Source organism: Taudactylus pleione, unplaced genomic scaffold (assembly GCF_031769625.1).
Source record: "Taudactylus pleione unplaced genomic scaffold, aTauple2 ptg001181l, whole genome shotgun sequence".
NCBI lineage: Eukaryota > Metazoa > Chordata > Amphibia > Anura > Myobatrachidae > Taudactylus > Taudactylus pleione.
This window is the reverse complement of record NW_028285582.1, coordinates 80,525-149,837: the sequence shown is the minus strand read 5'-3', so window position 1 is coordinate 149,837 and position 69,313 is coordinate 80,525.

The window sequence follows — 69,313 nt, the reverse complement described above, 5'->3', positions numbered from 1 at the left end:
CTGAGTGTTACGGCTGTTTGTAATGTAATGTGAGCGTTCTTTTGTAGTGCTGAGTGCTACGGCTGTGTGTAATGTAAAGTGGGCATTCTTATGTAGTGCTGAGTGTTACGGCTGTGTGTAATGTAAAGTGGGAGTTCTTATGTAGTCCTGAGTGTTACGGCCGTGTGTAATGTAAAGTGGGCGTTCTTATGTAGTGCATGTAAAGTGGGCGTTCTTATGTAGTACTGAGTGTTACGGCTGTGTGTAATGTAAAGTGGGCGTTCTTATGTAGTACTGAGTGTTACGGCTGTGTGTAATGTAAAGTGGGCGTTCTTATGTAGTGCTGAGTGTTACTGCTTTGTGTAATGTAAAGTGGGCGTTCTTATGTAGTGCTTAGTGTTACGGCTGTGTGTAATGTAAAGTGGGCGTTCTTATGTATTGCTGAGTGTTACGGCTTTGTGTAATGTAAAGTGGGCGTTCTTATGTAGTGCTGAGTGTTACGGCTGTGTGTAATGTAAAGTGGGCGTTCTTATGTAGTGCTGAGTATTACGGCCGTGTGTAATGTAAAGTGGGCGTTCTTATGTAGTGCTGAGTATTACGGCCATGTGTAATGTAAAGTGGGCGTTCTTATGTAGTGCTGAGTGTTACGGCTGTGTGTAATGTAAAGTGGGCGTTCTTATGTAGTGCTGAGTATTACGGCTGTGGGTAATGTAAAGTGGGCGTTCTTATGTAGGGCTGAGTATTACGGCTGTGTGTAATGTAAAGTGGGCGTTCTTATGTAGTGCTGAGTGTTACGGCTGTGTGTAATGTAAAGTGGGCGTTCTTATGTAGTGCTGAGTATTACGGCTGTGTGTAATGTAAAGTGGGCGTTCTTATGTAGTGCTGAGTGTTACGGCCGTGTGTAATGTAAACTGGGCGTTCTTATGTAGTGCTGAGTGTTACGGCCGTGTGTAATGTAAAGTGGGCGTTCTTATGTAGTGCTGAGTGTTACGGCCGTGTGTAATGTAAAGTGGGAGTTCTTATGTAGTGCTGAGTGTTACGGTCTTGTGTAATGTAAAGTGGGCGTTCTTATGTAGTGCTGAGTGTTAGGGCTGTGTGTAATTTAAAGTGGGCGTTCTTATGTAGTACTGAGTGTTACGGCTGTGTGTAATGTAAAGTGGGCGTTCTTATGTAGTGCTGAGTGTTACGGCTGTGTGTAATGTAAAGAGGGCGTTCTTATGTAGTGCTGAGTGTTACGGCTGTGTGTAATGTAAAGTGGGCGTTCTTATGTAGTGCTGAGTGTTACGGCTGTGTGTAATGTAAAGTGGGCGTTCTTATGTAGTGCTGAGTGTTACGGCCGTGTGTAATGTAAAGTGGGCATTCTTATGTAGAGCTGAGTATTACGGCTGTGTGTAATATAAAGTGGGAATTTTTATGTAGAGCTGAGTATTACGGCCTTGTGTAATGTAAAGTGGGCATTCTTATGTAGAGCTGAGTATTACGGCTGTGTGTAATGTAAAGAGGGCGTTCTTATGTAGTGCTGAGTGTGTCGGCTGTGTGTAATGTAAAGTTGCCGTTTTTATGTAGTGCTGAGTGCTACGGCTGTGTGTAATGTAAAGTGGGCGTTCTTATGTAGTGCTGAGTGTTACGGCCGTGTGTAATGTAAAGTGGGCGTTCTTATGTAGTGCTGAGTGTTATGGCTGTGTGTAATGTAAAGTGGGCGTTCTTATGTAGTGCTGAGTGTTACGGCTGTGTGTAATGTAAAGAGGGCGTTCTTATGTAGTGCTGAGTGTTACGTCTGTGTGTAATGTAAAGTGGGCGTTCTTATGTAGTGCTGAGTGTTAAGGCTGTGTGTAATGTAAAGTGGGCGTTCTTATGTAGTGCTGAGTGTTACGGCCGTGTGTAATGTAAAGTGGGCATTCTTATGTAGAGCTGAGTATTACGGCTGTGTGTAATATAAAGTGGGAATTCTTATGTAGAGCTGAGTATTACGGCCTTGTGTAATGTAAAGTGGGCATTCTTATGTAGAGCTGAGTATTACGGCTGTGTGTAATGTAAAGAGGGCGTTCTTATGTAGTGCTGAGTGCTACGGCTGTGTGTAATGTAAAGTGGGCGTTCTTATGTAGTGCTGAGTGTTACGGCTGTGTGTAATGTAAAGTGGGCGTTCTTATGTAGTGCTGAGTATTATGGCTGTGTGTAATGTAAAGTGGGCGTTCTTATGTAGTGCTGAGTGTGTCAGCTGTGTGTAATGTAAAGTTGCCATTTTTATGTAGTGCTGAGTGCTACGGCTGTGTGTAATGTAAAGTGGGCGTTCTTATGTAGTGCTGAGTGTTACGGCCGTGTGTAATGTAAAGTGGGCGTTCTTATGTAGTGCTGAATGTTACGGCTGTGTGTAATGTAAAGTGGGCGTTCTTATGTAGTGCTGAGTGTTACGGCTGTGTGTAATGTAAAGTGGGCGTTCTTATGTAGTGCTGAGTGTTGCGGCCGTGTGTAATGTAAAGTGGGCGTTCTTATGTAGTGCTGAGTGTTATGGCTGTGTGTAATGTAAAGTGGGCGTTCTTATGTAGTGCTGAGTGTTACGGCTCTGTGTAATGTAAAGAGGGCGTTCTTATGTAGTGCTGAGTGTTACGGCTGTGTGTAATGTAAAGTGGGCGTTCTTATGTAGTGCTGAGTGTTAAGGCTGTGTGTAATGTAAAGTGGGCGTTCTTATGTAGTGCTGAGTGTAACGGGCGTGTGTAATGTAAAGTGGGCATTCTTATGTAGAGCTGAGTATTACGGCTGTGTGTAATATAAAGTGGGAATTCTTATGTAGAGCTGAGTATTACGGCCTTGTGTAATGTAAAGTGGGCATTCTTATGTAGAGCTGAGTATTACGGCTGTGTGTAATGTAAAGAGGGCGTTCTTATGTAGTGCTGAGTGCTACGGCTGTGTGTAATGTAAAGTGGGCGTTCTTATGTAGTGCTGAGTGTTACGGCTGTGTGTAATGTAAAGTGGGCGTTCTTATGTAGTGCTGAGTATTATGGCTGTGTGTAATGTAAAGTGGGCGTTCTTATGTAGTGCTGAGTGTGTCGGCTGTGTGTAATGTAAAGTTGCCGTTTTTATGTAGTGCTGAGTGCTACGGCTGTGTGTAATGTAAAGTGGGCGTTCTTATGTAGTGCTGAGTGTTACGGCCGTGTGTAATGTAAAGTGGGCGTTCTTATGTAGTGCTGAATGTTATGGCTGTGTGTAATGTAAAGTGGGCGTTCTTATGTAGTGCTGAGTGTTACGGCTGTGTGTAATGTAAAGTGGGCGTTCTTATGTAGTGCTGAGTGTTACGGCTGTGTGTAATATAAAGTGGGCGTTCTTATGTAGTGCTGAGTGTTACGGCTGTGTGTAATGTAAAGTGAGCGTTTTTATGTAGTGCTGAGTGTTACGGCTGTGTGTAATGTAAAGTGGGCGTTCTTATGTAGTGCTGAGTGTTACGGCTGTGTGTAATGTAAAGTGGGCGTTCTTATGTAGTGCTGAGTGTTACGGCTGTGTGTAATGTAAAGTGGGCGTTCTTATGTAGTGCTGAGTGTTACGGCTGTGTGTAAATTAAAGTGGGCGTTCTTATGTAGTGCTAAGTATTACGGCCGTGTGTAATGTAAAGTGGGCGTTTTTATGTAGTGCTGAGTGTTACGGCTGTGTGTAATGTAAAGTGGGCGTTTTTACGTAGTGCTGAGTGTTACGGCTGTGTGTAATGTAAAGTGGGCGTTCTTATGTAGTGCTGAGTGTTATGGCTGTGTGTAATGTAAAGTGGGCGTTCTTATGTAGTGCTGAGTGTTACGGCCGTGTGTAATGTAAAGTGGGCGTTCTTATGTAGTGCTGAGTGTTAAGGCTGTGTGTAATGTAAAGTGGGCGTTCTTATGTAGTGCTGAGTGTTACGGCTGTGTGTAATGTAAAGTGAGCGTTCTTATGTAGTGCTGAGTGTTACGGCCGTGTGTAATGTAAAGTGGGCGTTCTTATGTAGTGATGAGTGTGTCGGCCATGTATAATGTAAAGTGGACGTTCTTATGTAGTGCTGAGTGTTACGGCTGTGTGTAATGTAAAGTGGGCGTTCTTATGTAGTGCTGAGTGTTACGGCTGTGTGTAATGTAAAGTGGTCGTTCTTATGTAGTGCTGAGTGTTACGGCTGTGTGTAATGTAAAGTGGGCATTTTTATGTAGTGCTGAGTGTTACGGCTGTGTGTAATGTAAAGTGAGTGTTCTTATGTAGTGCTGAGTGTTACGGCTAAGTGTAATGTAAAGTGGGTGTTCTTATTTAGTGCTGAGTGTTACGGCTGTGTGTAATGTAAAGTGGGTGTTCTTATTTAGTGCTGAGTATTACGGCTGTGTGTAATGTAAAGTGGGCGTTCTTATGTAGTGCTGAGTGTTACGGCTGTGTGTAATGTAAAGTGGGCGTTCTTATGTAGTGCTGAGTATTACGGCTGTGTGTAATGTAAAGTGGGCGTTCTTATGTAGTGCTGAGTGTTACGGCTGTTTGTAATGTAATGTGAGCGTTCTTTTGTAGTGCTGAGTGCTACGGCTGTGTGTAATGTAAAGTGGGCATTCTTATGTAGTGCTGAGTGTTACGGCTGTGTGTAATGTAAAGTGGGAGTTCTTATGTAGTCCTGAGTGTTACGGCCGTGTGTAATGTAAAGTGGGCGTTCTTATGTAGTGCATGTAAAGTGGGCGTTCTTATGTAGTACTGAGTGTTACGGCTGTGTGTAATGTAAAGTGGGCGTTCTTATGTAGTACTGAGTGTTACGGCTGTGTGTAATGTAAAGTGGGCGTTCTTATGTAGTGCTGAGTGTTACTGCTGTGTGTAATGTAAAGTGGGCGTTCTTATGTAGTGCTTAGTGTTACGGCTGTGTGTAATGTAAAGTGGGCGTTCTTATGTATTGCTGAGTGTTACGGCTTTGTGTAATGTAAAGTGGGCATTCTTATGTAGTGCTGAGTGTTACGGCTGTGTGTAATGTAAAGTGGGCGTTCTTATGTAGTGCTGAGTATTACGGCCGTGTGTAATGTAAAGTGGGCGTTCTTATGTAGTGCTGAGTGTTACGGCCATGTGTAATGTAAAGTGGGCGTTCTTATGTAGTGCTGAGTGTTACGGCTGTGTGTAATGTAAACTGGGCGTTCTTATGTAGTGCTGAGTATTACGGCTGTGGGTAATGTAAAGTGGGCGTTCTTATGTAGTGCTGAGTATTACGGCTGTGTGTAATGTAAAGTGGGCGTTCTTATGTAGTGCTGAGTGTTACGGCTGTGTGTAATGTAAAGTGGGCGTTCTTATGTAGTGCTGAGTGTTACGGCCGTGTGTAATGTAAACTGTGCGTTCTTATGTAGTGCTGAGTGTTACGGCCGTGTGTAATGTAAAGTGGGCGTTCTTATGTAGTGCTGAGTGTTACGGCTGTGTGTAATGTAAAGTGGGCGTTCTTATGTAGTGCTGAGTGTTACGGTCTTGTGTAATGTAAAGTGGGCTTTCTTATGTAGTGCTGAGTGTTAGGGCTGTGTGTAATGTAAAGTGGGCGTTCTTATGTAGTACTGAGTGTTACGGCTGTGTGTAATGTAAAGTGGGCGTTCTTATGTAGTGCTGAGTGTTACGGCTGTGTGTAATGTAAAGAGGGCGTTCTTATGTAGTGCTGAGTGTTACGGCTGTGTGTAATGTAAAGTGGGCGTTCTTATGTAGTGCTGAGTGTTACGGCTGTGTGTAATGTAAAGTGGGCGTTCTTATGTAGTGCTGAGTGTTACGGCCGTGTGTAATGTAAAGTGGGCATTCTTATGTAGAGCTGAGTATTACGGCTGTGTGTAATATAAAGTGGGAATTTTTATGTAGAGCTGAGTATTACGGCCTTGTGTAATGTAAAGTGGGCATTCTTATGTAGAGCTGAGTATTACGGCTGTGTGTAATGTAAAGAGGGCGTTCTTATGTAGTGCTGAGTGTGTCGGCTGTGTGTAATGTAAAGTTGCCGTTTTTATGTAGTGCTGAGTGCTACGGCTGTGTGTAATGTAAAGTGGGCGTTCTTATGTAGTGCTGAGTGTTACGGCCGTGTGTAATGTAAAGTGGACGTTCTTATGTAGTGCTGAGTGTTATGGCTGTGTTTAATGTAAAGTGGGCGTTCTTATGTAGTGCTGAGTGTTACGGCTGTGTGTAATGTAAAGAGGGCATTCTTATGTAGTGCTGAGTGTTACGTCTGTGTGTAATGTAAAGTGGGCGTTCTTATGTAGTGCTGAGTGTTAAGGCTGTGTGTAATGTATAGTGGGCGTTCTTATGTAGTGCTGAGTGTTACGGCCGTGTGTAATGTAAAGTGGGCATTCTTATGTAGAGCTGAGTATTACGGCTGTGTGTAATATAAAGTGGGAATTCTTATGTAGAGCTGAGTATTACGGCCTTGTGTAATGTAAAGTGGGCATTCTTATGTAGAGCTGAGTATTACGGCTGTGTGTAATGTAAAGAGGGCGTTCTTATGTAGTGCTGAGTGCTACGGCTGTGTGTAATGTAAAGTGGGCGTTCTTATGTAGTGCTGAGTGTTAAGGCTGTGTGTAATGTAAAGTGGGCGTTCTTATGTAGTGCTGAGTATTATGGCTGTGTGTAATGTAAAGTGGGCGTTCTTATGTAGTGCTGAGTGTGCCGGCTGTGTGTAATGTAAAGTTGCCATTTTTATGTAGTGCTGAGTGCTACGGCTGTGTGTAATGTAAAGTGGGCGTTCTTATGTAGTGCTGAGTGTTACGGCCGTGTGTAATGTAAAGTGGGCGTTCTTATGTAGTGCTGAATGTTACGGCTGTGTGTAATGTAAAGTGGGCGTTCTTATGTAGTGCTGAGTGTTACGGCTGTGTGTAATGTAAAGTGGGCGTTCTTATGTAGTGCTGAGTGTTACGGCTGTGTGTAATATAAAGTGGGCGTTCTTATGTAGTGCTGAGTGTTACGGCTGTGTGTAATGTAAAGTGAGTGTTTTTATGTAGTGCTGAGTGTTACGGCTGTGTGTAATGTAAAGTGGGCGTTCTTATGTAGTGCTGAGTGTTACGGCTGTGTGTAATGTAAAGTGGGCGTTCTTATGTAGTGCTGAGTGTTACGGCTGTGTGTAATGTAAAGTGGGCGTTCTTATGTAGTGCTGAGTGTTACGGCTGTGTGTAATTTAAAGTGGGCGTTCTTATGTAGTGCTAAGTATTACGGCCGTGTGTAATGTAAAGTGGGCGTTCTTATGTAGTGCTGAGTGTTACGGTCTTGTGTAATGTAAAGTGGTCTTTCTTATGTAGTGCTGAGTGTTAGGGCTGTGTGTAATGTAAAGTGGGCGTTCTTATGTAGTACTGAGTGTTAAGGCTGTGTGTAATGTAAAGTGGGCGTTCTTATGTAGTGCTGAGTGTTACGGCTGTGTGTAATGTAAAGAGGGCGTTCTTATGTAGTGCTGAGTGTTACGGCTGTGTGTAATGTAAAGTGGGCGTTCTTATGTAGTGCTGAGTGTTACGGCTGTGTGTAATGTAAAGTGGGCGTTCTTATGTAGTGCTGAGTGTTACGGCCGTGTGTAATGTAAAGTGGGCATTCTTATGTAGAGCTGAGTATTACGGCTGTGTGTAATATAAAGTGGGAATTTTTATGTAGAGCTGAGTATTACGGCCTTGTGTAATGTAAAGTGGGCATTCTTATGTAGAGCTGAGTATTACGGCTGTGTGTAATGTAAAGAGGGTGTTCTTATGTAGTGCTGAGTGTGTCGGCTGTGTGTAATGTAAAGTTGCCGTTTTTATGTAGTGCTGAGTGCTACGGCTGTGTGTAATGTAAAGTGGGCGTTCTTATATAGTGCTGAGTGTTACGGCCGTGTGTAATGTAAAGTGGACGTTCTTATGTAGTGCTGAGTGTTATGGCTGTGTTTAATGTAAAGTGGGCGTTCTTATGTAGTGCTGAGTGTTACGGCTGTGTGTAATGTAAAGAGGGCGTTCTTATGTAGTGCTGAGTGTTACGTCTGTGTGTAATGTAAAGTGGGCGTTCTTATGTAGTGCTGAGTGTTAAGGCTGTGTGTAATGTATAGTGGGCGTTCTTATGTAGTGCTGAGTGTTACGGCCGTGTGTAATGTAAAGTGGGCATTCTTATGTAGAGCTGAGTATTACGGCTGTGTGTAATATAAAGTGGGAATTCTTATGTAGAGCTGAGTATTACGGCCTTGTGTAATGTAAAGTGGGCATTCTTATGTAGAGCTGAGTATTACGGCTGTGTGTAATGTAAAGAGGGCGTTCTTATGTAGTGCTGAGTGTTACGGCTGTGTGTAATGTAAAGTGGGCGTTCTTATGTAGTGCTGAGTGTTACGGCTGTGTGTAATGTAAAGTGGGCGTTCTTATGTAGTGCTGAGTATTATGGCTGTGTGTAATGTAAAGTGGGCGTTCTTATGTAGTGCTGAGTGTGCCGGCTGTGTGTAATGTAAAGTTGCCATTTTTATGTAGTGCTGAGTGCTACGGCTGTGTGTAATGTAAAGTGGGCGTTCTTATGTAGTGCTGAGTGTTACGGCCGTGTGTAATGTAAAGTGGGCTTTCTTATGTAGTGCTGAATGTTACGGCTGTGTGTAATGTAAAGTGGGCGTTCTTATGTAGTGCTGAGTGTTACGGCTGTGTGTAATGTAAAGTGGGCGTTCTTATGTAGTGCTGAGTGTTACGGCTGTGTGTAATATAAAGTGGGCGTTCTTATGTAGTGCTGAGTGTTACGGCTGTGTGTAATGTAAAGTGAGTGTTTTTATGTAGTGCTGAGTGTTACGGCTGTGTGTAATGTAAAGTGGGCGTTCTTATGTAGTGCTGAGTATTATGGCTGTGTGTAATGTAAAGTGGGCGTTCTTATGTAGTGCTGAGTGTGTCGGCTGTGTGTAATGTAAAGTTGCCGTTTTTATGTAGTGCTGAGTGCTACGGCTGTGTGTAATGTAAAGTGGGCGTTCTTATGTAGTGCTGAGTGTTACGGCCGTGTGTAATGTAAAGTGGGCGTTCTTATGTAGTGCTGAATGTTATGGCTGTGTGTAATGTAAAGTGGGCGTTCTTATGTAGTGCTGAGTGTTACGGCTGTGTGTAATGTAAAGTGGGCGTTCTTATGTAGTGCTGAGTGTTACGGCTGTGTGTAATATAAAGTGGGCGTTCTTATGTAGTGCTGAGTGTTACGGCTGTGTGTAATGTAAAGTGAGCGTTTTTATGTAGTGCTGAGTGTTACGGCTGTGTGTAATGTAAAGTGGGCGTTCTTATGTAGTGCTGAGTGTTACGGCTGTGTGTAATGTAAAGTGGGCGTTCTTATGTAGTGCTGAGTGTTACGGCTGTGTGTAATGTAAAGTGGGCGTTCTTATGTAGTGCTGAGTGTTACGGCTGTGTGTAAATTAAAGTGGGCGTTCTTATGTAGTGCTAAGTATTACGGCCGTGTGTAATGTAAAGTGGGCGTTTTTATGTAGTGCTGAGTGTTACGGCTGTGTGTAATGTAAAGTGGGCGTTTTTATGTAGTGCTGAGTGTTACGGCTGTGTGTAATGTAAAGTGGGCGTTCTTATGTAGTGCTGAGTGTTATGGCTGTGTGTAATGTAAAGTGGGCGTTCTTATGTAGTGCTGAGTGTTACGGCCGTGTGAAATGTAAAGTGGGCGTTCTTATGTAGTGCTGAGTGTTAAGGCTGTGTGTAATGTAAAGTGGGCGTTCTTATGTAGTGCTGAGTGTTACGGCTGTGTGTAATGTAAAGTGAGCGTTCTTATGTAGTGCTGAGTGTTACGGCCGTGTGTAATGTAAAGTGGGCGTTCTTATGTAGTGATGAGTGTGTCGGCCATGTATAATGTAAAGTGGACGTTCTTATGTAGTGCTGAGTGTTACGGCTGTGTGTAATGTAAAGTGGGCGTTCTTATGTAGTGCTGAGTGTTACGGCTGTGTGTAATGTAAAGTGGTCGTTCTTATGTAGTGCTGAGTGTTACGGCTGTGTGTAATGTAAAGTGGGCGTTTTTATGTAGTGCTGAGTGTTACGGCTGTGTGTAATGTAAAGTGAGTGTTCTTATGTAGTGCTGAGTGTTACGGCTGTGTGTAATGTAAAGTGGGTGTTCTTATTTAGTGCTGAGTGTTACGGCTGTGTGTAATGTAAAGTGGGTGTTCTTATTTAGTGCTGAGTATTACGGCTGTGTGTAATGTAAAGTGGGCGTTCTTATGTAGTGCTGAGTGTTACGGCTGTGTGTAATGTAAAGTGGGCGTTCTTATGTAGTGCTGAGTATTACGGCTGTGTGTAATGTAAAGTGGGCGTTCTTATGTAGTGCTGAGTGTTACGGCTGTTTGTAATGTAATGTGAGCGTTCTTTTGTAGTGCTGAGTGCTACGGCTGTGTGTAATGTAAAGTGGGCATTCTTATGTAGTGCTGAGTGTTACGGCTGTGTGTAATGTAAAGTGGGAGTTCTTATGTAGTCCTGAGTGTTACGGCCGTGTGTAATGTAAAGTGGGCGTTCTTATGTAGTGCATGTAAAGTGGGCGTTCTTATGTAGTACTGAGTGTTACGGCTGTGTGTAATGTAAAGTGGGCGTTCTTATGTAGTACTGAGTGTTACGGCTGTGTGTAATGTAAAGTGGGCGTTCTTATGTAGTGCTGAGTGTTACTGCTGTGTGTAATGTAAAGTGGGCGTTCTTATGTAGTGCTTAGTGTTACGGCTGTGTGTAATGTAAAGTGGGCGTTCTTATGTATTGCTGAGTGTTACGGCTTTGTGTAATGTAAAGTGGGCATTCTTATGTAGTGCTGAGTGTTACGGCTGTGTGTAATGTAAAGTGGGCGTTCTTATGTAGTGCTGAGTATTACGGCCGTGTGTAATGTAAAGTGGGCGTTCTTATGTAGTGCTGAGTGTTACGGCCATGTGTAATGTAAAGTGGGCGTTCTTATGTAGTGCTGAGTGTTACGGCTGTGTGTAATGTAAACTGGGCGTTCTTATGTAGTGCTGAGTATTACGGCTGTGGGTAATGTAAAGTGGGCGTTCTTATGTAGTGCTGAGTATTACGGCTGTGTGTAATGTAAAGTGGGCGTTCTTATGTAGTGCTGAGTGTTACGGCTGTGTGTAATGTAAAGTGGGCGTTCTTATGTAGTGCTGAGTGTTACGGCCGTGTGTAATGTAAACTGGGCGTTCTTATGTAGTGCTGAGTGTTACGGCCGTGTGTAATGTAAAGTGGGCGTTCTTATGTAGTGCTGAGTGTTACGGCCGTGTGTAATGTAAAGTGGGCGTTCTTATGTAGTGCTGAGTGTTACGGTCTTGTGTAATGTAAAGTGGGCTTTCTTATGTAGTGCTGAGTGTTAGGGCTGTGTGTAAAGTTAAGTGGGCGTTCTTATGTAGTACTGAGTGTTACGGCTGTGTGTAATGTAAAGTGGGCGTTCTTATGTAGTGCTGAGTGTTACGGCTGTGTGTAATGTAAAGAGGGCGTTCTTATGTAGTGCTGAGTGTTACGGCTGTGTGTAATGTAAAGTGGGCGTTCTTATGTAGTGCTGAGTGTTACGGCTGTGTGTAATGTAAAGTGGGCGTTCTTATGTAGTGCTGAGTGTTACGGCCGTGTGTAATGTAAAGTGGGCATTCTTATGTAGAGCTGAGTATTACGGCTGTGTGTAATATAAAGTGGGAATTTTTATGTAGAGCTGAGTATTACGGCCTTGTGTAATGTAAAGTGGGCATTCTTATGTAGAGCTGAGTATTACGGCTGTGTGTAATGTAAAGAGGGCGTTCTTATGTAGTGCTGAGTGTGTCGGCTGTGTGTAATGTAAAGTTGCCGTTTTTATGTAGTGCTGAGTGCTACGGCTGTGTGTAATGTAAAGTGGGCGTTCTTATGTAGTGCTGAGTGTTACGGCCGTGTGTAATGTAAAGTGGACGTTCTTATGTAGTGCTGAGTGTTATGGCTGTGTTTAATGTAAAGTGGGCGTTCTTATGTAGTGCTGAGTGTTACGGCTGTGTGTAATGTAAAGAGGGCGTTCTTATGTAGTGCTGAGTGTTACGTCTGTGTGTAATGTAAAGTGGGCGTTCTTATGTAGTGCTGAGTGTTAAGGCTGTGTGTAATGTATAGTGGGCGTTCTTATGTAGTGCTGAGTGTTACGGCCGTGTGTAATGTAAAGTGGGCATTCTTATGTAGAGCTGAGTATTACGGCTGTGTGTAATATAAAGTGGGAATTCTTATGTAGAGCTGAGTATTACGGCCTTGTGTAATGTAAAGTGGGCATTCTTATGTAGAGCTGAGTATTACGGCTGTGTGTAATGTAAAGAGGGCGTTCTTATGTAGTGCTGAGTGCTACGGCTGTGTGTAATGTAAAGTGGGCGTTCTTATGTAGTGCTGAGTGTTAAGGCTGTGTGTAATGTAAAGTGGGCGTTCTTATGTAGTGCTGAGTATTATGGCTGTGTGTAATGTAAAGTGGGCGTTCTTATGTAGTGCTGAGTGTGCCGGCTGTGTGTAATGTAAAGTTGCCATTTTTATGTAGTGCTGAGTGCTACGGCTGTGTGTAATGTAAAGTGGGCGTTCTTATGTAGTGCTGAGTGTTACGGCCGTGTGTAATGTAAAGTGGGCGTTCTTATGTAGTGCTGAATGTTACGGCTGTGTGTAATGTAAAGTGGGCGTTCTTATGTAGTGCTGAGTGTTACGGCTGTGTGTAATGTAAAGTGGGCGTTCTTATGTAGTGCTGAGTGTTACGGCTGTGTGTAATATAAAGTGGGCGTTCTTATGTAGTGCTGAGTGTTACGGCTGTGTGTAATGTAAAGTGAGTGTTTTTATGTAGTGCTGAGTGTTACGGCTGTGTGTAATGTAAAGTGGGCGTTCTTATGTAGTGCTGAGTGTTACGGCTGTGTGTAATGTAAAGTGGGCGTTCTTATGTAGTGCTGAGTGTTACGGCTGTGTGTAATGTAAAGTGGGCGTTCTTATGTAGTGCTGAGTGTTACGGCTGTGTGTAATTTAAAGTGGGCGTTCTTATGTAGTGCTAAGTATTACGGCCGTGTGTAATGTAAAGTGGGCGTTCTTATGTAGTGCTGAGTGTTACGGTCTTGTGTAATGTAAAGTGGGCTTTCTTATGTAGTGCTGAGTGTTAGGGCTGTGTGTAATGTAAAGTGGGCGTTCTTATGTAGTACTGAGTGTTACGGCTGTGTGTAATGTAAAGTGGGCGTTCTTATGTAGTGCTGAGTGTTACGGCTGTGTGTAATGTAAAGAGGGCGTTCTTATGTAGTGCTGAGTGTTACGGCTGTGTGTAATGTAAAGTGGGCGTTCTTATGTAGTGCTGAGTGTTACGGCTGTGTGTAATGTAAAGTGGGCGTTCTTATGTAGTGCTGAGTGTTACGGCCGTGTGTAATGTAAAGTGGGCATTCTTATGTAGAGCTGAGTATTACGGCTGTGTGTAATATAAAGTGGGAATTTTTATGTAGAGCTGAGTATTACGGCCTTGTGTAATGTAAAGTGGGCATTCTTATGTAGAGCTGAGTATTACGGCTGTGTGTAATGTAAATAGGGCGTTCTTATGTAGTGCTGAGTGTGTCGGCTGTGTGTAATGTAAAGTTGCCGTTTTTATGTAGTGCTGAGTGCTACGGCTGTGTGTAATGTAAAGTGGGCGTTCTTATGTAGTGCTGAGTGTTACGGCCGTGTGTAATGTAAAGTGGACGTTCTTATGTAGTGCTGAGTGTTATGGCTGTGTTTAATGTAAAGTGGGCGTTCTTATGTAGTGCTGAGTGTTACGGCTGTGTGTAATGTAAAGAGGGCGTTCTTATGTAGTGCTGAGTGTTACGTCTGTGTGTAATGTAAAGTGGGCGTTCTTATGTAGTGCTGAGTGTTAAGGCTGTGTGTAATGTATAGTGGGCGTTCTTATGTAGTGCTGAGTGTTACGGCCGTGTGTAATGTAAAGTGGGCATTCTTATGTAGAGCTGAGTATTACGGCTGTGTGTAATATAAAGTGGGAATTCTTATGTAGAGCTGAGTATTACGGCCTTGTGTAATGTAAAGTGGGCATTCTTATGTAGAGCTGAGTATTACGGCTGTGTGTAATGTAAAGAGGGCGTTCTTATGTAGTGCTGAGTGTTACGGCTGTGTGTAATGTAAAGTGGGCGTTCTTATGTAGTGCTGAGTGTTACGGCTGTGTGTAATGTAAAGTGGGCGTTCTTATGTAGTGCTGAGTATTATGGCTGTGTGTAATGTAAAGTGGGCGTTCTTATGTAGTGCTGAGTGTGCCGGCTGTGTGTAATGTAAAGTTGCCATTTTTATGTAGTGCTGAGTGCTACGGCTGTGTGTAATGTAAAGTGGGCGTTCTTATGTAGTGCTGAGTGTTACGGCCGTGTGTAATGTAAAGTGGGCTTTCTTATGTAGTGCTGAATGTTACGGCTGTGTGTAATGTAAAGTGGGCGTTCTTATGTAGTGCTGAGTGTTACGGCTGTGTGTAATGTAAAGTGGGCGTTCTTATGTAGTGCTGAGTGTTACGGCTGTGTGTAATATAAAGTGGGCGTTCTTATGTAGTGCTGAGTGTTACGGCTGTGTGTAATGTAAAGTGAGTGTTTTTATGTAGTGCTGAGTGTTACGGCTGTGTGTAATGTAAAGTGGGCGTTCTTATGTAGTGCTGAGTGTTACGGCTGTGTGTAATGTAAAGTGGGCGTTCTTATGTAGTGCTGAGTGTTACGGCTGTGTGTAATGTAAAGTGGGCGTTCTTATGTAGTGCTGAGTGTTACGGCTGTGTGTAATTTAAAGTGGGCGTTCTTATGTAGTGCTAAGTATTACGGCCGTGTGTAATGTAAAGTGGGCGTTTTTATGTAGTGCTGAGTGTTATGGCTGTGTGTAATGTAAAGTGGGCGTTTTTATGTAGTGCTGAGTGTTACGGCTGTGTGTAATGTAAAGTGGGAGTTCTTATGTAGTGCTGAGTGTTATGGCTGTGTGTAATGTAAAGTGGGCGTTCTTATGTAGTGCTGAGTGTTACGGCCGTGTGTAATGTAAAGTGGGCGTTCTTATGTAGTGCTGAGTGTTAAGGCTGTGTGTAATGTAAAGTGGGCGTTCTTATGTAGTGCTGAGTGTTACGGCTGTGTGTAATGTAAAGTGAGCGTTCTTATGTAGTGATGAGTGTGTCGGCCGTGTATAATGTAAAGTGGACGTTCTTATGTAGTTCTGAGTGTTACGGCTGTGTGTAATGTAAAGTGGGCGTTCTTATGTAGTGCTGAGTGTTACGGCTGTGTGTAATGTAAAGTGGGCGTTCTTATGTAGTGCTGAGTGTTACGGCTGTGTGTAATGTAAAGTGGGCGTTTTTATGTAGTGCTGAGTGTTATGGCTTTGTGTAATGTAAAGTGGGCTTTCTTATATAGTGCTGAGTGTTATGGCTGTGTGTAATGTAAAATGGGCGTTCTTATGTTGTGCTGAGTGTTACGGCCGTGTGTAATGTAAAGTGGGCGTTCTTATGTAGTGCTGAGTGTTACGGCTGTGTGTAATGTAAAGTGGGCGTTCTTATGTAGTGCTTAGTGTTACGGCTGTGTGTAATATAAAGTGGGCGTTCTTATGTAGTGCTGAGTGTTACGGCCGTGTGTAATGTTAAGTGGGCGTTCTTATGTAGTGCTGAGTGTTACGGCTGTGTGTAATGTAAAGTGGGCGTTCTTATGTAGTGCTGAGTGTTACGGCCGTGTGTAATGTAAAGTGGGCATTCTTATGTAGAGCTGAGTATTACGGCCGTGTGTAATGTAAAGTGGGCATTCTTATGTAGAGCTGAGTATTACGGCTGTGTGTAATGTAAAGTGGGCATTCTTATGTAGGGCTGAGTATTACGGCCGTGTGTAATGTAAAGTGGGCGTTCTTATGTAGGGCTGAGTATTACGGCCGTGTGTAATGTAAAGTGGGCGTTCTTATGTAGTGCTGAGTGTTACGGCTGTGTGTAATGTAAAGTGGGCGTTCTTATGTAGTGCTGAGTGTTACGGCTGTGTGTAATGTAAAGTGGGCGTTCTTATGTAGTGCTGAGTGTTACGGCTGTGTGTAATGTAAAGTGGGCGTTCTTATGTAGTGCTGAGTGTTACGGCCGTGTGTAATGTAAAGTGAGCGTTCTTATGTAGTGCTGAGTGTTACGGCCGTGTGTAATGTAAAGTGGGCGTTCTTATGTAGTGCTGAGTGTTACGGCCGTGTGTAATGTAAAGTGGGCATTCTTATGTAGTGCTTAGTGTTACGGCTGTATGTAATGTAAAGGGGGCGATCTTATGTAGTGCTGAGTGTTACGGCTGTGTGTAATGTAAAGTTGGCGTTCTTATGTAGTGCTGAGTGTTACGGCTGTGTGTAATATAAAGTGGGCATTCTTATGTAGTGCTGAGTGTTATGGCCGTGTGTAATGTAAAGTGAGCATTTTTATGTAGTGCTGAGTGTTACGGCTGTGTGTAATGTAAAGTGGGTGTTCTTATGTAGTGCTGAGTGTTACGGCCGTGTGTAATGTAAAGTGGGCGTTCTTATGTAGTGCTTAGTGTTACGGCTGTGTGTAATATAAAGTGGGCATTCTTATGTAGTGCTGAGTGTTACGGCCGTGTGTAATGTTAAGTGGGCGTTCTTATGTAGTGCTGAGTGTTACGGCTGTGTGTAATGTAAAGTGGGCGTTCTTATGTAGTGCTGAGTGTTACGGCTGTGTGTAATGTAAAGTGGGCGTTCTTATGTAGTGCTGAGTATTACGGCTGTGTGTAATGTAAAGTGGGCGTTCTTATGTAGTGCTGAGTGTTACGGCTGTGTGTAATGTAAAGTGGGCGTTCTTATGTGGTGCTGAGTATTATGGCTGTGTGTAATGTAAAGTGGGCGTTCTTATGTGGTGCTGAGTGTTACGGCTGTGTGTAATGTAAAGTGGGCGTTCTTATGTAGTGCTGAGTGTTACGGCTGTGTGTAATGTAAAGTGGGCGTTCTTATGTAGTGCTGAGTGTTACGGCCGTGTGTAATGTAAAGTGGGCGTTCTTCTGTAGTGCTGAGTGTTACGGCCGTGTGTAATGTAAAGTGGGCGTTCTTATGTAGTGCTGAGTGTTATGGCGGTGTGTAATGTAAAGTGGGCGTTCTTATGTAGTGCTGAGTGTTACGGCTGTGTGTAATGTAAAGTGGGCGTTCTTATGTAGTGCTGAGTATTACGGCTGTGTGTAATGTAAAGTGGGCGTTCTTATGTAGAGCTGAGTATTACGGCTGTGTGTAATGTAAAGAGGACGTTCTTATGTAGTGCTGAGTGCTACGGCTGTGTGTAATGTAAAGTGGGCGTTCTTATGTAGTGGTGAGTATTACGGCTGTGTGTAATGTAAAGTGGGCGTTCTTATGTAGTGCTGAGTGTTACGGCTGTGTGTAAAGTAAAGTGGGCGTTCTTATGTAGTGCTGAGTGTTACGGCTGTGTGTAATGTAAAGTGGGCGTTTTTATGTAGTGCTGAGTGTTACGGCTGTGTGTAATGTAAAGTGGGCGTTCTTATGTAGTGCTGAGTGTTACGGCTGTGTGTAATGTAAAGTGGGCGTTCTTATGTAGTGCTGAGTGTTACAGCTGTGTGTAATGTAAAGTGAGTGTTCTTATGTAGTGCTGAGTGTTACGGCTGTGTGTAATGTAAAGTGGGTGTTCTTATTTAGTGCTGAGTATTACGGCTGTGTGTAATGTAAAGTCGGCGTTCTTATGTAGTGCTGAGTGTTACGGCTGTGTGTAATGTAAAGTGGGCGTTCTTATGTAGTGCTGAGTATTACGGCTGTGTGTAATGTAAAGTGGGCGTTCTTATGTAGTGCTGAGTGTTACGGCTGTTTGTAATGTAATGTGAGCGTTCTTTTGTAGTGCTGAGTGCTACGGCTGTGTGTAATGTAAAGTGGGCATTCTTATGTAGTGCTGAGTGTTACGGCTGTGTGTAATGTAAAGTGGGAGTTCTTATGTAGTCCTGAGTGTTACGGCCGTGTGTAATGTAAAGTGGGCGTTCTTATGTAGTGCATGTAAAGTGGGCGTTTTTATGTAGTACTGAGTGTTACGGCTGTGTGTAATGTAAAGTGGGCGTTCTTATGTAGTACTGAGTGTTACGGCTGTGTGTAATGTAAAGTGGGCGTTCTTATGTAGTGCTGAGTGTTACTGCTGTGTGTAATGTAAAGTGGGCGTTCTTATTTAGTGCTTAGTGTTACGGCTGTGTGTAATGTAAAGTGGGCGTTCTTATGTAGTGCTGAGTGTTACGGCTGTGTGTAATGTAAAGTGGGCGTTCTTATGTAGTGCTGAGTATTACGGCCGTGTGTAATGTAAAGTGGGCGTTCTTATGTAGTGCTGAGTATTACGGCCATGTGTAATGTAAAGTGGGCGTTCTTATGTAGTGCTGAGTGTTACGGCTGTGTGTAATGTAAAGTGGGCGTTCTTATGTAGTGCTGAGTATTACGGCTGTGTGTAATGTAAAGTGGGCGTTCTTATTTAGTGCTGAGTATTACGGCTGTGTGTAATGTAAAGTGGGCGTTCTTATGTAGTGCTGAGTGTTACGGCTGTGTGTAATGTAAAGTGGGCGTTCTTATGTAGTGCTGAGTGTTACGGCCGTGTGTAATGTAAACTGGGCGTTCTTATGTAGTGCTGAGTGTTACGGCCGTGTGTAATGTAAAGTGGGCGTTCTTATGTAGTGCTGAGTGTTACGGCCGTGTGTAATGTAAAGTGGGCGTTCTTATGTAGTGCTGAGTGTTACGGCTGTGTGTAATGTAAAGTGGGCGTTCTTATGTAGTGCTGAGTATTACGGCCGTGTGTAATGTAAAGTGGGCGTTCTTATGTAGTGCTGAGTATTACGGCCATGTGTAATGTAAAGTGGGCGTTCTTATGTAGTGCTGAGTGTTACGGCTGTGTGTAATGTAAAGTGGGCGTTCTTATGTAGTGCTGAGTATTACGGCTGTGTGTAATGTAAAGTGGGCGTTCTTATGTAGTGCTGAGTATTACGGCTGTGTGTAATGTAAAGTGGGCGTTCTTATGTAGTGCTGAGTGTTACGGCCGTGTGTAATGTAAACTGGGCGTTCTTATGTAGTGCTGAGTGTTACGGCCGTGTGTAATGTAAAGTGGGCGGTCTTATGTAGTGCTGAGTGTTACGGCCGTGTGTAATGTAAATTGGGCGTTCTTATGTAGTGCTGAGTGTTACGGTCGTGTGTAATGTAAAGTGGGCGTTCTTATGTAGTGCTGAGTGTTAGGGCTGTGTGTAATGTAAAGTGGGCGTTCTTATGTAGTACTGAGTGTTACTGCTGTGTGTAATGTAAAGTGGGCGTTCTTATGTAGTGCTGAGTGTTACGGCTGTGTGTAATGTAAAGAGGGCGTTCTTATGTAGTGCTGAGTGTTACGGCTGTGTGTAATGTAAAGTGGGCGTTCTTATGTAGTGCTGAGTGTTACGGCTGTGTGTAATGTAAAGTGGGCGTTCTTATGTAGTGCTGAGTGTTACGGCCGTGTGTAATGTAAAGTGGGCATTCTTATGTAGAGCTGAGTATTACGGCTGTGTGTAATATAAAGTGGGAATTTTTATGTAGAGCTGAGTATTACGGCCTTGTGTAATGTAAAGTGGGCATTCTTATGTAGAGCTGAGTATTACGGCTGTGTGTAATGTAAAGAGGGCGTTCTTATGTAGTGCTGAGTGTGTCGGCTGTGTGTAATGTACAGTTGCCGTTTTTATGTAGTGCTGAGTGCTACGACTGTGTGTAATGTAAAGTGGGCGTTCTTATGTAGTGCTGAGTGTTGCGGCCGTGTGTAATGTAAAGTGGGCGTTCTTATGTAGTGCTGAGTGTTATGGCTGTGTGTAATGTAAAGTGGGCGTTCTTATGTAGTGCTGAGTGTTACGGCTGTGTGTAATGTAAAGAGGGCGTTCTTATGTAGTGCTGAGTGTTACGGCTGTGTGTAATGTAAAGTGGGCGTTCTTATGTAGTGCTGAATGTTAAGGCTGTGTGTAATGTAAAGTGGGCGTTCTTATGTAGTGCTGAGTGTTACGGCCGTGTGTAATGTAAAGTGGGCATTCTTATGTAGAGCTGAGTATTACGGCTGTGTGTAATATAAAGTGGGAATTCTTATGTAGAGCTGAGTATTACGGCCTTGTGTAATGTAAAGTGGGCATTCTTATGTAGAGCTGAGTATTACGGCTGTGTGTAATGTAAAGAGGGCGTTCTTATGTAGTGCTGAGTGCTACGGCTGTGTGTAATGTAAAGTGGGCGTTCTTATGTAGTGCTGAGTGTTACGGCTGTGTGTAATGTAAAGTGGGCGTTCTTATGTAGTGCTGAGTATTATGGCTGTGTGTAATGTAAAGTGGGCGTTCTTATGTAGTGCTGAGTGTGTCGGCTGTGTGTAATGTAAAGTTGCTGTTTTTATGTAGTTCTGAGTGCTACGGCTGTGTGTAATGTAAAGTGGGTGTTCTTATGTAGTGCTGAGTGTTACGGCCGTGTGTAATGTAAAGTGGGCGTTCTTATGTAGTGCTGAATGTTACGGCTGTGTGTAATGTAAAGTGGGCGTTCTTATGTAGTGCTGAGTGTTACGGCTGTGTGTAATGTAAAGTTTGCGTTCTTATGTAGTGCTGAGTGTTACGGCTGTGTGTAATATAAAGTGGGCGTTCTTATGTAGTGCTGAGTGTTACGGCTGTGTGTAATGTAAAGTGAGCGTTTTTATGTAGTGCTGAGTGTTACGGCTGTGTGTAATGTAAAGTGGGCGTTCTTATGTAGTGCTGAGTGTTACGGCTGTGTGTAATGTAAAGTGGGCGTTCTTATGTAGTGCTGAGTGTTACGGCTGTGTGTAATGTAAAGTGGGCGTTCTTATGTAGTGCTGAGTGTTACGGCTGTGTGTAAATTAAAGTGGGCGTTCTTATGTAGTGCTAAGTATTTCGGCCGTGTGTAATGTAAAGTGGGCGTTTTTATGTAGTGCTGAGTGTTACGGCTGTGTGTAATGTAAAGTGGGCGTTTTTATGTAGTGCTGAGTGTTACGGCTGTGTGTAATGTAAAGTGGGCGTTCTTATGTAGTGCTGAGTGTTATGGCTGTGTGTAATGTAAAGTGGGCGTTCTTATGTAGTGCTGAGTGTTACGGCCGTGTGTAATGTAAAGTGGGCGTTCTTATGTAGTGCTGAGTGTTAAGGCTGTGTGTAATGTAAAGTGGGCGTTCTTATGTAGTGCTGAGTGTTACGGCTGTGTGTAATGTAAAGTGAGCATTCTTATGTAGTGCTGAGTGTTACGGCCGTGTGTAATGTAAAGTGGGCGTTCTTATGTAGTGATGAGTGTGTCGGCCGTGTATAATGTAAAGTGGACGTTCTTATGTAGTGCTGAGTGTTACGGCTGTGTGTAATGTAAAGTGGGCGTTCTTATGTAGTGCTGAGTGTTACGGCTGTGTGTAATGTAAAGTGGGCGTTCTTATGTAGTGCTGAGTGTTACGGCTGTGTGTAATGTAAAGTGGGCGTTTTTATGTAGTGCTGAGTGTTATGGCTTTGTGTAATGTAAAGTGGGCGTTCTTATGTAGTGCTGAGTGTTACGGCTGTGTGTAATGTAAAGTGGGCGTTCTTATGTAGTGCTGAGTGTTACGGCTGTGTGTAATGTAAAGTGAGCGTTCTTATGTAGTGCTGAGTGTTACGGCTGTTTGTAATGTAAAGTGGGCGTTATTATGTTGTGCTGAGTGTTACGGCCATGTGTAATGTAAAGTGGGCGTTCTAATGTAGTGCTGAGTGTTACGGCTGTGTGTAATGTAAAGTGGGCGTTCTTATGTAGTGCTGAGTGTTACGGCTGTGTGTAATGTAAAGTGGGCGTTCTTATGTAGTGATGAGTGTTACGGCTGTGTGTAATGTAAAATGGGCGTTCTTACGTAGTGCTGAGTATTACGGCTGTGTGTAATGTAAAGTGGGCGTTTTTATGTAGTGCTGAGTGTTATGGCTGTGTGTAATGTAAAGTGGGCGTTCTTATGTAGTGCTGAGTGTTACTGCTGTGTGTAATGTAAAGTGGGCGTTCTTATGTAGTGCTGAGTGTTACGGCCGTGTGTAATGTAAAGTGGGCATTCTTATGTAGAGCTGAGTATTACGGCCGTGTGTAATGTAAAGTGGGCATTCTTATGTAGAGCTGAGTATTACGGCTGTGTGTAATGTAAAGTGGGCATTCTTATGTAGGGCTGAGTATTACGGCCGTGTGTAATGTAAAGTGGGCGTTCTTATGTAGGGCTGAGTATTACGGCCGTGTGTAATGTAAAGTGGGCGTTCTTATGTAGTGCTGAGTGTTACGGCTGTGTGTAATGTAAAGTGGGCGTTCTTATGTAATGCTGAGTGTTACGGCTGTGTATAATGTAATGTGGGCGTTCTTATGTAGTGCTGAGTGTTACGGCTGTGTGTAATGTAAAGTTGCCGTTTTTATGTAGTGCTGAGTGTTATGGCCGTGTGTAATGTAAAGTGGGCGTTCTTATGTAGTGCTGAGTGTTACGGCTGTGTGTAATGTAAAGTGGGCGTTCTTATGTAGTGCTGAGTATTACGGCTGTGTGTAATGTAAAGTGGGCGTTCTTATGTAGAGCTGAGTATTACGGCTGTGTGTAATGTAAAGAGGACGTTCTTATGTAGTGCTGAGTGCTACGGCTGTGTGTAATGTAAAGTGGGCGGTCTTATGTAGTGGTGAGTATTACGGCTGTGTGTAATGTAAAGTGGGCGTTCTTATGTAGTGCTGAGTGTTACGGCTGTGTGTAAAGTAAAGTGGGCGTTCTTATGTAGTGCTGAGTGTTACGGCTGTGTGTAATGTAAAGTGGGCATTTTTATGTAGTGCTGAGTGTTACGGCTGTGTGTAATGTATACTGGGCGTTCTTATGTAGTGCTGAGTGTTACGGCTGTGTGTAATGTAAAGTGGGCGTTCTTATGTAGTGCTGAGTGTTACAGCTGTGTGTAATGTAAAGTGAGTGTTCTTATGTAGTGCTGAGTGTTACGGCTGTGTGTAATGTAAAGTGGGTGTTCTTATTTAGTGCTGAGTATTACGGCTGTGTGTAATGTAAAGTGGGCGTTCTTATGTAGTGCTGAGTGTTACGGCTGTGTGTAATGTAAAGTGGGCGTTCTTATGTAGTGCTGAGTATTACGGCTGTGTGTAATGTAAAGTGGGCGTTCTTATGTAGTGCTGAGTGTTACGGCTGTTTGTAATGTAATGTGAGCGTTCTTTTGTAGTGCTGAGTGCTACGGCTGTGTGTCATGTAAAGTGGGCATTCTTATGTAGTGCTGAGTGTTACGGCTGTGTGTAATGTAAAGTGGGAGTTCTTATGTAGTCCTGAGTGTTACGGCCGTGTGTAATGTAAAGTGGGCGTTCTTATGTAGTGCATGTAAAGTGGGCGTTTTTATTTAGTACTGAGTGTTACGGCTGTGTGTAATGTAAAGTGGGCGTTCTTATGTAGTACTGAGTGTTACGGCTGTGTGTAATGAAAAGTGGGCGTTCTTATGTAGTGCTGAGTGTTACTGCTGTGTGTAATGAAAAGTGGGCGTTCTTATGTAGTGCTTAGTGTTACGGCTGTGTGTAATGTAAAGTAGGCGTTCTTATGTAGTGCTGAGTGTTACGGCTGTGTGTAATGTAAAGTGGGCGTTCTTATGTAGTGCTGAGTATTACGGCCGTGTGTAATGTAAAGTGGGCGTTCTTATGTAGTGCTGAGTATTACGGCCATGTGTAATGTAAAGTGGGCGTTCTTATGTAGTGCTGAGTGTTACGGCTGTGTGTAATGTAAAGTGGGCGTTCTTATGTAGTGCTGAGTATTACGGCTGTGTGTAATGTAAAGTGGGCGTTCTTATGTAGTGCTGAGTATTACGGCTGTGTGTAATGTAAAGTGGGTGTTCTTATGTAGTGCTGAGTGTTACGGCTGTGTGTAATGTAAAGTGGGCATTCTTATGTAGTGCTGAGTGTTACGGCCGTGTGTAATGTAAACTGGGCGTTCTTATGTAGTGCTGAGTGTTACGGCCGTGTGTAATGTAAAGTGGGCGTTCTTATGTAGTGCTGAGTGTTACGGCCGTGTGTAATGTAAAGTGGGCGTTCTTATGTAGTGCTGAGTGTTACGGTCGTGTGTAATGTAAAGTGGGCGTTCTTATGTAGTGCTGAGTGTTAGGGCTGTGTGTAATGTAAAGTGGGCGTTCTTATGTAGTACTGAGTGTTACTGCTGTGTGTAATGTAAAGTGGGCGTTCTTATGTAGTGCTGAGTGTTACGGCTGTGTGTAATGTAAAGAGGGCGTTCTTATGTAGTGCTGAGTGTTACGGCTGTGTGTAATGTAAAGTGGGCGTTCTTATGTAGTGCTGAGTGTTACGGCTGTGTGTAATGTAAAGTGGGCGTTCTTATGTAGTGCTGAGTGTTACGGCCGTGTGTAATGTAAAGTGGGCATTCTTATGTAGAGCTGAGTATTACGGCTGTGTGTAATATAAAGTGGGAATTTTTATGTAGAGCTGAGTATTACGGCCTTGTGTAATGTAAAGTGGGCATTCTTATGTAGAGCTGAGTATTACGGCTGTGTGTAATGTAAAGAGGGCGTTCTTATGTAGTGCTGAGTGTGTCGGCTGTGTGTAATGTAAAGTTGCCGTTTTTATGTAGTGCTGATTGCTACGGCTGTGTGTAATGTAAAGTGGGCGTTCTTATGTAGTGCTGAGTGTTGCGGCCGTGTGTAATGTAAAGTGGGCGTTCTTATGTAGTGCTGAGTGTTATGGCTGTGTGTAATGTAAAGTGGGCGTTCTTATGTAGTGCTGAGTGTTACGGGTGTGTGTAATGTAAAGAGGGCGTTCTTATGTAGTGCTGAGTGTTACGGCTGTGTGTAATGTAAAGTGGGCGTTCTTATGTAGTGCTGAGTGTTAAGGCTGTGTGTAATGTAAAGTGGGCGTTCTTATGTAGTGCTGAGTGTTACGGCCGTGTGTAATGTAAAGTGGGCATTCTTATGTAGAGCTGAGTATTACGGCTGTGTGTAATATAAAGTGGGAATTCTTATGTAGAGCTGAGTATTACGGCCTTGTGTAATGTAAAGTGGGCATTCTTATGTAGAGCTGAGTATTACGGCTGTGTGTAATGTAAAGAGGGCGTTCTTATGTAGTGCTGAGTGCTACGGCTGTGTGTAATGTAAAGTGGGCGTTCTTATGTAGTGCTGAGTGTTACGGCTGTGTGTAATGTAAAGTGGGCGTTCTTATGTAGTGCTGAGTATTATGGCTGTGTGTAATGTAAAGTGGGCGTTCTTATGTAGTGCTGAGTGTGTCGGCTGTGTGTAATGTAAAGTTGCCGTTTTTATGTAGTGCTGAGTGCTACGGCTGTGTGTAATGTAAAGTGGGCGTTCTTATGTAGTGCTGAGTGTTACGGCCGTGTGTAATGTAAAGTGGGCGTTCTTATGTAGTGCTGAATGTTACGGCTGTGTGTAATGTAAAGTGGGCGTTCTTATGTAGTGCTGAGTGTTACGGCTGTGTGTAATGTAAAGTTTGCGTTCTTATGTAGTGCTGAGTGTTACGGCTGTGTGTAATATAAAGTGGGCGTTCTTATGTAGTGCTGAGTGTTACGGCTGTGTGTAATGTAAAGTGAGCGTTTTTATGTAGTGCTGAGTGTTACGGCTGTGTGTAATGTAAAGTGGGCGTTCTTATGTAGTGCTGAGTGTTACGGCTGTGTGTAATGTAAAGTGGGCGTTCTTATGTAGTGCTGAGTGTTACGGCTGTGTGTAATGTAAAGTGGGCGTTCTTATGTAGTGCTGAGTGTTACGGCTGTGTGTAAATTAAAGTGGGCGTTCTTATGTAGTGCTAAGTATTTCGGCCGTGTGTAATGTAAAGTGGGCGTATTTATGTAGTGCTGAGTGTTACGGCTGTGTGTAATGTAAAGTGGGCGTTTTTATGTAGTGCTGAGTGTTACGGCTGTGTGTAATGTAAAGTGGGCGTTCTTATGTAGTGCTGAGTGTTATGGCTGTGTGTAATGTAAAGTGGGCGTTCTTATGTAGTGCTGAGTGTTACGGCCGTGTGTAATGTAAAGTGGGCGTTCTTATGTAGTGCTGAGTGTTAAGGCTGTGTGTAATGTAAAGTGGGCGTTCTTATGTAGTGCTGAGTGTTACGGCTGTGTGTAATGTAAAGTGAGCGTTCTTATGTAGTGCTGAGTGTTACGGCCGTGTGTAATGTAAAGTGGGCGTTCTTATGTAGTGATGAGTGTGTCGGCCGTGTATAATGTAAAGTGGACGTTCTTATGTAGTGCTGAGTGTTACGGCTGTGTGTAATGTAAAGTGGGCGTTCTTATGTAGTGCTGAGTGTTACGGCTGTGTGTAATGTAAAGTGGGCGTTCTTATGTAGTGCTGAGTGTTACGGCTGTGTGTAATGTAAAGTGGGCGTTTTTATGTAGTGCTGAGTGTTATGGCTTTGTGTAATGTAAAGTGGGCGTTCTTATATAGTGCTGAGTGTTATGGCTGTGTGTAATGTAAAGTGGGCGTTCTTATGTTGTGCTGAGTGTTACGGCCGTGTGTAATGTAAAGTGGGCGTTCTTATGTAGTGCTGAGTGTTACGGCTGTGTGTAATGTAAAGTGGGCGTTCTTATGTAGTGCTGAGTGTTACGGCTGTGTGTAATGTAAAGTGAGCGTTCTTATGTAGTGCTGAGTGTTACGGCTGTGTGTAATGTAAAGTGGGCGTTCTTATGTAGTGCTGAGTGTTACTGCCATGTGTAATGTAAAGTTTGCGTTCTAATGTAGTGCTGAGTGTTACGGCTGTGTGTAATGTAAAGTGGGCGTTCTTATGTAGTGCTGAGTGTTACGGCTGTGTGTAATGTAAAGTGGGCGTTCTTATGTAGTGATGAGTGTTACGGCTGTGTGTAATGTAAAATGGGCGTTCTTACGTAGTGCTGAGTATTACGGCTGTGTGTAATGTAAAGTGGGCGTTTTTATGTAGTGCTGAGTGTTATGGCTGTGTGTAATGTAAAGTGGGCGTTCTTATGTAGTGCTGAGTGTTACGGCTGTGTGTAATGTAAAGTGGGTGTTCTTATGTAGTGCTGAGTGTTACGGCCGTGTGTAATGTAAAGTGGGCATTCTTATGTAGAGCTGAGTATTACGGCCGTGTGTAATGTAAAGTGGGCATTCTTATGTAGAGCTGAGTATTACGGCTGTGTGTAATGTAAAGTGGGCATTCTTATGTAGGGCTGAGTATTACGGCCGTGTGTAATGTAAAGTGGGCGTTCTTATGTAGGGCTGAGTATTACGGCCGTGTGTAATGTAAAGTGGGCGTTCTTATGTAGTGCTGAGTGTTACGGCTGTGTGTAATGTAAAGTGGGCGTTCTTATGTAATGCTGAGTGTTACGGCTGTGTGTAATGTAAAGTGGGCGTTCTTATGTAGTACTGAGTGTTACGGCTGTGTATAATGTAAAGTGGGCGTTCTTATGTAGTGCTGAGTGTTACGGCCGTGTGTAATGTAAAGTGAGCGTTCTTATGTAGTGCTGAGTGTTACGGCCGTGTGTAATGTAAAGTGGGCGTTCTTATGTAGTGCTGAGTGTTACGGCCGTGTGTAATGTAAAGTGGGCGTTCTTATGTAGTGCTTAGTGTTACGGCTGTGTGTAATGTAAAGGGGGCGATCTTATGTAGTGCTGAGTGTTACGGCTGTGTGTAATGTAAAGTGGGCGTTCTTATGTAATGCTGAGTGTTACGGCTGTGTGTAATATAAAGTGGGCGTTCTTATGTAGTGCTGAGTGTTATGGCCGTGTGTAATGTAAAGTGAGCGTTTTTATGTAGTGCTGAGTGTTACGGCTGTGTGTAATGTAAAGTGGGCGTTCTTATGTAGTGCTGAGTGTTACGGCCGTGTGTAATGTAAAGTGGGCGTTCTTATGTAGTGCTTAGTATTACGGCTGTGTGTAATATAAAGTGGGCGTTCTTATGTAGTGCTGAGTGTTACGGCCGTGTGTAATGTTAAGTGGGCGTTCTTATGTAGTGCTGAGTGTTACGGCTGTGTGTAATGTAAAGTGGGCGTTCTTATGTAGTGCTGAGTGTTACGGCTGTGTGTAATGTAAAGTGGGCGTTCTTATGTAGTGCTGAGTATTACGGCTGTGTGTAATGTAAAGTGGGCGTTCTTATGTAGTGCTGAGTGTTACGACTGTGTGTAATGTAAAGTGGGCGTTCTTATGTGGTGCTGAGTGTTATGGCTGTGTGTAATGTAAAGTGGGCGTTCTTATGTGGTGCTGAGTGTTACGGCTGTGTGTAATGTAAAGTGGGCGTTCTTATGTAGTGCTGAGTGTTACGGCTGTGTGTAATGTAAAGTGGGCGTTCTTATGTAGTGCTGAGTGTTACGGCCGTGTGTAATGTAAAGTGGGTGTTCTTATGTAGTGCTGAGTGTTACGGCCGTGTGTAATGTAAAGTGGGCGTTCTTATGTAGTGCTGAGTGTTACGGCCGTGTGTAATGTAAAGTGGGCGTTTTTATGTAGTGCTGAGTGTTACGGCTGTGTGTAATGTAAAGTGGGCGTTCTTATGTAGAGCTGAGTATTACGGCTGTGTGTAATGTAAAGAGGACGTTCTTATGTAGTGCTGAGTGCTACGGCTGTGTGTAATGTAAAGTGGGCGTTCTTATGTAGTGCTGAGTGTTACGGCTGTGTGTAATGTAAAGTGGGCGTTCTTATGTAGTGCTGAGTATTACGGCTGTGTGTAATGTAAAGTGGGCGTTCTTATGTAGTGCTGAGTGTTACGGCTGTGTGTAAAGTAAAGTGGGCGTTCTTATGTAGTGCTGAGTGTTACGGCTGTGTGTAATGTAAAGTGGGCGTTTTTATGTAGTGCTGAGTGTTACGGCTGTGTGTAATGTAAAGTGGGCGTTCTTATGTAGTGCTTAGTATTACGGCTGTGTGTAATATAAAGTGGGCGTTCTTATGTAGTGCTGAGTGTTACGGCCGTGTGTAATGTTAAGTGGGCGTTCTTATGTAGTGCTGAGTGTTACGGCTGTGTGTAATGTAAAGTGGGCGTTCTTATGTAGTGCTGAGTGTTACGGCTGTGTGTAATGTAAAGTGGGCGTTCTTATGTAGTGCTGAGTATTACGGCTGTGTGTAATGTAAAGTGGGCGTTCTTATGTAGTGCTGAGTGTTACGGCTGTGTGTAATGTAAAGTGGGCGTTCTTATGTGGTGCTGAGTGTTATGGCTGTGTGTAATGTAAAGTGGGCGTTCTTATGTGGTGCTGAGTGTTACGGCTGTGTGTAATGTAAAGTGGGCGTTCTTATGTAGTGCTGAGTGTTACGGCTGTGTGTAATGTAAAGTGGGCGTTCTTATGTAGTGCTGAGTGTTACGGCCGTGTGTAATGTAAAGTGGGTGTTCTTATGTAGTGCTGAGTGTTACGGCCGTGTGTAATGTAAAGTGGGCGTTCTTATGTAGTGCTGAGTGTTACGGCCGTGTGTAATGTAAAGTGGGCGTTTTTATGTAGTGCTGAGTGTTACGGCTGTGTGTAATGTAAAGTGGGCGTTCTTATGTAGAGCTGAGTATTACGGCTGTGTGTAATGTAAAGAGGACGTTCTTATGTAGTGCTGAGTGCTACGGCTGTGTGTAATGTAAAGTGGGCGTTCTTATGTAGTGCTGAGTGTTACGGCTGTGTGTAATGTAAAGTGGGCGTTCTTATGTAGTGCTGAGTATTACGGCTGTGTGTAATGTAAAGTGGGCGTTCTTATGTAGTGCTGAGTGTTACGGCTGTGTGTAAAGTAAAGTGGGCGTTCTTATGTAGTGCTGAGTGTTACGGCTGTGTGTAATGTAAAGTGGGCGTTTTTATGTAGTGCTGAGTGTTACGGCTGTGTGTAATGTAAAGTGGGCGTTCTTATGTAGTGCTGAGTGTTACGGCTGTGTGTAATGTAAAGTGGGCGTTCTTATGTAGTGCTGAGTGTTACGGCTGTGTGTAATGTAAAGTGAGTGTTCTTATGTAGTGCTGAGTGTTACGGCTGTGTGTAATGTAAAGTGGGTGTTCTTATTTAGTGCTGAGTATTACGGCTGTGTGTAATGTAAAGTGGGCGTTCTTATGTAGTGCTGAGTGTTACGGCTGTGTGTAATGTAAAGTGGGCGTTCTTATGTAGTGGTGAGTGTTACGGCTGTTTGTAATGTAATGTGAGCGTTCTTTTGTAGTGCTGAGTGCTACGGCTGTGTGTAATGTAAAGTGGGCATTCTTATGTAGTGCTGAGTGTTACGGCTGTGTGTAATGTAAAGTGGGAGTTCTTATGTAGTGCTGAGTGTTACGGCCGTGTGTAATGTAAAGTGGGCGTTCTTATGTAGTGCATGTAAAGTGGGCGTTCTTATGTAGTACTGAGTGTTACGGCTGTGTGTAATGTAAAGTGGGCGTTCTTATGTAGTGCTGAGTGTTACTGCTGTGTATAATGTAAAGTGGGCGTTCTTATGTAGTGCTTAGTGTTACGGCTGTGTGTAATGTAAAGTGGGCGTTCTTATGTAGTGCTGAGTGTTACGGCTGTGTGTAATGTAAAGTGGGCGTTCTTATGTAGTGCTGAGTATTACGGCTGTGTGTAATGTAAAGTGGGCGTTCTTATGTAGTGCTGAGTATTACGGCTGTGTGTAATGTAAAGTGGGCGTTCTTATGTAGTGCTGAGTGTTACGGCCGTGTGTAATGTAAACTGGGCGTTCTTATGTAGTGCTGAGTGTTACGGCCGTGTGTAATGTAAAGTGGGCGTTCTTATGTAGTGCTGAGTGTTACGGCCGTGTGTAATGTAAAGTGGGCGTTCTTATGTAGTGCTGAGTGTTACGGTCGTGTGTAATGTAAAGTGGGCGTTCTTATGTAGTGCTGAGTGTTATGGCTGTGTGTAATGTAAAGTGGGCGTTCTTATGTAGTGCTGAGTGTTACGGCTGTGTGTAATGTAAAGTGGGCGTTCTTATGTAGTGCTGAGTGTTACGGCTGTGTGTAATGTAAAGAGGGCGTTCTTATGTAGTGCTGAGTGTTACGGCTGTGTGTAATGTAAAGTGGGCGTTCTTATGTAGTGCTGAGTGTTACGGCTGTGTGTAATGTAAAGTGGGCGTTCTTATGTAGTGCTGAGTGTTACGGCCGTGTGTAATGTAAAGTGGGCATTCTTATGTAGAGCTGAGTATTACGGCTGTGTGTAATATAAAGTGGGAATTTTTATGTAGAGCTGAGTATTACGGCCTTGTGTAATGTAAAGTGGGCATTCTTATGTAGAGCTGAGTATTACGGCTGTGTGTAATGTAAAGATGGCGTTCTTATGTAGTGCTGAGTGTGTCGGCTGTGTGTAATGTAAAGTTGCCGTTTTTATGTAGTGCTGAGTGCTACGGCTGTGTGTAATGTAAAGTGGGCGTTCTTATGTAGTGCTGAGTGTTACGGCCGTGTGTAATGTAAAGTGGGCATTCTTATGTAGAGCTGAGTATTACGGCCGTGTGTAATGTAAAGTGGGCATTCTTATGTAGAGCTGAGTATTACGGCTGTGTGTAATGTAAAGTGGGCATTCTTATGTAGGGCTGAGTATTACGGCCGTGTGTAATGTAAAGTGGGCGTTCTTATGTAGGGCTGAGTATTACGGCCGTGTGTAATGTAAAGTGGGCGTTCTTATGTAGTGCTGAGTGTTACGGCTGTGTGTAATGTAAAGTGGGCGTTCTTATGTAATGCTGAGTGTTACGGCTGTGTGTAATGTAAAGTGGGCGTTCTTATGTAGTACTGAGTGTTACGGCTGTGTATAATGTAAAGTGGGCGTTCTTATGTAGTGCTGAGTGTTACGGCCGTGTGTAATGTAAAGTGAGCGTTCTTATGTAGTGCTGAGTGTTACGGCCGTGTGTAATGTAAAGTGGGCGTTCTTATGTAGTGCTGAGTGTTACGGCCGTGTGTAATGTAAAGTGGGCGTTCTTATGTAGTGCTTAGTGTTACGGCTGTGTGTAATGTAAAGGGGGCGATCTTATGTAGTGCTGAGTGTTACGGCTGTGTGTAATGTAAAGTGGGCGTTCTTATGTAATGCTGAGTGTTACGGCTGTGTGTAATATAAAGTGGGCGTTCTTATGTAGTGCTGAGTGTTATGGCCGTGTGTAATGTAAAGTGAGCGTTTTTATGTAGTGCTGAGTGTTACGGCTGTGTGTAATGTAAAGTGGGCGTTCTTATGTAGTGCTGAGTGTTACGGCCGTGTGTAATGTAAAGTGGGCGTTCTTATGTAGTGCTTAGTATTACGGCTGTGTGTAATATAAAGTGGGCTTTCTTATGCAGTGCTGAGTGTTACGGCCGTGTGTAATGTTAAGTGGGCGTTCTTATGTAGTGCTGAGTGTTACGGCTGTGTGTAATGTAAAGTGGGCGTTCTTATGTAGTGCTGAGTGTTACGGCTGTGTGTAATGTAAAGTGGGCGTTCTTATGTAGTGCTGAGTATTACGGCTGTGTGTAATGTAAAGTGGGCGTTCTTATGTAGTGCTGAGTGTTACGGCTGTGTGTAATGTAAAGTGGGCGTTCTTATGTGGTGCTGAGTGTTATGGCTGTGTGTAATGTAAAGTGGGCGTTCTTATGTGGTGCTGAGTGTTACGGCTGTGTGTAATGTAAAGTGGGCGTTCTTATGTAGTGCTGAGTGTTACGGCTGTGTGTAATGTAAAGTGGGCGTTCTTATGTAGTGCTGAGTGTTACGGCCGTGTGTAATGTAAAGTGGGTGTTCTTATGTAGTGCTGAGTGTTACGGCCGTGTGTAATGTAAAGTGGGCGTTCTTATGTAGTGCTGAGTGTTACGGCCGTGTGTAATGTAAAGTGGGCGTTTTTATGTAGTGCTGAGTGTTACGGCTGTGTGTAATGTAAAGTGGGCGTTCTTATGTAGAGCTGAGTATTACGGCTGTGTGTAATGTAAAGAGGACGTTCTTATGTAGTGCTGAGTGCTACGGCTGTGTGTAATGTAAAGTGGGCGTTCTTATGTAGTGCTGAGTGTTACGGCTGTGTGTAATGTAAAGTGGGCGTTCTTATGTAGTGCTGAGTATTACGGCTGTGTGTAATGTAAAGTGGGCGTTCTTATGTAGTGCTGAGTGTTACGGCTGTGTGTAAAGTAAAGTGGGCGTTCTTATGTAGTGCTGAGTGTTACGGCTGTGTGTAATGTAAAGTGGGCGTTTTTATGTAGTGCTGAGTGTTACGGCTGTGTGTAATGTAAAGTGGGCGTTCTTATGTAGTGCTTAGTATTACGGCTGTGTGTAATATAAAGTGGGCGTTCTTATGTAGTGCTGAGTGTTACGGCCGTGTGTAATGTTAAGTGGGCGTTCTTATGTAGTGCTGAGTGTTACGGCTGTGTGTAATGTAAAGTGGGCGTTCTTATGTAGTGCTGAGTGTTACGGCTGTGTGTAATGTAAAGTGGGCGTTCTTATGTAGTGCTGAGTATTACGGCTGTGTGTAATGTAAAGTGGGCGTTCTTATGTAGTGCTGAGTGTTACGGCTGTGTGTAATGTAAAGTGGGCGTTCTTATGTGGTGCTGAGTGTTATGGCTGTGTGTAATGTAAAGTGGGCGTTCTTATGTGGTGCTGAGTGTTACGGCTGTGTGTAATGTAAAGTGGGCGTTCTTATGTAGTGCTGAGTGTTACGGCTGTGTGTAATGTAAAGTGGGCGTTCTTATGTAGTGCTGAGTGTTACGGCCGTGTGTAATGTAAAGTGGGTGTTCTTATGTAGTGCTGAGTGTTACGGCCGTGTGTAATGTAAAGTGGGCGTTCTTATGTAGTGCTGAGTGTTACGGCCGTGTGTAATGTAAAGTGGGCGTTTTTATGTAGTGCTGAGTGTTACGGCTGTGTGTAATGTAAAGTGGGCGTTCTTATGTAGAGCTGAGTATTACGGCTGTGTGTAATGTAAAGAGGACGTTCTTATGTAGTGCTGAGTGCTACGGCTGTGTGTAATGTAAAGTGGGCGTTCTTATGTAGTGCTGAGTGTTACGGCTGTGTGTAATGTAAAGTGGGCGTTCTTATGTAGTGCTGAGTATTACGGCTGTGTGTAATGTAAAGTGGGCGTTCTTATGTAGTGCTGAGTGTTACGGCTGTGTGTAAAGTAAAGTGGGCGTTCTTATGTAGTGCTGAGTGTTACGGCTGTGTGTAATGTAAAGTGGGCGTTTTTATGTAGTGCTGAGTGTTACGGCTGTGTGTAATGTAAAGTGGGCGTTCTTATGTAGTGCTGAGTGTTACGGCTGTGTGTAATGTAAAGTGGGCGTTCTTATGTAGTGCTGAGTGTTACGGCTGTGTGTAATGTAAAGTGAGTGTTCTTATGTAGTGCTGAGTGTTACGGCTGTGTGTAATGTAAAGTGGGTGTTCTTATTTAGTGCTGAGTATTACGGCTGTGTGTAATGTAAAGTGGGCGTTCTTATGTAGTGCTGAGTGTTACGGCTGTGTGTAATGTAAAGTGGGCGTTCTTATGTAGTGGTGAGTGTTACGGCTGTTTGTAATGTAATGTGAGCGTTCTTTTGTAGTGCTGAGTGCTACGGCTGTGTGTAATGTAAAGTGGGCATTCTTATGTAGTGCTGAGTGTTACGGCTGTGTGTAATGTAAAGTGGGAGTTCTTATGTAGTGCTGAGTGTTACGGCCGTGTGTAATGTAAAGTGGGCGTTCTTATGTAGTGCATGTAAAGTGGGCGTTCTTATGTAGTACTGAGTGTTACGGCTGTGTGTAATGTAAAGTGGGCGTTCTTATGTAGTGCTGAGTGTTACTGCTGTGTATAATGTAAAGTGGGCGTTCTTATGTAGTGCTTAGTGTTACGGCTGTGTGTAATGTAAAGTGGGCGTTCTTATGTAGTGCTGAGTGTTACGGCTGTGTGTAATGTAAAGTGGGCGTTCTTATGTAGTGCTGAGTATTACGGCTGTGTGTAATGTAAAGTGGGCGTTCTTATGTAGTGCTGAGTATTACGGCTGTGTGTAATGTAAAGTGGGCGTTCTTATGTAGTGCTGAGTGTTACGGCCGTGTGTAATGTAAACTGGGCGTTCTTATGTAGTGCTGAGTGTTACGGCCGTGTGTAATGTAAAGTGGGCGTTCTTATGTAGTGCTGAGTGTTACGGCCGTGTGTAATGTAAAGTGGGCGTTCTTATGTAGTGCTGAGTGTTACGGTCGTGTGTAATGTAAAGTGGGCGTTCTTATGTAGTGCTGAGTGTTATGGCTGTGTGTAATGTAAAGTGGGCGTTCTTATGTAGTGCTGAGTGTTACGGCTGTGTGTAATGTAAAGTGGGCGTTCTTATGTAGTGCTGAGTGTTACGGCTGTGTGTAATGTAAAGAGGGCGTTCTTATGTAGTGCTGAGTGTTACGGCTGTGTGTAATGTAAAGTGGGCGTTCTTATGTAGTGCTGAGTGTTACGGCTGTGTGTAATGTAAAGTGGGCGTTCTTATGTAGTGCTGAGTGTTACGGCCGTGTGTAATGTAAAGTGGGCATTCTTATGTAGAGCTGAGTATTACGGCTGTGTGTAATATAAAGTGGGAATTTTTATGTAGAGCTGAGTATTACGGCCTTGTGTAATGTAAAGTGGGCATTCTTATGTAGAGCTGAGTATTACGGCTGTGTGTAATGTAAAGATGGCGTTCTTATGTAGTGCTGAGTGTGTCGGCTGTGTGTAATGTAAAGTTGCCGTTTTTATGTAGTGCTGAGTGCTACGGCTGTGTGTAATGTAAAGTGGGCGTTCTTATGTAGTGCTGAGTGTTACGGCCGTGTGTAATGTAAAGTGGGCGTTCTTATGTAGTGCTGAGTGTTACGGCCGTGTGTAATGTAAAGTGGGCGTTCTTATGTAGTGCTTAGTGTTACGGCTGTGTGTAATGTAAAGGGGGCGATCTTATGTAGTGCTGAGTGTTACGGCTGTGTGTAATGTAAAGTGGGCGTTCTTATGTAATGCTGAGTGTTACGGCTGTGTGTAATATAAAGTGGGCGTTCTTATGTAGTGCTGAGTGTTATGGCCGTGTGTAATGTAAAGTGAGCGTTTTTATGTAGTGCTGAGTGTTACGGCTGTGTGTAATGTAAAGTGGGCGTTCTTATGTAGTGCTGAGTGTTACGGCCGTGTGTAATGTAAAGTGGGCGTTCTTATGTAGTGCTTAGTATTACGGCTGTGTGTAATATAAAGTGGGCTTTCTTATGCAGTGCTGAGTGTTACGGCCGTGTGTAATGTTAAGTGGGCGTTCTTATGTAGTGCTGAGTGTTACGGCTGTGTGTAATGTAAAGTGGGCGTTCTTATGTAGTGCTGAGTGTTACGGCTGTGTGTAATGTAAAGTGGGCGTTCTTATGTAGTGCTGAGTATTACGGCTGTGTGTAATGTAAAGTGGGCGTTCTTATGTAGTGCTGAGTGTTACGGCTGTGTGTAATGTAAAGTGGGCGTTCTTATGTGGTGCTGAGTGTTATGGCTGTGTGTAATGTAAAGTGGGCGTTCTTATGTGGTGCTGAGTGTTACGGCTGTGTGTAATGTAAAGTGGGCGTTCTTATGTAGTGCTGAGTGTTACGGCTGTGTGTAATGTAAAGTGGGCGTTCTTATGTAGTGCTGAGTGTTACGGCCGTGTGTAATGTAAAGTGGGTGTTCTTATGTAGTGCTGAGTGTTACGGCCGTGTGTAATGTAAAGTGGGCGTTCTTATGTAGTGCTGAGTGTTACGGCCGTGTGTAATGTAAAGTGGGCGTTTTTATGTAGTGCTGAGTGTTACGGCTGTGTGTAATGTAAAGTGGGCGTTCTTATGTAGAGCTGAGTATTACGGCTGTGTGTAATGTAAAGAGGACGTTCTTATGTAGTGCTGAGTGCTACGGCTGTGTGTAATGTAAAGTGGGCGTTCTTATGTAGTGCTGAGTGTTACGGCTGTGTGTAATGTAAAGTGGGCGTTCTTATGTAGTGCTGAGTATTACGGCTGTGTGTAATGTAAAGTGGGCGTTCTTATGTAGTGCTGAGTGTTACGGCTGTGTGTAAAGTAAAGTGGGCGTTCTTATGTAGTGCTGAGTGTTACGGCTGTGTGTAATGTAAAGTGGGCGTTTTTATGTAGTGCTGAGTGTTACGGCTGTGTGTAATGTAAAGTGGGCGTTCTTATGTAGTGCTTAGTATTACGGCTGTGTGTAATATAAAGTGGGCGTTCTTATGTAGTGCTGAGTGTTACGGCCGTGTGTAATGTTAAGTGGGCGTTCTTATGTAGTGCTGAGTGTTACGGCTGTGTGTAATGTAAAGTGGGCGTTCTTATGTAGTGCTGAGTGTTACGGCTGTGTGTAATGTAAAGTGGGCGTTCTTATGTAGTGCTGAGTATTACGGCTGTGTGTAATGTAAAGTGGGCGTTCTTATGTAGTGCTGAGTGTTACGGCTGTGTGTAATGTAAAGTGGGCGTTCTTATGTGGTGCTGAGTGTTATGGCTGTGTGTAATGTAAAGTGGGCGTTCTTATGTGGTGCTGAGTGTTACGGCTGTGTGTAATGTAAAGTGGGCGTTCTTATGTAGTGCTGAGTGTTACGGCTGTGTGTAATGTAAAGTGGGCGTTCTTATGTAGTGCTGAGTGTTACGGCCGTGTGTAATGTAAAGTGGGTGTTCTTATGTAGTGCTGAGTGTTACGGCCGTGTGTAATGTAAAGTGGGCGTTCTTATGTAGTGCTGAGTGTTACGGCCGTGTGTAATGTAAAGTGGGCGTTTTTATGTAGTGCTGAGTGTTACGGCTGTGTGTAATGTAAAGTGGGCGTTCTTATGTAGAGCTGAGTATTACGGCTGTGTGTAATGTAAAGAGGACGTTCTTATGTAGTGCTGAGTGCTACGGCTGTGTGTAATGTAAAGTGGGCGTTCTTATGTAGTGCTGAGTGTTACGGCTGTGTGTAATGTAAAGTGGGCGTTCTTATGTAGTGCTGAGTATTACGGCTGTGTGTAATGTAAAGTGGGCGTTCTTATGTAGTGCTGAGTGTTACGGCTGTGTGTAAAGTAAAGTGGGCGTTCTTATGTAGTGCTGAGTGTTACGGCTGTGTGTAATGTAAAGTGGGCGTTTTTATGTAGTGCTGAGTGTTACGGCTGTGTGTAATGTAAAGTGGGCGTTCTTATGTAGTGCTGAGTGTTACGGCTGTGTGTAATGTAAAGTGGGCGTTCTTATGTAGTGCTGAGTGTTACGGCTGTGTGTAATGTAAAGTGAGTGTTCTTATGTAGTGCTGAGTGTTACGGCTGTGTGTAATGTAAAGTGGGTGTTCTTATTTAGTGCTGAGTATTACGGCTGTGTGTAATGTAAAGTGGGCGTTCTTATGTAGTGCTGAGTGTTACGGCTGTGTGTAATGTAAAGTGGGCGTTCTTATGTAGTGGTGAGTGTTACGGCTGTTTGTAATGTAATGTGAGCGTTCTTTTGTAGTGCTGAGTGCTACGGCTGTGTGTAATGTAAAGTGGGCATTCTTATGTAGTGCTGAGTGTTACGGCTGTGTGTAATGTAAAGTGGGAGTTCTTATGTAGTGCTGAGTGTTACGGCCGTGTGTAATGTAAAGTGGGCGTTCTTATGTAGTGCATGTAAAGTGGGCGTTCTTATGTAGTACTGAGTGTTACGGCTGTGTGTAATGTAAAGTGGGCGTTCTTATGTAGTGCTGAGTGTTACTGCTGTGTATAATGTAAAGTGGGCGTTCTTATGTAGTGCTTAGTGTTACGGCTGTGTGTAATGTAAAGTGGGCGTTCTTATGTAGTGCTGAGTGTTACGGCTGTGTGTAATGTAAAGTGGGCGTTCTTATGTAGTGCTGAGTATTACGGCTGTGTGTAATGTAAAGTGGGCGTTCTTATGTAGTGCTGAGTATTACGGCTGTGTGTAATGTAAAGTGGGCGTTCTTATGTAGTGCTGAGTGTTACGGCCGTGTGTAATGTAAACTGGGCGTTCTTATGTAGTGCTGAGTGTTACGGCCGTGTGTAATGTAAAGTGGGCGTTCTTATGTAGTGCTGAGTGTTACGGCCGTGTGTAATGTAAAGTGGGCGTTCTTATGTAGTGCTGAGTGTTACGGTCGTGTGTAATGTAAAGTGGGCGTTCTTATGTAGTGCTGAGTGTTATGGCTGTGTGTAATGTAAAGTGGGCGTTCTTATGTAGTGCTGAGTGTTACGGCTGTGTGTAATGTAAAGTGGGCGTTCTTATGTAGTGCTGAGTGTTACGGCTGTGTGTAATGTAAAGAGGGCGTTCTTATGTAGTGCTGAGTGTTACGGCTGTGTGTAATGTAAAGTGGGCGTTCTTATGTAGTGCTGAGTGTTACGGCTGTGTGTAATGTAAAGTGGGCGTTCTTATGTAGTGCTGAGTGTTACGGCCGTGTGTAATGTAAAGTGGGCATTCTTATGTAGAGCTGAGTATTACGGCTGTGTGTAATATAAAGTGGGAATTTTTATGTAGAGCTGAGTATTACGGCCTTGTGTAATGTAAAGTGGGCATTCTTATGTAGAGCTGAGTATTACGGCTGTGTGTAATGTAAAGATGGCGTTCTTATGTAGTGCTGAGTGTGTCGGCTGTGTGTAATGTAAAGTTGCCGTTTTTATGTAGTGCTGAGTGCTACGGCTGTGTGTAATGTAAAGTGGGCGTTCTTATGTAGTGCTGAGTGTTACGGCCGTGTGTAATGTAAAGTGGGCGTTCTTATGTAGTGCTGAGTGTTATGGCTGTGTGTAATGTAAAGTGGGCGTTCTTATGTAGTGCTGAGTGTTACGGCTGTGTGTAATGTAAAGAGGGCGTTCTTATGTAGTGCTGAGTGTTACGGCTGTTTGTAATGTAAAGTGGGCGTTCTTATGTAGTGCTGAGTGTTAAGGCTGTGTGTAATGTAAAGTGGGCGTTCTTATGTAGTGCTGAGTGTTACGGCCGTGTGTAATGTAAAGTGTAGAGCTGAGTATTACGGCTGTGTGTAATATAAAGTGGGAATTCTTATGTAGAGCTGAGTATTACGGCCTTGTGCAATGTAAAGTGGGCGTTCTTATGTAGTGCTGAGTGTTACGGCTGTGTTTAATGTAAAGTGGGCGTTCTTATGTAGTGATGAGTGTGTCGGCCGTGTATAATGTAAAGTGGACTTTCTTATGTAGTGCTGAGTGTTACGGCTGTGTGTAATGTAAAGTGGGCGTTCTTATGTAGTGCTGAGTGTTACGGCTGTGTGTAATGTAAAGTGGGCGTTCTTATGTAGTGCTGAGTGTTACGGCTGTGTGTAATGTAAATTGGCGTTTTTATGTAGTGCTGAGTGTTATGGCTGTGTGTAATGTAAAGTGGGCGTTCTTATATAGTGCTGAGTGTTATGGCTGTGTGTAGTGTAAAGTGGGCGTTCTTATGTAGTGCTGAGTGTTACGGCCGTGTGTAATGTAAAGTGGGCGTTCTTATGTAGTGCTGAGTGTTACGGCTGTGTGTAATGTAAAGTGGGCGTTCTTATGTAGTGCTGAGTGTTACGGCTGTGTGTAATGTAAAGTGAGCGTTCTTATGTAGTGCTGAGTGTTACGGCTGTGTGTAATGTAAAGTGGGCGTTCTTATGTAGTGCTGAGTGTTACGGCCGTGTGTAATGTAAAGTGGGCGTTCTAATGTAGTGCTGAGTGTTACGGCTGTGTGTAATGTAAAGTGGGCGTTCTTATGTAGTGCTGAGTGTTACGGCTGTGTGTAATGTAAAGTGGGCGTTCTTATGTAGTGATGAGTGTTACGGCTGTGTGTAATGTAAAATGGGCGTTCTTATGTAGTGCTGAGTATTACGGCTGTGTGTAATGTAAAGTGGGCGTTTTTATGTAGTGCTGAGTGTTACGGCTGTGTGTAATGTAAAGTGGGCGTTCTTATGTAGTGCTGAGTGTTACGGCTGTGTGTAATGTAAAGTGGGCGTTCTTATGTAGTGCTGAGTGTTACGGCTGTGTGTAATGTAAAGTGAGTGTTCTTATGTAGTGCTGAGTGTTACGGCTGTGTGTAATGTAAAGTGGGTGTTCTTATTTAGTGCTGAGTATTACGGCTGTGTGTAATGTAAAGTGGGCGTTCTTATGTAGTGCTGAGTGTTACGGCTGTGTGTAATGTAAAGTGGGCGTTCTTATGTAGTGGTGAGTGTTACGGCTGTTTGTAATGTAATGTGAGCGTTTTTTTGTAGTGCTGAGTGCTACGGCTGTGTGTAATGTAAAGTGGGCATTCTTATGTAGTGCTGAGTGTTACGGCTGTGTGTAATGTAAAGTGGGAGTTCTTATGTAGTGCTGAGTGTTACGGCCGTGTGTAATGTAAAGTGGGCGTTCTTATGTAGTGCATGTAAAGTGGGCGTTCTTATGTAGTACTGAGTGTTACGGCTGTGTGTAATGTAAAGTGGGCGTTCTTATGTAGTGCTGAGTGTTACTGCTGTGTATAATGTAAAGTGGGCGTTCTTATGTAGTGCTTAGTGTTACGGCTGTGTGTAATGTAAAGTGGGCGTTCTTATGTAGTGCTGAGTGTTACGGCTGTGTGTAATGTAAAGTGGGCGTTCTTATGTAGTGCTGAGTATTACGGCTGTGTGTAATGTAAAGTGGGCGTTCTTATGTAGTGCTGAGTATTACGGCTGTGTGTAATGTAAAGTGGGCGTTCTTATGTAGTGCTGAGTGTTACGGCCGTGTGTAATGTAAACTGGGTGTTCATATGTAGTGCTGAGTGTTACGGCCGTGTGTAATGTAAAGTGGGCGTTCTTATGTAGTGCTGAGTGTTACGGCCGTGTGTAATGTAAAGTGGGCGTTCTTATGTAGTGCTGAGTGTTACGGTCGTGTGTAATTTAAAGTGGGCGTTCTTATGTAGTGCTGAGTGTTATGGCTGTGTGTAATGTAAAGTGGGCGTTCTTATGTAGTGCTGAGTGTTACGGCTGTGTGTAATGTAAAGTGGGCGTTCTTATGTAGTGCTGAGTGTTACGGCTGTGTGTAATGTAAAGAGGGCGTTCTTATGTAGTGCTGAGTGTTACGGCTGTGTGTAATGTAAAGTGGGCGTTCTTATGTAGTGCTGAGTGTTACGGCTGTGTGTAATGTAAAGTGGGCGTTCTTATGTAGTGCTGAGTGTTACGGCCGTGTGTAATGTAAAGTGGGCATTCTTATGTAGAGCTGAGTATTACGGCTGTGTGTAATATAAAGTGGGAATTTTTATGTAGAGCTGAGTATTACGGCCTTGTGTAATGTAAAGTGGGCATTCTTATGTAGAGCTGAGTATTACGGCTGTGTGTAATGTAAAGATGGCGTTCTTATGTAGTGCTGAGTGTGTCGGCTGTGTGTAATGTAAAGTTGCCGTTTTTATGTAGTGCTGAGTGCTACGGCTGTGTGTAATGTAAAGTGGGCGTTCTTATGTAGTGCTGAGTGTTACGGCCGTGTGTAATGTAAAGTGGGCGTTCTTATGTAGTGCTGAGTGTTATGGCTGTGTGTAATGTAAAGTGGGCGTTCTTATGTAGTGCTGAGTGTTACGGCTGTGTGTAATGTAAAGAGGGCGTTCTTATGTAGTGCTGAGTGTTACGGCTGTTTGTAATGTAAAGTGGGCGTTCTTATGTAGTGCTGAGTGTTAAGGCTGTGTGTAATGTAAAGTGGGCGTTCTTATGTAGTGCTGAGTGTTACGGCCGTGTGTAATGTAAAGTGTAGAGCTGAGTATTACGGCTGTGTGTAATATAAAGTGGGAATTCTTATGTAGAGCTGAGTATTACGGCCTTGTGCAATGTAAAGTGGGCGTTCTTATGTAGTGCTGAGTGTTACGGCTGTGTTTAATGTAAAGTGGGCGTTCTTATGTAGTGATGAGTGTGTCGGCCGTGTATAATGTAAAGTGGACTTTCTTATGTAGTGCTGAGTGTTACGGCTGTGTGTAATGTAAAGTGGGCGTTCTTATGTAGTGCTGACTGTTACGGCTGTGTGTAATGTAAAGTGGGCGTTCTTATGTAGTGCTGAGTGTTACGGCTGTGTGTAATGTAAATTGGCGTTTTTATGTAGTGCTGAGTGTTATGGCTGTGTGTAATGTAAAGTGGGCGTTCTTATATAGTGCTGAGTGTTATGGCTGTGTGTAGTGTAAAGTGGGCGTTCTTATGTAGTGCTGAGTGTTACGGCCGTGTGTAATGTAAAGTGGGCGTTCTTATGTAGTGCTGAGTGTTACGGCTGTGTGTAATGTAAAGTGGGCGTTCTTATGTAGTGCTGAGTGTTACGGCTGTGTGTAATGTAAAGTGAGCGTTCTTATGTAGTGCTGAGTGTTACGGCTGTGTGTAATGTAAAGTGGGCGTTCTTATGTAGTGCTGAGTGTTACGGCCGTGTGTAATGTAAAGTGGGCATTCTTATGTAGAGCTGAGTATTACGGCCGTGTGTAATGTAAAGTGGGCATTCTTATGTAGAGCTGAGTATTACGGCTGTGTGTAATGTAAAGTGGGCGTTCTTATGTAGGGCTGAGTATTACGGCCGTGTGTAATGTAAAGTGGGCGTTCTTATGTTGGGCTGAGTATTACGGCCGTGTGTAATGTAAAGTGGGCGTTCTTATGTAGTGCTGAGTGTTACGGCTGTGTGTAATGTAAAGTGGGCGTTCTTATGTAGTGCTGAGTGTTACGGCTGTGTGTAATGTAAAGTGGGCGTTCTTATGTAGTGATGAGTGTTACGGCTGTGTGTAATGTAAAATGGGCGTTCTTATGTAGTGCTGAGTGTTACGGCTGTGTGTAATGTAAAGTGGACGTTCTTATGTAGTGCTGAGTGTTACGGCCGTGTGTAATGTAAAGTGGGCGTTCTAATGTAGTGTTGAGTGTTACGGCTGTGTGTAATGTAAAGTGGGCGTTCTTATGTAGTGCTGAGTGTTACGGCTGTGTGTAATGTAAAGTGGGCGTTCTTATGTAGTGATGAGTGTGTCGGTCGTGTATAATGTAAAGTGGACGTTCTTATGTAGTGCTGAGTGTTACGGCTGTGTGTAATGTAAAGTGGGCATTCTTATGTAGTGCTGAGTGTTACGGCTGTGTGTAATGTAAAGTGGGCGTTCTTATGTAGTGCTGAGTGTTACGGCTGTGTGTAATGTAAAGTGGGCGTTTTTATGTAGTGCTGAGTGTTATGGCTGTGTGTAATGTAAAGTGGGCGTTCTTATATAGTGCTGAGTGTTATGGCTGTGTGTAGTGTAAAGTGGGCGTTCTTATGTAGTGCTGAGTGTTACGGCCGTGTGTAATGTAAAGTGGGCGTTCTTATGTAGTGCTGAGTGTTACGGCTGTGTGTAATGTAAAGTGGGCGTTCTTATGTAGTGCTGAGTGTTACGGCTGTGTGTAATGTAAAGTGAGCATTCTTATGTAGTGCTGAGTGTTACGGCTGTGTGTAATGTAAAGTGGGCGTTCTTATGTAGTGCTGAGTGTTACGGCCGTGTGTAATGTAAAGTGGGCGTTCTAATGTAGTGCTGAGTATTACGGCTGTGTCTAATGTAAAGTGGGCGTTCTTATGTAGTGCTGAGTGTTACGGCTGTGTGTAATGTAAAGTGGGCATTCTTATGTAGTGATGAGTGTTATGGCTGTGTGTAATGTAAAATGGGCATTCTTATGTAGTGCTGAGTATTACGGCTGTGTGTAATGTAAAGTGGGCGTTTTTATGTAGTGCTGAGTGTTATGGCTGTGTGTAATGTAAAGTGGGCGTTCTTATGTAGTGCTGAGTGTTACGGCTGTGTGTAATGTAAAGTGGGCGTTCTTATGTAGTGCTGAGTGTTACGGCCGTGTGTAATGTAAAGTGGGCATTCTTATGTAGAGCTGAGTATTACGGCCGTGTGTAATGTAAAGTGGGCATTCTTATGTAGAGCTGAGTATTACGGCTGTGTGTAATGTAAAGTGGGCGTTCTTATGTAGGGCTGAGTATTACGGCCGTGTGTAATGTAAAGTGGGCGTTCTTATGTAGGGCTGAGTATTACGGCCGTGTGTAATGTAAAGTGTGCGTTCTTATGTAGTGCTGAGTGTTACGGCTGTGTGTAATGTAAAGTGGGCGTTCTTATGTAGTGCTGAGTGTTACGGCTGTGTGTAATGTAAAGTGGGCGTTCTTATGTAGTGATGAGTGTTACGGCTGTGTGTAATGTAAAATGGGCGTTCTTATGTAGTGCTGAGTGTTACGGCTGTGTGTAATGTAAAGTGGACGTTCTTATGTAGTGCTGAGTGTTACGGCCGTGTGTAATGTAAAGTGGGCGTTCTAATGTAGTGTTGAGTGTTACGGCTGTGTGTAATGTAAAGTGGGCGTTCTTATGTAGTGCTGAGTGTTACGGCTGTGTGTAATGTAAAGTGGGCGTTCTTATGTAGTGATGAGTGTGTCGGCCGTGTATAATGTAAAGTGGACGTTCTTATGTAGTGCTGAGTGTTACGGCTGTGTGTAATGTAAAGTGGGCATTCTTATGTAGTGCTGAGTGTTACGGCTGTGTGTAATGTAAAGTGGGCGTTCTTATGTAGTGCTGAGTATTACGGCTGTGTGTAATGTAAAGTGGGCGTTTTTATGTAGTGCTGAGTGTTATGGCTGTGTGTAATGTAAAGTGGGCGTTCTTATATAGTGCTGAGTGTTATGGCTGTGTGTAATGTAAAGTGGGCGTTCTTATGTAGTGCTGAGTGTTACGGCCGTGTGTAATGTAAAGTGGGCGTTCTTATGTAGTGCTGAGTGTTACGGCTGTGTGTAATGTAAAGTGGGCGTTCTTATGTAGTGCTGAGTGTTACGGCTGTGTGTAATGTAAAGTGAGCGTTCTTATGTAGTGCTGAGTGTTACGGCTGTGTGTAATGTAAAGTGTGCGTTCTTATGTAGTGCTGAGTGTTACGGCCGTGTGTAATGTAAAGTGGGCGTTCTAATGTAGTGCTGAGTGTTACGGCTGTGTGTAATGTAAAGTGGGCGTTCTTATGTAGTGCTGAGTGTTACGGCTGTGTGTAATGTAAAGTTGGCGTTCTTATGTAGTGATGAGTGTTACGGCTGTGTGTAATGTAAAATGGGCGTTCTTATGTAATGCTGAGTATTATGGCTGTGTGTAATGTAAAGTGGGCGTTTTTATGTAGTGCTGAGTGTTATGGCTGTGTGTAATGTAAAGTGGGCGTTCTTATGTAGTGCTGAGTGTTACGGCTGTGTGTAATGTAAAGTGGGCGTTCTTATGTAGTGCTGAGTGTTACGGCCGTGTGTAATGTAAAGTGGGCATTCTTATGTAGAGCTGAGTATTACAGCCGTGTGTAATGTAAAGTGGGCATTCTTATGTAGAGCTGAGTATTACGGCTGTGTGTAATGTAAAGTGGGCATTCTTATGTAGGGCTGAGTATTACGGCCGTGTGTAATGTAAAGTGGGTGTTCTTATGTAGGGCTGAGTATTACGGCCGTGTGTAATGTAAAGTGGGCGTTCTTATGTAGTGCTGAGTGTTACGGCTGTGTGTAATGTAAAGTGGGCGTTCTTATGTAGTGCTGAGTGTTACGGCTGTTTGTAATGTAAAGTGGGCGTTCTTATGTAGTGCTGAGTGTTACGACTGTGTGTAATGTAAAGTGGGCGTTCTTATGTAGTGCTGAGTGTTACGGCCGTGTGTAATGTAAAGTGAGCGTTCTTATGTAGTGCTGAGTGTTACGGCCGTGTGTAATGTAAAGTGGGCGTTCTTATGTAGTGCTGAGTGTTACGGCCGTGTGTAATGTAAAGTGGGCGTTCTTATGTAGTGCTTAGTGTTACGGCTGTGTGTAATGTAAAGGGGGCGTTCTTATGTAGTGCTGAGTGTTACGGCTGTGTGTAATGTAAAGTGGGCGTTCTTATGTAGTGCTGAGTGTTACGTCTGTGTGTAATATAAAGTGGGCGTTCTTATGTAGTGCTGAGTGTTACGGCTGTGTGTAATGTAAAGTGAGCGTTCTTATGTAGTGCTGAGTGTTACAGCTGTGTGTAATGTAAAGTGGGCGTTCTTATGTAGTGCTGAGTGTTACGGCTGTGTGTAATGTAAAGTGGGCGTTCTTATGTAGTGCTGAGTGTTACGGCTGTGTGTAATATAAAGTGGGCGTTCTTATGTAGTGCTGAGTGTTACAGCTGTGTGTAATGTAAAGTGGGCGTTCTTATGTAGTGCTAAGTATTACGGCCGTGTGTAATGTAAAGTGGGCGTTTTTATGTAGTGCTGAGTGTTACGGCTGTGTGTAATGTAAAGTGGGCGTTTTTATGTAGTGCTGAGTGTTACGGCTGTGTGTAATGTAAAGTGGGCGTTCTTATGTAGTGCTGAGTGTTATGGCTGTGTGTAATGTAAAGTGGGCGTTCTTATGTAGTGCTGAGTGTTACGGCCGTGTGTAATGTAAAGTGGGTGTTCTTATGTAGTGCTGAGTGTTAAGGCTGTGTGTAATGTAAAGTGGGCGTTCTTATGTAGTGCTGAGTGTTACGGCTGTGTGTAATGTAAAGTGAGCGTTCTTATGTAGTGCTGAGTGTTACGGCTGTGTGTAATGTAAAGTGGACGTTCTTATGTAGTGCTGAGTGTTACGGCCGTGTGTAATGTAAAGTGGGCGTTCTAATGTAGTGCTGAGTGTTACGGCTGTGTGTAATGTAAAGTGGGCGTTCTTATGTAGTGCTGAGTGTTACGGCTGTGTGTAATGTAAAGTGGGCGTTCTTATGTAGTGATGAGTGTGTCGGCCGTGTATAATGTAAAGTGGACGTTCTTATGTAGTGCTGAGTGTTACGGCTGTGTGTAATGTAAAGTGGGCGTTCTTATGTAGTGCTGAGTGTTACGGCTGTGTGTAATGTAAAGTGGGCTTTCTTATGTAGTGCTGAGTGCTACGGCTGTGTGTAATGTAAAGTGAGCGTTTTTATGTAGTGCTGAGTGTTATGGCTGTGTGTAATGTAAAGTGGGCGTTCTTATATAGTGCTGAGTGTTATGGCTGTGTGTAATGTAAAGTGGGCGTTCTTATGTAGTGCTGAGTGTTACGGCCGTGTGTAATGTAAAGTGGGCGTTCTTATGTAGTGCTGAGTGTTACGGCTGTGTGTAATGTAAAGTGGGCGTTCTTATGTAGTGCTGAGTGTTACGGCTGTGTGTAATGTAAAGTGAGCGTTCTTATGTAGTGCTGAGTGTTACGGCTGTGTGTAATGTAAAGTGGGCGTTCTTATGTAGTGCTGAGTGTTACGGCCGTGTGTAATGTAAAGTGGGCGTTCTAATGTAGTGCTGAGTGTTACGGCTGTGTGTAATGTAAAGTGGGCGTTCTTATGTAGTGCTGAGTGTTACGGCTGTGTGTAATGTAAAGTGGGCGTTCTTATGTAGTGATGAGTGTTACGGCTGTGTGTAATGTAAAATGGGCGTTCTTATGTAGTGCTGAGTATTACGGCTGTGTGTAATGTAAAGTGGGCGTTTTTATGTAGTGCTGAGTGTTATGGCTGTGTGTAATGTAAAGTGGGCGTTCTTATGTAGTGCTGAGTGTTACGGCTGTGTGTAATGTAAAGTGGGCGTTCTTATGTAGTGCTGAGTGTAACGGCCGTGTGTAATGTAAAGTGGGCATTCTTATGTAGAGCTGAGTATTACGGCCGTGTGTAATGTAAAGTGGGCATTCTTATGTAGAGCTGAGTATTACGGCTGTGTGTAATGTAAAGTGGGCGTTCTTATGTAGGGCTGAGTATTACGGCCGTGTGTAATGTAAAGTGGGCGTTCTTATGTAGGGCTGAGTATTACGGCCGTGTGTAATATAAAGTGGGCGTTCTTATGTAGTGCTGAGTGTTACGGCTGTGTGTAATGTAAAGTGGGCGTTCTTATGTAGTGCTGAGTGTTACGGCTGTGTGTAATGTAAAGTGGGCGTTCTTATGTAGTGCTGAGTGTTACGGCTGTGTGTAATGTAAAGTGGGCGTTCTTATGTAGTGCTGAGTGTTACGGCCGTGTGTAATGTAAATTGAGCGTTCTTATGTAGTGCTGAGTGTTACGGCCGTGTGTAATGTAAAGTGGGCGTTCTTATGTAGTGCTGAGTGTTACGGCCGTGTGTAATGTAAAGTGGGCGTTCTTATGTAGTGCTTAGTGTTACGGCTGTGTGTAATGTAATGGGGGCGATCTTATGTAGTGCTGAGTGTTACGGCTGTGTGTAATGTAAAGTGGGCGTTCTTATGTAGTGCTGAGTGTTACGGCTGTGTGTAATATAAAGGGGGCGTTCTTATGTAGTGCTGAGTGTTACGGCCATGTGTAATGTAAAGTGGGCGTTCTTATGTAGTGCTGAGTGTTACGGCCGTGTGTAATGTAAAGTGGGCGTTCTTATGTAGTGCTTAGTGTTACGGCCGTGTGTAATATAAAGTGGGCGTTCTTATGTAGTGCTGAGTGTTACGGCCGTGTGTAATGTTAAGTGTGCGTTCTTATGTAGTGCTGAGTGTTACGGCCGTGTGTAATGTAAAGTGGGCGTTCTTATGTAGTGCTGAGTGTTACGGCTGTGTGTAATGTAAAGTGGGCGTTCTTATGTAGTGATGAGTGTTACGGCTGTGTGTAATGTAAAATGGGCGTTCTTATGTAGTGCTGAGTGTTACGGCTGTGTGTAATGTAAAGTGGACGTTCTTATGTAGTGCTGAGTGTTACGGCCGTGTGTAATGTAAAGTGGGCGTTCTAATGTAGTGTTGAGTGTTACGGCTGTGTGTAATGTAAAGTGGGCGTTCTTATGTAGTGCTGAGTGTTACGGCTGTGTGTAATGTAAAGTGGGCGTTCTTATGTAGTGATGAGTGTGTCGGCCGTGTATAATGTAAAGTGGACGTTCTTATGTAGTGCTGAGTGTTACGGCTGTGTGTAATGTAAAGTGGGCATTCTTATGTAGTGCTGAGTGTTACGGCTGTGTGTAATGTAAAGTGGGCGTTCTTATGTAGTGCTGAGTATTACGGCTGTGTGTAATGTAAAGTGGGCGTTTTTATGTAGTGCTGAGTGTTATGGCTGTGTGTAATGTAAAGTGGGCGTTCTTATATAGTGCTGAGTGTTATGGCTGTGTGTAATGTAAAGTGGGCGTTCTTATGTAGTGCTGAGTGTTACGGCCGTGTGTAATGTAAAGTGGGCGTTCTTATGTAGTGCTGAGTGTTACGGCTGTGTGTAATGTAAAGTGGGCGTTCTTATGTAGTGCTGAGTGTTACGGCTGTGTGTAATGTAAAGTGAGCGTTCTTATGTAGTGCTGAGTGTTACGGCTGTGTGTAATGTAAAGTGTGCGTTCTTATGTAGTGCTGAGTGTTACGGCCGTGTGTAATGTAAAGTGGGCGTTCTAATGTAGTGCTGAGTGTTACGGCTGTGTGTAATGTAAAGTGGGCGTTCTTATGTAGTGCTGAGTGTTACGGCTGTGTGTAATGTAAAGTTGGCGTTCTTATGTAGTGATGAGTGTTACGGCTGTGTGTAATGTAAAATGGGCGTTCTTATGTAATGCTGAGTATTATGGCTGTGTGTAATGTAAAGTGGGCGTTTTTATGTAGTGCTGAGTGTTATGGCTGTGTGTAATGTAAAGTGGGCGTTCTTATGTAGTGCTGAGTGTTACGGCTGTGTGTAATGTAAAGTGGGCGTTCTTATGTAGTGCTGAGTGTTACGGCCGTGTGTAATGTAAAGTGGGCATTCTTATGTAGAGCTGAGTATTACAGCCGTGTGTAATGTAAAGTGGGCATTCTTATGTAGAGCTGAGTATTACGGCTGTGTGTAATGTAAAGTGGGCGTTCTTATGTAGGGCTGAGTATTACGGCCGTGTGTAATGTAAAGTGGGTGTTCTTATGTAGGGCTGAGTATTACGGCCGTGTGTAATGTAAAGTGGGCGTTCTTATGTAGTGCTGAGTGTTACGGCTGTGTGTAATGTAAAGTGGGCGTTCTTATGTAGTGCTGAGTGTTACGGCTGTTTGTAATGTAAAGTGGGCGTTCTTATGTAGTGCTGAGTGTTACGACTGTGTGTAATGTAAAGTGGGCGTTCTTATGTAGTGCTGAGTGTTACGGCCGTGTGTAATGTAAAGTGAGCGTTCTTATGTAGTGCTGAGTGTTACGGCCGTGTGTAATGTAAAGTGGGCGTTCTTATGTAGTGCTGAGTGTTACGGCCGTGTGTAATGTAAAGTGGGCGTTCTTATGTAGTGCTTAGTGTTACGGCTGTGTGTAATGTAAAGGGGGCGTTCTTATGTAGTGCTGAGTGTTACGGCTGTGTGTAATGTAAAGTGGGCGTTCTTATGTAGTGCTGAGTGTTACGTCTGTGTGTAATATAAAGTGGGCGTTCTTATGTAGTGCTGAGTGTTACGGCTGTGTGTAATGTAAAGTGAGCGTTCTTATGTAGTGCTGAGTGTTACAGCTGTGTGTAATGTAAAGTGGGCGTTCTTATGTAGTGCTGAGTGTTACGGCTGTGTGTAATGTAAAGTGGGCGTTCTTATGTAGTGCTGAGTGTTACGGCTGTGTGTAATATAAAGTGGGCGTTCTTATGTAGTGCTGAGTGTTACAGCTGTGTGTAATGTAAAGTGGGCGTTCTTATGTAGTGCTAAGTATTACGGCCGTGTGTAATGTAAAGTGGGCGTTTTTATGTAGTGCTGAGTGTTACGGCTGTGTGTAATGTAAAGTGGGCGTTTTTATGTAGTGCTGAGTGTTACGGCTGTGTGTAATGTAAAGTGGGCGTTCTTATGTAGTGCTGAGTGTTATGGCTGTGTGTAATGTAAAGTGGGCGTTCTTATGTAGTGCTGAGTGTTACGGCCGTGTGTAATGTAAAGTGGGTGTTCTTATGTAGTGTTGAGTGTTAAGGCTGTGTGTAATGTAAAGTGGGCGTTCTTATGTAGTGCTGAGTGTTACGGCTGTGTGTAATGTAAAGTGAGCGTTCTTATGTAGTGCTGAGTGTTACGGCTGTGTGTAATGTAAAGTGGACGTTCTTATGTAGTGCTGAGTGTTACGGCCGTGTGTAATGTAAAGTGGGCGTTCTAATGTAGTGCTGAGTGTTACGGCTGTGTGTAATGTAAAGTGGGCGTTCTTATGTAGTGCTGAGTGTTACGGCTGTGTGTAATGTAAAGTGGGCGTTCTTATGTAGTGATGAGTGTGTCGGCCGTGTATAATGTAAAGTGGACGTTCTTATGTAGTGCTGAGTGTTACGGCTGTGTGTAATGTAAAGTGGGCGTTCTTATGTAGTGCTGAGTGTTACGGCTGTGTGTAATGTAAAGTGGGCTTTCTTATGTAGTGCTGAGTGCTACGGCTGTGTGTAATGTAAAGTGAGCGTTTTTATGTAGTGCTGAGTGTTATGGCTGTGTGTAATGTAAAGTGGGCGTTCTTATATAGTGCTGAGTGTTATGGCTGTGTGTAATGTAAAGTGGGCGTTCTTATGTAGTGCTGAGTGTTACGGCCGTGTGTAATGTAAAGTGGGCGTTCTTATGTAGTGCTGAGTGTTACGGCTGTGTGTAATGTAAAGTGGGCGTTCTTATGTAGTGCTGAGTGTTACGGCTGTGTGTAATGTAAAGTGAGCGTTCTTATGTAGTGCTGAGTGTTACGGCTGTGTGTAATGTAAAGTGGGCGTTCTTATGTAGTGCTGAGTGTTACGGCCGTGTGTAATGTAAAGTGGGCGTTCTAATGTAGTGCTGAGTGTTACGGCTGTGTGTAATGTAAAGTGGGCGTTCTTATGTAGTGCTGAGTGTTACGGCTGTGTGTAATGTAAAGTGGGCGTTCTTATGTAGTGATGAGTGTTACGGCTGTGTGTAATGTAAAATGGGCGTTCTTATGTAGTGCTGAGTATTACGGCTGTGTGTAATGTAAAGTGGGCGTTTTTATGTAGTGCTGAGTGTTATGGCTGTGTGTAATGTAAAGTGGGCGTTCTTATGTAGTGCTGAGTGTTACGGCTGTGTGTAATGTAAAGTGGGCGTTCTTATGTAGTGCTGAGTGTAACGGCCGTGTGTAATGTAAAGTGGGCATTCTTATGTAGAGCTGAGTATTACGGCCGTGTGTAATGTAAAGTGGGCATTCTTATGTAGAGCTGAGTATTACGGCTGTGTGTAATGTAAAGTGGGCGTTCTTATGTAGGGCTGAGTATTACGGCCGTGTGTAATGTAAAGTGGGCGTTCTTATGTAGGGCTGAGTATTACGGCCGTGTGTAATATAAAGTGGGCGTTCTTATGTAGTGCTGAGTGTTACGGCTGTGTGTAATGTAAAGTGGGCGTTCTTATGTAGTGCTGAGTGTTACGGCTGTGTGTAATGTAAAGTGGGCGTTCTTATGTAGTGCTGAGTGTTACGGCTGTGTGTAATGTAAAGTGGGCGTTCTTATGTAGTGCTGAGTGTTACGGCCGTGTGTAATGTAAATTGAGCGTTCTTATGTAGTGCTGAGTGTTACGGCCGTGTGTAATGTAAAGTGGGCGTTCTTATGTAGTGCTGAGTGTTACGGCCGTGTGTAATGTAAAGTGGGCGTTCTTATGTAGTGCTTAGTGTTACGGCTGTGTGTAATGTAATGGGGGCGATCTTATGTAGTGCTGAGTGTTACGGCTGTGTGTAATGTAAAGTGGGCGTTCTTATGTAGTGCTGAGTGTTACGGCTGTGTGTAATATAAAGGGGGCGTTCTTATGTAGTGCTGAGTGTTACGGCCATGTGTAATGTAAAGTGGGCGTTCTTATGTAGTGCTGAGTGTTACGGCCGTGTGTAATGTAAAGTGGGCGTTCTTATGTAGTGCTTAGTGTTACGGCCGTGTGTAATATAAAGTGGGCGTTCTTATGTAGTGCTGAGTGTTACGGCCGTGTGTAATGTTAAGTGTGCGTTCTTATGTAGTGCTGAGTGTTACGGCCGTGTGTAATGTAAAGTGGGCGTTCTTATGTAGTGCTGAGTGTTACGGCTGTGTGTAATGTAAAGTGGGCGTTCTTATGTAGTGCTGAGTGTTACGGCTGTGTGTAATGTAAAGTGGGCGTTCTTATGTAGTGCTGAGCGTTACGGCTGTGTGTAATGTAAAGTGGGCGTTCTTATGTAGTGCTAAGTATTACGGCCGTGTGTAATGTAAAATGGGCGTTCTTATGTAGTGCTGAGTATTACGGCTGTGTGTAATGTAAGGTGGGTGTTTTTATGTAGTGCTGAGTGTTATAGCTGTGTGTAATGTAAAGTGGGCGTTCTTATGTAGTGCTGAGTGTTACGGCTGTGTGTAATGTAAAGTGGGCGTTCTTATGTAGTGCTGAGTGTTACGGCTGTGTGTAATGTAAAGTGGGTGTTCTTATGTAGTGCTGAGTATTACAGCTGTGTGTAATGTAAAGTGGGCGTTCTTATGTAGTGCTGAGTATTACGGCTGTGTGTAATGTAAAGTGGGCGTTCTTATGTAGTGCTGAGTGTTACGGCTGTGTGTAATGTAAAGTGGGCGTTCTTATGTAGTGCTGAGTGTTACGGCCGTGTGTAATGTAAACTGGGCGTTCTTATGTAGTGCTGAGTGTTACGGCCGTGTGTAATGTAAAGTGGGCGTTCTTATGTAGTGCTGAGTGTTACGGCCGTGTGTAATGTAAAGTGGGCGTTCTTATGTAGTGCTGAGTGTTACGGTCGTGTGTAATGTAAAGTGGGCGTTCTTATGTAGTGCTGAGTGTTATGGCTGTGAGTAATGTAAAGTGGGCGTTCTTATGTAGTGCTGAGTGTTACGGCTGTGTGTAATGTAAAGTGGGCATTCTTATGTAGTGCTGAGTGTTACGGCTGTGTGTAATGTAAAGAGGGCGTTCTTATGTAGTGCTGAGTGTTACGGCTGTGTGTAATGTAAAGTGGGCGTTCTTATGTAGTGCTGAGTGTTACGGCTGTGTGTAATGTAAAGTGGGCGTTCTTATGTAGTGCTGAGTGTTACGGCCGTGTGTAATGTAAAGTGGGCATTCTTATGTAGAGCTGAGTATTACGGCTGTGTGTAATATAAAGTGGGAATTTTTATGTAGAGCTGAGTATTACGGCCTTGTGTAATGAAAAGTGGGCATTTTTATGTAGAGCTGAGTATTACGGCTGTGTGTAATGTAAAGAGGGCGTTCTTATGTAGTGCTGAGTGTGTCGGCTGTGTGTAATGTAAAGTTGCCGTTTTTATGAAGTGCTGAGTGCTACGGCTGTGTGTAATGTAAAGTGGGCGTTCTTATGTAGTGCTGAGTGTTACGGCCGTGTGTAATGTAAAGTGGGCGTTCTTATGTAGTGCTGAGTGTTATGGCTGTGTCTAATGTAAAGTGGGCGTTCTTATGTAGTGCTGAGTGTTACGGCTGTGTGTAATGTAAAGAGGGCGTTCTTATGTAGTGCTGAGTGTTACGGCTGTGTGTAATGTAAAGTGGGCGTTCTTAAGTAGTGCTGAGTGTTACGGCTGTGTGTAATGTAAAGTGGTCGTTCTTATGTAGTGCTGAGTGTTACGGCCGTGTGTAATGTAAAGTGGGCATTCTTATGTAGAGCTGAGTATTACGGCTGTGTGTAATATAAAGTGGGAATTCTTATGTAGAGCTGAGTATTACGGCCTTGTGTAATGTAAAGTGGGCATTCTTATGTAGAGCTGAGTATTACGGCTGTGTGTAATGTAAAGAGGGCGTTCTTATGTAGTGCTGAGTGCTACGGCTGTGTGTAATGTAAAGTGGGCGTTCTTATGTAGTGCTGAGTGTTACGGCTGTGTGTAATGTAAAGTGGGCGTTCTTATGTAGTGCTGAGTGTTACGGCTGTGTGTAATGTAAAGTGGGCGTTCTTATGTAGTGCTGAGTGTTACGGCCATGTGTAATGTAAAGTGGGCATTCTTATGTAGAGCTGAGTATTACGGCTGTGTGTAATGTAAAGTGGGCTTTCTTATGTAGAGCTGAGTATTACGGCCGTGTGTAATATAAATTGGGCATTCTTATGTAGAGCTGAGTATTACGGCCGTGTGTAATGTAAAGTGGGCGTTCTTATGTAGTGCTGAGTGTTACGGCTGTGTGTAATGTAAAGTGGGCGTTCTTATGTAGTGCTGAGTGTTATGGCTGTGTGTAATGTAAAGTGGGCGTTCTTATGTAATGCTGAGTGTTACGGCTGTGTGTAATGTAAAGTGGGCGTTCTTATGTAGTGCTGAGTGTTACGGCCGTGTGTAATGTAAAGTGAACGTTCTTATGTAGTGCTGAGTGTTACGGCCGTGTGTAATGTAAAGTGGGCGTTCTTATGTAGTGCTGAGTGTTACTGCCGTGTGTAATGTAAAGTGGGTGTTCTTATGTAGTGCTTAGTGTTACGGCTGTGTGTAATGTAAAGGGGGCGTTCTTATGTAGTGCTGAGTGTTACGGCTGTGTGTAATGTAAAGTGGGCGTTCTTATGTAGTGCTGAGTGTTACGGCTGTGTGTAATATAAAGTGGGCGTTCTTATGTAGTGCTGAGTGTTACGGCTGTGTGTAATGTAAAGTGAGCGTTTTTATGTAGTGCTGAGTGTTACGGCTGTGTGTAATGTAAAGTGGGCGTTCTTATGTAGTGCTGAGTGTTACGGCTGTGTGTAATGTAAAGTGGGCGTTCTTATGTAGTGCTGAGTGTTACGGCTGTGTGTAATGTAAAGTGGGCGTTCTTATGTAGTGCTGAGTGTTACGGCAGTGTGTAATGTATAGTGGGCGTTCTTATGTAGTGCTGAGTGTTACGGCTGTGTGTAATGTAAAGTGGGCGTTCTCATGTAGTGCTAAGTATTACGGCCGTGTGTAATGTAAAATGGGCGTTCTTATGTAGTGCTGAGTATTATGGCTGTGTGTAATGTAAAGTGGGCGTTTTTATGTAGTGCTGAGTGTTACGGCTGTGTGTAATGTAAAGTGGGCGTTCTTATATAGTGCTGAGTGTTATGGCTGTGTGTAATGTAAAGTGGGCGTTCTTATGTAGTGCTGAGTGTTACGGCCGTGTGTAATGTAAAGTGGGCGTTCTTATGTAGTGCTGAGTGTTAAGGCTGTGTGTAATGTAAAGTGGGCGTTCTTATGTAGTGCTGAGTGTTACGGCTGTATGTAATGTAAAGTGAGCGTTCTTATGTAGTGCTGAGTGTTACGGCTGTGTGAAATGTAAAGTGGACGTTCTTATGTAGTGCTGAGTGTTACGGCCATGTGTAATGTAAAGTGGGCGTTCTAATGTAGTGCTGAGTGTTACGGCTGTGTGTAATGTAAAGTGGGCGTTCTTATGTAGTGCTGAGTGTTACGGCTGTGTGTAATGTAAAGTGGGCGTTCTTATGTAGTGATGAGTGTGTCGGCCGTGTATAATGTAAAGTGGACGTTCTTATGTAGTGCTGAGTGTTACGGCTGTGTGTAATGTAAAGTGGGCGTTCTTATGTAGTGCTGAGTGTTACGGCTGTGTGTAATGTAAAGTGGGCGTTCTTATGTAGTGCTGAGTGTTACGGCTGTGTGTAATGTAAAGTGGGCGTTTTTTTGTAGTGCTGAGTGTTATGGCTGTGTGTAATGTAAAGTGGGCGTTCTTATATAGTGCTGAGTGTTATGGCCGTGTGTAATGTAAAGTGGGCGTTCTTATGTAGTGCTGAGTGTTACGGCCGTGTGTAATGTAAAGTGGGCTTTCTTATGTAGTGCTGAGTGTTACGGCTGTGTGTAATGTAAAGTGGGCGTTCTTATGTAGTGCTGAGTGTTACGGCTGTGTGTAATGTAAAGTGAGCGTTCTTATGTAGTGCTGAGTGTTACGGCTGTGTGTAATGTAAAGTGGGCGTTCTTATGTAGTGCTGAGTGTTACGGCCGTGTGTAATGTAAAGTGGGCGTTCTAATGTAGTGCTGAGTGTTACGGCTGTGTGTAATGTAAAGTGGGCGTTCTTATGTAGTGCTGAGTGTTACGGCTGTGTGTAATGTAAAGTGGGCGTTCTTACGTAGTGATGAGTGTTACGGCTGTGTGTAATGTAAAATGGGCGTTCTTATGTAGTGCTGAGTATTACGGCTGTGTGTAATGTAAAGTGGGCGTTTTTATGTAGTGCTGAGTGTTATGGCTGTGTGTAATGTAAAGTGGGCGTTCTTATGTAGTGCTGAGTGTTACGGCTGTGTGTAATGTAAAGTGGGCGTTCTTATGTAGTGCTGAGTGTTACGGCCGTGTGTAATGTAAAGTGGGCATTCTTATGTAGAGCTGAGTATTACGGCCGTGTGTAATGTAAAGTGGGCATTCTTATGTAGAGCTGAGTATTACGGCTGTGTGTAATGTAAAGTGGGCGTTCTTATGTAGGGCTGAGTATTACGGCCGTGTGTAATGTAAAGTGGGCGTTCTTATGTAGGGCTGAGTATTACGGCCGTGTGTAATGTAAAGTGGGCGTTCTTATGTAGTGCTGAGTGTTACGGCTGTGTGTAATGTAAAGTGGGCGTTCTTATGTAGTGCTGAGTGTTACGGCTGTGTGTAATGTAAAGTGGGCGTTCTTATGTAGTGATGAGTGTTACGGCTGTGTGTAATGTAAAATGGGCGTTCTTATGTAGTGCTGAGTGTTACGGCTGTGTGTAATGTAAAGTGGACGTTCTTATGTAGTGCTGAGTGTTACGGCCGTGTGTAATGTAAAGTGGGCGTTCTAATGTAGTGTTGAGTGTTACGGCTGTGTGTAATGTAAAGTGGGCGTTCTTATGTAGTGCTGAGTGTTACGGCTGTGTGTAATGTAAAGTGGGCGTTCTTATGTAGTGATGAGTGTGTCGGCCGTGTATAATGTAAAGTGGACGTTCTTATGTAGTGCTGAGTGTTACGGCTGTGTGTAATGTAAAGTGGGCATTCTTATGTAGTGCTGAGTGTTACGGCTGTGTGTAATGTAAAGTGGGCGTTCTTATGTAGTGCTGAGTATTACGGCTGTGTGTAATGTAAAGTGGGCGTTTTTATGTAGTGCTGAGTGTTATGGCTGTGTGTAATGTAAAGTGGGCGTTCTTATATAGTGCTGAGTGTTATGGCTGTGTGTAATGTAAAGTGGGCGTTCTTATGTAGTGCTGAGTGTTACGGCCGTGTGTAATGTAAAGTGGGCGTTCTTATGTAGTGCTGAGTGTTACGGCTGTGTGTAATGTAAAGTGGGCGTTCTTATGTAGTGCTGAGTGTTACGGCTGTGTGTAATGTAAAGTGAGCATTCTTATGTAGTGCTGAGTGTTACGGCTGTGTGTAATGTAAAGTGTGCGTTCTTATGTAGTGCTGAGTGTTACGGCCGTGTGTAATGTAAAGTGGGCGTTCTAATGTAGTGCTGAGTGTTACGGCTGTGTGTAATGTAAAGTGGGCGTTCTTATGTAGTGCTGAGTGTTACGGCTGTGTGTAATGTAAAGTTGGCGTTCTTATGTAGTGATGAGTGTTACGGCTGTGTGTAATGTAAAATGGGCGTTCTTATGTAATGCTGAGTATTATGGCTGTGTGTAATGTAAAGTGGGCGTTTTTATGTAGTGCTGAGTGTTATGGCTGTGTGTAATGTAAAGTGGGCGTTCTTATGTAGTGCTGAGTGTTACGGCCGTGTGTAATGTAAAGTGGGCGTTCTTATGTAGTGCTTAGTGTTACGGCCGTGTGTAATATAAAGTGGGCGTTCTTATGTAGTGCTGAGTGTTACGGCCGTGTGTAATGTTAAGTGTGCGTTCTTATGTAGTGCTGAGTGTTACGGCCGTGTGTAATGTAAAGTGGGCGTTCTTATGTAGTGCTGAGTGTTACGGCTGTGTGTAATGTAAAGTGGGCGTTCTTATGTAGTGCTGAGTGTTACGGCTGTGTGTAATGTAAAGTGGGCGTTCTTATGTAGTGCTGAGCGTTACGGCTGTGTGTAATGTAAAGTGGGCGTTCTTATGTAGTGCTAAGTATTACGGCCGTGTGTAATGTAAAATGGGCGTTCTTATGTAGTGCTGAGTATTACGGCTGTGTGTAATGTAAGGTGGGTGTTTTTATGTAGTGCTGAGTGTTATAGCTGTGTGTAATGTAAAGTGGGCGTTCTTATGTAGTGCTGAGTGTTACGGCTGTGTGTAATGTAAAGTGGGCGTTCTTATGTAGTGCTGAGTGTTACGGCTGTGTGTAATGTAAAGTGGGTGTTCTTATGTAGTGCTGAGTATTACAGCTGTGTGTAATGTAAAGTGGGCGTTCTTATGTAGTGCTGAGTATTACGGCTGTGTGTAATGTAAAGTGGGCGTTCTTATGTAGTGCTGAGTGTTACGGCTGTGTGTAATGTAAAGTGGGCGTTCTTATGTAGTGCTGAGTGTTACGGCCGTGTGTAATGTAAAATGGGCGTTCTTATGTAGTGCTGAGTGTTACGGCCGTGTGTAATGTAAAGTGGGCGTTCTTATGTAGTGCTGAGTGTTACGGCCGTGTGTAATGTAAAGTGGGCGTTCTTATGTAGTGCTGAGTGTTACGGTCGTGTGTAATGTAAAGTGGGCGTTCTTATGTAGTGCTGAGTGTTATGGCTGTGTGTAATGTAAAGTGGGCGTTCTTATGTAGTGCTGAGTGTTACGGCTGTGTGTAATGTAAAGTGGGCATTCTTATGTAGTGCTGAGTGTTACGGCTGTGTGTAATGTAAAGAGGGCGTTCTTATGTAGTGCTGAGTGTTACGGCTGTGTGTAATGTAAAGTGGGCGTTCTTATGTAGTGCTGAGTGTTACGGCTGTGTGTAATGTAAAGTGGGCGTTCTTATGTAGTGCTGAGTGTTACGGCCGTGTGTAATGTAAAGTGGGCATTCTTATGTAGAGCTGAGTATTACGGCTGTGTGTAATATAAAGTGGGAATTTTTATGTAGAGCTGAGTATTACGGCCTTGTGTAATGAAAAGTGGGCATTTTTATGTAGAGCTGAGTATTACGGCTGTGTGTAATGTAAAGAGGGCGTTCTTATGTAGTGCTGAGTGTGTCGGCTGTGTGTAATGTAAAGTTGCCGTTTTTATGAAGTGCTGAGTGCTACGGCTGTGTGTAATGTAAAGTGGGCGTTCTTATGTAGTGCTGAGTGTTACGGCCGTGTGTAATGTAAAGTGGGCGTTCTTATGTAGTGCTGAGTGTTATGGCTGTGTCTTATGTAAAGTGGGCGTTCTTATGTAGTGCTGAGTGTTACGGCTGTGTGTAATGTAAAGAGGGCGTTCTTATGTAGTGCTGAGTGTTACGGCTGTGTGTAATGTAAAGTGGGCGTTCTTAAGTAGTGCTGAGTGTTACGGCTGTGTGTAATGTAAAGTGGGCGTTCTTATGTAGTGCTGAGTGTTACGGCCGTGTGTAATGTAAAGTGGGCATTCTTATGTAGAGCTGAGTATTACGGCTGTGTGTAATATAAAGTGGGAATTCTTATGTAGAGCTGAGTATTACGGCCTTGTGTAATGTAAAGTGGGCATTCTTATGTAGAGCTGAGTATTACGGCTGTGTGTAATGTAAAGAGGGCGTTCTTATGTAGTGCTGAGTGCTACGGCTGTGTGTAATGTAAAGTGGGCGTTCTTATGTAGTGCTGAGTGTTACGGCTGTGTGTAATGTAAAGTGGGCGTTCTTATGTAGTGCTGAGTGTTACGGCTGTGTGTAATGTAAAGTGGGCGTTCTTATGTAGTGCTGAGTGTTACGGCCATGTGTAATGTAAAGTGGGCATTCTTATGTAGAGCTGAGTATTACGGCTGTGTGTAATGTAAAGTGGGCTTTCTTATGTAGAGCTGAGTATTACGGCCGTGTGTAATATAAATTGGGCATTCTTATGTAGAGCTGAGTATTACGGCCGTGTGTAATGTAAAGTGGGCGTTCTTATGTAGTGCTGAGTGTTACGGCTGTGTGTAATGTAAAGTGGGCGTTCTTATGTAGTGCTGAGTGTTATGGCTGTGTGTAATGTAAAGTGGGCGTTCTTATGTAATGCTGAGTGTTACGGCTGTGTGTAATGTAAAGTGGGCGTTCTTATGTAGTGCTGAGTGTTACGGCCGTGTGTAATGTAAAGTGAACGTTCTTATGTAGTGCTGAGTGTTACGGCCGTGTGTAATGTAAAGTGGGCGTTCTTATGTAGTGCTGAGTGTTACTGCCGTGTGTAATGTAAAGTGGGTGTTCTTATGTAGTGCTTAGTGTTACGGCTGTGTGTAATGTAAAGGGGGCGTTCTTATGTAGTGCTGAGTGTTACGGCTGTGTGTAATGTAAAGTGGGCGTTCTTATGTAGTGCTGAGTGTTACGGCTGTGTGTAATATAAAGTGGGCGTTCTTATGTAGTGCTGAGTGTTACGGCTGTGTGTAATGTAAAGTGAGCGTTTTTATGTAGTGCTGAGTGTTACGGCTGTGTGTAATGTAAAGTGGGCGTTCTTATGTAGTGCTGAGTGTTACGGCTGTGTGTAATGTAAAGTGGGCGTTCTTATGTAGTGCTGAGTGTTACGGCTGTGTGTAATGTAAAGTGGGCGTTCTTATGTAGTGCTGAGTGTTACGGCAGTGTGTAATGTAAAGTGGGCGTTCTTATGTAGTGCTGAGTGTTACGGCTGTGTGTAATGTAAAGTGGGCGTTCTCATGTAGTGCTAAGTATTACGGCCGTGTGTAATGTAAAATGGGCGTTCTTATGTAGTGCTGAGTATTATGGCTGTGTGTAATGTAAAGTGGGCGTTTTTATGTAGTGCTGAGTGTTACGGCTGTGTGTAATGTAAAGTGGGCGTTCTTATATAGTGCTGAGTGTTATGGCTGTGTGTAATGTAAAGTGGGCGTTCTTATGTAGTGCTGAGTGTTACGGCCGTGTGTAATGTAAAGTGGGCGTTCTTATGTAGTGCTGAGTGTTAAGGCTGTGTGTAATGTAAAGTGGGCGTTCTTATGTAGTGCTGAGTGTTACGGCTGTATGTAATGTAAAGTGAGCGTTCTTATGTAGTGCTGAGTGTTACGGCTGTGTGAAATGTAAAGTGGACGTTCTTATGTAGTGCTGAGTGTTACGGCCATGTGTAATGTAAAGTGGGCGTTCTAATGTAGTGCTGAGTGTTACGGCTGTGTGTAATGTAAAGTGGGCGTTCTTATGTAGTGCTGAGTGTTACGGCTGTGTGTAATGTAAAGTGGGCGTTCTTATGTAGTGATGAGTGTGTCGGCCGTGTATAATGTAAAGTGGACGTTCTTATGTAGTGCTGAGTGTTACGGCTGTGTGTAATGTAAAGTGGGCATTCTTATGTAGTGCTGAGTGTTACGGCTGTGTGTAATGTAAAGTGGGCGTTCTTATGTAGTGCTGAGTGTTACGGCTGTGTGTAATGTAAAGTGGGCGTTTTTTTGTAGTGCTGAGTGTTATGGCTGTGTGTAATGTAAAGTGGGCGTTCTTATATAGTGCTGAGTGTTATGGCCGTGTGTAATGTAAAGTGGGCGTTCTTATGTAGTGCTGAGTGTTACGGCCGTGTGTAATGTAAAGTGGGCTTTCTTATGTAGTGCTGAGTGTTACGGCTGTGTGTAATGTAAAGTGGGCGTTCTTATGTAGTGCTGAGTGTTACGGCTGTGTGTAATGTAAAGTGAGCGTTCTTATGTAGTGCTGAGTGTTACGGCTGTGTGTAATGTAAAGTGGGCGTTCTTATGTAGTGCTGAGTGTTACGGCCGTGTGTAATGTAAAGTGGGCGTTCTAATGTAGTGCTGAGTGTTACGGCTGTGTGTAATGTAAAGTGGGCGTTCTTATGTAGTGCTGAGTGTTACGGCTGTGTGTAATGTAAAGTGGGCGTTCTTACGTAGTGATGAGTGTTACGGCTGTGTGTAATGTAAAATGGGCGTTCTTATGTAGTGCTGAGTATTACGGCTGTGTGTAATGTAAAGTGGGCGTTTTTATGTAGTGCTGAGTGTTATGGCTGTGTGTAATGTAAAGTGGGCGTTCTTATGTAGTGCTGAGTGTTACGGCTGTGTGTAATGTAAAGTGGGCGTTCTTATGTAGTGCTGAGTGTTACGGCCGTGTGTAATGTAAAGTGGGCATTCTTATGTAGAGCTGAGTATTACGGCCGTGTGTAATGTAAAGTGGGCATTCTTATGTAGAGCTGAGTATTACGGCTGTGTGTAATGTAAAGTGGGCGTTCTTATGTAGGGCTGAGTATTACGGCCGTGTGTAATGTAAAGTGGGCGTTCTTATGTAGGGCTGAGTATTACGGCCGTGTGTAATGTAAAGTGGGCGTTCTTATGTAGTGCTGAGTGTTACGGCTGTGTGTAATGTAAAGTGGGCGTTCTTATGTAGTGCTGAGTGTTACGGCTGTGTGTAATGTAAAGTGGGCGTTCTTATGTAGTGATGAGTGTTACGGCTGTGTGTAATGTAAAATGGGCGTTCTTATGTAGTGCTGAGTGTTACGGCTGTGTGTAATGTAAAGTGGACGTTCTTATGTAGTGCTGAGTGTTACGGCCGTGTGTAATGTAAAGTGGGCGTTCTAATGTAGTGTTGAGTGTTACGGCTGTGTGTAATGTAAAGTGGGCGTTCTTATGTAGTGCTGAGTGTTACGGCTGTGTGTAATGTAAAGTGGGCGTTCTTATGTAGTGATGAGTGTGTCGGCCGTGTATAATGTAAAGTGGACGTTCTTATGTAGTGCTGAGTGTTACGGCTGTGTGTAATGTAAAGTGGGCATTCTTATGTAGTGCTGAGTGTTACGGCTGTGTGTAATGTAAAGTGGGCGTTCTTATGTAGTGCTGAGTATTACGGCTGTGTGTAATGTAAAGTGGGCGTTTTTATGTAGTGCTGAGTGTTATGGCTGTGTGTAATGTAAAGTGGGCGTTCTTATATAGTGCTGAGTGTTATGGCTGTGTGTAATGTAAAGTGGGCGTTCTTATGTAGTGCTGAGTGTTACGGCCGTGTGTAATGTAAAGTGGGCGTTCTTATGTAGTGCTGAGTGTTACGGCTGTGTGTAATGTAAAGTGGGCGTTCTTATGTAGTGCTGAGTGTTACGGCTGTGTGTAATGTAAAGTGAGCATTCTTATGTAGTGCTGAGTGTTACGGCTGTGTGTAATGTAAAGTGTGCGTTCTTATGTAGTGCTGAGTGTTACGGCCGTGTGTAATGTAAAGTGGGCGTTCTAATGTAGTGCTGAGTGTTACGGCTGTGTGTAATGTAAAGTGGGCGTTCTTATGTAGTGCTGAGTGTTACGGCTGTGTGTAATGTAAAGTTGGCGTTCTTATGTAGTGATGAGTGTTACGGCTGTGTGTAATGTAAAATGGGCGTTCTTATGTAATGCTGAGTATTATGGCTGTGTGTAATGTAAAGTGGGCGTTTTTATGTAGTGCTGAGTGTTACGGCTGTGTGTAATGTAAAGTGGGCGTTCTTATGTAGTGCTGAGTGTTACGGCCGTGTGTAATGTAAAGTGGGCATTCTTATGTAGAGCTGAGTATTATGGCCGTGTGTAATGTAAAGTGGGCGTTCTTATGTAGTGCTGAGTGTTACGGCCGTGTGTAATGTAAAGTGGGCGTTCTAATGTAGTGCTGAGTGTTACGGCTGTGTGTAATGTAAAGTGGGCGTTCTTATGTAGTGCTGAGTGTTACGGCTGTGTGTAATGTAAAGTGGGCGTTCTTATGTAGTGATGAGTGTTACGGCTGTGTGTAATGTAAAATGGGCGTTGTTATGTAGTGCTGAGTATTACGGCTGTGTGTAATGTAAAGTGGGCGTTTTTATGTAGTGCTGAGTGTTATGGCTGTGTGTAATGTAAAGTGGGCGTTCTTATGTAGTGCTGAGTGTTATGGCTGTGTGTAATGTAAAGTGGGCGTTCTTATGTAGTGCTGAGTGTAACGGCCGTGTGTAATGTAAAGTGGGCATTCTTATGTAGAGCTGAGTATTACGGCCGTGTGTAATGTAAAGTGGGCATTCTTATGTAGAGCTGAGTATTACGGCTGTGTGTAATGTAAAGTGGGCGTTCTTATGTAGGGCTGAGTATTACGGCCATGTGTAATGTAAAGTGGGCGTTCTTATGTAGGGCTGAGTATTACGGCCGTGTGTAATATAAAGTGGGCGTTCTTATGTAGTGCTGAGTGTTACGGCTGTGTGTAATGTAAAGTGGGCGTTCTTATGTAGTGCTGAGTGTTATGGCTGTGTGTAATGTAAAGTGGGCGTTCTTATGTAGTGCTGAGTGTTACTGCTGTGTGTAATGTAAAGTGGGCGTTCTTATGTAGTGCTGAGTGTTACGGCCGTGTGTAATGTAAAGTGAGCGTTCTTATGTAGTGCTGAGTGTTACGGCCGTGTGTAATGTAAAGTGGGCGTTCTTATGTAGTGCTGAGTGTTACGGCTGTGTGTAATGTAAAGTGGGCATTCTTATGTAGAGCTGAGTATTACGGCCGTGTGTAATGTAAAGTGGGCATTCTTATGTAGAGCTGAGTGTTACGGCTGTGTGTAATGTAAAGTGGGCATTCTTATGTAGTGCTGAGTGTTACGGCTGTGTGTAATGTAAAGTGGGCGTTCTTATGTAGTGCTGAGTATTACGGCTGTGTGTAATGTAAAGTGGGCGTTTTTATGTAGTGCTGAGTGTTATGGCTGTGTGTAATGTAAAGTGGGCATTCTTATATAGTGCTGAGTGTTATGGCTGTGTGTAATGTAAAGTGGGCGTTCTTATGTAGTGCTGAGTGTTACGGCCGTGTGTAATGTAAAGTGGGCATTCTTATGTAGTGCTGAGTGTTACGGCTGTGTGTAATGTAAAGTGGGCGTTCTTATGTAGTGCTGAGTGTTACGGCTGTGTGTAATGTAAAGTGAGCATTCTTATGTAGTGCTGAGTGTTACGGCTGTGTGTAATGTAAAGTGTGCGTTCTTATGTAGTGCTGAGTGTTACGGCCGTGTGTAATGTAAAGTGGGCGTTCTAATGTAGTGCTGAGTGTTACGGCTGTGTGTAATGTAAAGTGGGCGTTCTTATGTAGTGCTGAGTGTTACGGCTGTGTGTAATGTAAAGTTGGCGTTCTTATGTAGTGATGAGTGTTACGGCTGTGTGTAATGTAAAATGGGCGTTCTTATGTAATGCTGAGTATTATGGCTGTGTGTAATGTAAAGTGGGCGTTTTTATGTAGTGCTGAGTGTTATGGCTGTGTGTAATGTAAAGTGGGCGTTCTTATGTAGTGCTGAGTGTTACGGCTGTGTGTAATGTAAAGTGGGCGTTCTTATGTAGTGCTGAGTGTTACGGCCGTGTGTAATGTAAAGTGGGCATTCTTATGTAGAGCTGAGTATTATGGCCGTGTGTAATGTAAAGTGGGCATTCTTATGTAGAGCTGAGTATTACGGCTGTGTGTAATGTAAAGTGGGCGTTCTTATGTAGGGCTGAGTATTACGGCCGTGTGTAATGTAAAGTGGGTGTTCTTATGTAGGGCTGAGTATTACGGCCGTGTGTAATGTAAAGTGGGCGTTCTTATGTAGTGCTGAGTGTTACGGCTGTGTGTAATGTAAAGGGGGCGTTCTTATGTAGTGCTGAGTGTTACGGCTGTGTGTAATGTAAAGTGGGCGTTCTTATGTAGTGCTGAGTGTTACGACTGTGTGTAATGTAAAGTGGGCATTCTTATGTAGTGCTGAGTGTTACGGCCGTGTGTAATGTAAAGTGAGCGTTCTTATGTAGTGCTGAATGTTACGGCCGTGTGTAATGTAAAGTGGGCGTTCTTATGTAGTGCTGAGTGTTACGGCCGTGTGTAATGTAAAGTGGGCGTTCTTATGTAGTGCTTAGTGTTACGGCTGTGTGTAATGTAAAGGGGGCGTTCTTATGTAGTGCTGAGTGTTACGGCTGTGTGTAATGTAAAGTGGGCGTTCTTATGTAGTGCTGAGTGTTACGTCTGTGTGTAATATAAAGTGGGCGTTCTTATGTAGTGCTGAGTGTTACGGCTGTGTGTAATGTAAAGTGAGCGTTCTTATGTAGTGCTGAGTGTTACAGCTGTGTGTAATGTAAAGTGGGCGTTCTTATGTAGTGCTGAGTGTTACGGCTGTGTGTAATGTAAAGTGGGCGTTCTTATGTAGTGCTGAGTGTTACGGCTGTGTGTAATATAAAGTGGGCGTTCTTATGTAGTGCTGAGTGTTACGGCTGTGTGTAATGTAAAGTGGGCATTCTTATGTAGTGCTAAGTATTACGGCCGTGTGTAATGTAAAGTGGGCGTTTTTATGTAGTGCTGAGTGTTACGGCTGTGTGTAATGTAAAGTGGGCGTTTTTATGTAGTGCTGAGTGTTACGGCTGTGTGTAATGTAAAGTGGGCGTTCTTATGTAGTGCTGAGTGTTATGGCTGTGTGTAATGTAAAGTGGGCGTTCTTATGTAGTGCTGAGTGTTACGGCCGTGTGTAATGTAAAGTGGGCGTTCTTATGTAGTGCTGAGTGTTAAGGCTGTGTGTAATGTAAAGTGGGCGTTCTTATGTAGTGCTGAGTGTTACGGCTGTGTGTAATGTAAAGTGAGCGTTCTTATGTAGTGCTGAGTGTTACGGCTGTGTGTAATGTAAAGTGGACGTTCTTATGTAGTGCTGAGTGTTACGGCCGTGTGTAATGTAAAGTGGGCGTTCTAATGTAGTGCTGAGTGTTACGGCTGTGTGTAATGTAAAGTGGGCGTTCTTATGTAGTGCTGAGTGTTACGGCTGTGTGTAATGTAAAGTGGGCGTTCTTATGTAGTGATGAGTGTGTCGGCCGTGTATAATGTAAAGTGGACGTTCTTATGTAGTGCTGAGTGTTACGGCTGTGTGTAATGTAAAGTGGGCGTTCTTATGTAGTGCTGAGTGTTACGGCTGTGTGTAATATAAAGTGGGCGTTCTTATGTAGTGCTGAGTGTTACGGCCGTGTGTAATGTAAAGTGAGCGTTCTTATGTAGTGCTGAATGTTACGGCCGTGTGTAATGTAAAGTGGGCGTTCTTATGTAGTGCTGAGTGTTACGGCCGTGTGTAATGTAAAGTGGGCGTTCTTATGTAGTGCTTAGTGTTACGGCTGTGTGTAATGTAAAGGGGGCGTTCTTATGTAGTGCTGAGTGTTACGGCTGTGTGTAATGTAAAGTGGGCGTTCTTATGTAGTGCTGAGTGTTACGTCTGTGTGTAATATAAAGTGGGCGTTCTTATGTAGTGCTGAGTGTTACGGCTGTGTGTAATGTAAAGTGAGCGTTCTTATGTAGTGCTGAGTGTTACAGCTGTGTGTAATGTAAAGTGGGCGTTCTTATGTAGTGCTGAGTGTTACGGCTGTGTGTAATGTAAAGTGGGCGTTCTTATGTAGTGCTGAGTGTTACGGCTGTGTGTAATATAAAGTGGGCGTTCTTATGTAGTGCTGAGTGTTACGGCTGTGTGTAATGTAAAGTGGGCATTCTTATGTAGTGCTAAGTATTACGGCCGTGTGTAATGTAAAGTGGGCGTTTTTATGTAGTGCTGAGTGTTACGGCTGTGTGTAATGTAAAGTGGGCGTTTTTATGTAGTGCTGAGTGTTACGGCTGTGTGTAATGTAAAGTGGGCGTTCTTATGTAGTGCTGAGTGTTATGGCTGTGTGTAATGTAAAGTGGGCGTTCTTATGTAGTGCTGAGTGTTACGGCCGTGTGTAATGTAAAGTGGGCGTTCTTATGTAGTGCTGAGTGTTAAGGCTGTGTGTAATGTAAAGTGGGCGTTCTTATGTAGTGCTGAGTGTTACGGCTGTGTGTAATGTAAAGTGAGCGTTCTTATGTAGTGCTGAGTGTTACGGCTGTGTGTAATGTAAAGTGGACGTTCTTATGTAGTGCTGAGTGTTACGGCCGTGTGTAATGTAAAGTGGGCGTTCTAATGTAGTGCTGAGTGTTACGGCTGTGTGTAATGTAAAGTGGGCGTTCTTATGTAGTGCTGAGTGTTACGGCTGTGTGTAATGTAAAGTGGGCGTTCTTATGTAGTGATGAGTGTGTCGGCCGTGTATAATGTAAAGTGGACGTTCTTATGTAGTGCTGAGTGTTACGGCTGTGTGTAATGTAAAGTGGGCGTTCTTATGTAGTGCTGAGTGTTACGGCTGTGTGTAATGTAAAGTGGGCTTTCTTATGTAGTGCTGAGTGCTACGGCTGTGTGTAATGTAAAGTGAGTGTTTTTATGTAGTGCTGAGTGTTATGGCTGTGTGTAATGTAAAGTGGGCGTTCTTATATA